The sequence below is a fragment of the Alosa sapidissima genome, chromosome 2 (assembly GCF_018492685.1).
Source record: "Alosa sapidissima isolate fAloSap1 chromosome 2, fAloSap1.pri, whole genome shotgun sequence".
Classification (NCBI taxonomy): Eukaryota; Metazoa; Chordata; class Actinopteri; order Clupeiformes; family Clupeidae; genus Alosa; species Alosa sapidissima.
In genome coordinates this window covers 23,933,933-24,006,021 of record NC_055958.1, presented here as the reverse complement: position 1 = coordinate 24,006,021, position 72,089 = coordinate 23,933,933, and the positions used below count along the sequence as shown (strand labels likewise).

At 41.3% G+C, this 72,089-nt stretch overlaps 2 protein-coding genes across 5 annotated transcripts; one reads left to right on the top strand and one right to left on the bottom strand.

Annotated features, from left to right (window-relative positions):
- Positions 1–19,370: 19,370 nt before the first annotated feature.
- Positions 19,371–50,480, bottom strand: tsc22d1 (TSC22 domain family, member 1). Of its 4 annotated transcripts, none has more exons than XM_042072958.1 (3): positions 47,290–50,480; positions 22,029–22,080; positions 19,371–20,719 (listed from the first exon to the last, which is right to left on the bottom strand). In XM_042072958.1, the coding sequence occupies exons 1-3, from the start codon at positions 49,986–49,988 to the stop codon at positions 20,462–20,464; spliced, it is 3,009 nt and encodes a 1,002-aa protein (XP_041928892.1). In that variant the 5' UTR covers positions 49,989–50,480; the 3' UTR covers positions 19,371–20,461. The 4 variants fall into 4 exon arrangements, with proteins under 4 accessions (XP_041928892.1, XP_041928909.1, XP_041928917.1 ...); XM_042072975.1 differs by lacking the exon at positions 47,290–50,480 and adding an exon at positions 25,932–26,347; XM_042072983.1 differs by lacking the exon at positions 47,290–50,480 and adding an exon at positions 22,209–22,552 and having other exon boundaries at positions 19,372–20,719.
- Positions 50,481–50,563: 83 nt separating this feature from the next.
- On the top strand, positions 50,564–62,214 carry LOC121693529 (zona pellucida sperm-binding protein 3-like). Its single transcript, XM_042073007.1, has 9 exons — positions 50,564–50,697; positions 59,894–60,085; positions 60,446–60,540; positions 60,686–60,774; positions 60,935–61,109; positions 61,545–61,650; positions 61,727–61,809; positions 61,909–62,006; positions 62,099–62,214. Exons 2-9 carry the CDS (start codon positions 60,080–60,082, stop codon positions 62,185–62,187), a joined length of 741 nt encoding a protein of 246 aa, XP_041928941.1. The 5' UTR covers positions 50,564–50,697; positions 59,894–60,079; the 3' UTR covers positions 62,188–62,214.
- The last annotated feature ends 9,875 nt before the right edge of the window (positions 62,215–72,089 follow it).

Sequence of the window (72,089 nt, the reverse complement as noted above, 5' to 3'; positions counted from 1 at the left end):
GCTGCATCACAATTCAATGCATAACTGAACGCTAACATAATGCCTTACACACGCGTGTGTGCAGACATAACATTTCCCCCCCTCCTACAGGATTTCAGACATGAAATTTGGATTGAAAGTCCTGTAAGTGCCCAGGGCGAGAACGAGTGTGAACAAATCGCGGAGAGCCATAAGGCTGATGCTGGGCAGTGTGTGATGAATAGGTACCAGTCCCGGAAGGCGGATCAAGAGGCGTGTCGGGGACCTGTGTGGGAGCTCTCTGAGGTACCGGCTGAGGCGTCGGGACGTCCTGCCATGCTGGAGGCACGATTTGGGGTGTCACCACCGTGGTATGTGGCGGAGGGGGCACCTTGAGTGCCACCGAGTGCCATCATTCAGTGAGAATGTGGCTGCACCCAACTAGCGGGTGACTTGGAGAGGGGAGGACCAAAATGAGGCCAGTTTGTTGCCTCTGTGGGGCCTGCGGACCCTGACCCAATCTGAGACACTGATGTCGGCAACCTTAACGCGTGCTGATAGGTCAAATCTTTGCTTCATCCGCCTCTGCCGACGGGCAACAGAGGCCTTGACCCCAGGGGGTGGCCCTTAAGCAACCTGGTCTCATTAGGGAAACGTTCCCCTGGGACCGTTTTGGCAAACCCAGCCAAGCGTTCCACCAGACACGTTTCTGAGGTGCAAACTAGCCAGCAACCCAGCGGGGGTGCTAAAGAGAGACTTTTAGACGTTGTTTACTACAGTTAGGTCTGGTCAAACTAAATTGTAGCTTACACAAGCTCAGCAGTATTCTTTGGTTACCAAACCAAAGTTTTGGATTAATAGTGCCTATCTCGCTACGTTTCACAAAATATAAGGGCACAAACCCTGAACTGCCGTCTATGAGTTAGCTGCCACATCTTGGTGGGTTTTTCTTTTTCGCGAGCAACCCGGGGGATTTTAGCTCAATTGTCAACACGCTCGACATCCGCTCCGAGGTGCAGCTGTTCGCAGGTTCGAATCCGGCTGTGTGCAGGGCCGAGCTGTGCAATTCAACCCAACGCACGAAGACCAGACTCAGCACACAGGCGGACCATGTGCGCTCTGAGGCTGTTCTTCACTGGTGGAACCGTTCAACACCACCATTGGCTTGGGGGTGATAGTAAGCTGTACGGACATGACGGATGCCTTTGCTTTTGAGGTAAGACGTGAACTCTGCAGAGACGAGTTGAGGGCCGTTGTCAGTAGTTATGGTGTTTGGGATGCCCCAGCTGGAGAAAAGAGAGTCCAGTAAGTCGATTATGACCTGAGAGGTCACCGAGCCAGTGGTGATGAGCTCAGGCCATTTCGAGTGAAGGTCATATACAACCACAAGAAAGCGTTGATGGTGGGGAACCCCCTGTATCTCACTGCATATGTCCAGCTGTAGGTGGTCCCAGGGCTGAGAAGGCCAAGCAAGAGGTTGTAGAGGTGGAGGAGCCTGGTGACCGGTCTTACCACTCAAGAGGCAGGCAGGACAGTCTTTCACCAGGGCCTCGATATCCCTGTCTATCCCTGGCCACCATACCAGGTCCCTGCAGCGCTGCTTCAGCTTCACGATACCTAGGTGGCCCTCGTGAGCCATGGTCAAGACACGTGCGCGCAGAACGCTGGGCACCACTGTGCAAAGGCCACGTGCCACACAGGCGTTCCAGCAGGACAGCTCTTGCTTCACCCTGGAAAATGCCGCCAGCTCTTCTGGCACCTCGCGAGGCCACCCATTCTGGATGTAGGCACGGAGCTAAGAAAGGACAGGGTCCTGCTCAGATGCCTTCTTGAGCTCTTGTAGCGGTACAGTGGTCTGGAGGGGTGTGTGTAGCATCTGGACAATGTCGTGTTCCACACAGTCAGTGTCAGTGTGTGTGTGTATGGCAGGGTGGGGTGGAACGGAGCGGGACAGTAGGTCAGCTACAACATTATCTCTGCCCGGGGTGAACTTCAGGTCAAATTTATATGGCCTGTCCCAGATGTGGAGATCAGTGCAGTCAGGGCCTGGTGATCTGTTCTGAGGGTGAAGGAACGGCCATAAAAGGTACAGGTGCCACCTTTCGCAGGCCCAGATGCAGGCTAATGCTTCACGCTTGCCCACTGAGTAACGCTGCTCTGTCGGATTGAGGGCCCGGGAGGCGAAGGCGACGGGCTTCTCCACGCCCTGCTGAGTCTGTGATGGCTGCGGCAGATGCATCGCAGGTAACCAGGGTGGGGCTAGAGATGTCAAAGTTGCACCTTGAGGGAATGCACAGCATCAGAGCACGCTCGTGACCACACCCACGGCTCACCCTTACACAGCAGTTGGCGCAGTGGGGCGGTGGTAGTAGAGTAGTGAGGGAGGAACTTCAAATAGTAGCCGGTCATGCCCAAAAAAGAGGCGACTTGTGCAGCTGAGATGGGCTCGGGAATGGCCAGGATGGCGTCCACATTTGACTGAAGAGGTGTAATACCATCCGCCGACAACCGGAAACCTACATACTCAATGGCCGGTACAGAGAAAACACATTTTTCGGTGTTGAGGGTTAATTTGTGCTTGGTTAGAGCTGCAAAGACTTTATTGAGGCGTTCGTCGTGGCTCTCAGTGGTGGGTCCATGAATAACCACGTCATCCAGGTATATGGCCACGCCCGGTATGCCAGCCAACACAGACACCATGATCTTTTGGAAACAGCTGGGGGCGGAGCTAAGTCCAAAAGGCATACGTGTGTAGCGGAACACACCTGCATGAGTCACAAAGGCTGTGAGGTTTCTGCTGATGGGGTGAAGGGGCACCTGCAGGTAGCCCTGTCTGAGGTCCAGTTTGGAGAACACTGTTGAGACATGGAACTGAGCTGTAAGCTCTTCTGAGGTAGGTAGAGGGAACCTGTCAGGGATCACTGCCTTATTGACCGCACGCAGGTCGACACAGATGCGCAGAACCCCTGACTTCTTCTTAGCCACCACCAAGTTCGAGACCCAGGGTGACGCATCCACTGGTTCAGTGATGCCGGCATCCAGGAGCAGTCGGAGTTCCGCTGAAACGCCATCACGGAGAGCCAGAGGGATGCGGCGGAGAGGTTGGATGACAGGTTTAATGGAAGGGTTCAGGAGAGGTTGGTGGGCAAAAGCTGTAAGACAGCCTAAGCCGTCAAACAGAGATGGCCACTTTTGCTGCCAAGGTGTGGAGACAGTGAGAATTGCAGCCCCCTTTGTGTCCACCAGGGAGAATCCAAGGGCAGAAAACAGGTCCAGGCCCATCAGGTTGGCCCCGCGACGGGCGACGTGGAAGCCAAAACTGGGCACAATCTTGTTGCCATAGCCAACAGTCACTTGAAGAGAACCAATCAGGTCAATCTTTGAGTCGCCATAACCACAGAGTGAAGCAGAGGGCGCCGATAGTGGGAGTGAGCCGAAAAAAGAGCCCAGATAGGAGGGACGAATGAAACAAAACACACGACTTCGACTTCTCCTTCAATAACTCTTGAACGGTTTTGTTCAGAGCTATACATGCAACTGTATTTGACAAAGGACAGATGTATGTTGCTAGTGACAAAATATTAACTTTCAGTGTTTTACGATGTAAATTGTAAATTACGTTTAATTAAAAAGTGTTTCATTCGTCCTGGTTCTTCCCTATGTGTAACGGATGCCAGCTAGCTTAGCTGTGCTTGTGGAACGTTGGTAAACCTCACTCCCCGACGCCTCAAGAGTGCTGCTGGCATGCGAGCCAGTAGCCAGCACGCTCACCTCCCCCTCCGAGGTGCTGCTGTTGGTGGGTTCGAGTCCGGGTGTGTGCAGGGCTGAGTCGCACAGGTTCAACACAACGCAGGTACATTGGTGCCGTTCAATTTAATTGTAAATTCTGTGCAACATATGCATACTTTGCTATTGTTTCAACCAGCCTGTTGTCCATAGCCTGTCAAGAGAGTGGCGCCGGAACGATTTTAAGGCTATTTCGCATAGGCTACTCAATGGTGCTATTTCACACGCATTATAGCGACCCCCACTCACCGGGGTTAGGTGGAAGGTGTTAATAGACGATTGGCGTAGCCTACAGTGGACTAGGGCTGTCAAAATTGCTCAAAAATGACGTTAGAATTTTCCCTCTAAAATAATTGAATATTTATTTGAATATATTGGAATATCTAGGCTATATTATTTGCGCATTATATCAGTGATGCGCATCATGTCATTGAAACGAAAACGAAAAATTATCAAAAGTTGAAAACTATTTTGGCATAGCCTATAAGCAGTTTAATTAAATGTAATGTTAGTTGTAAACAAACGGGCTACTTGGTGAGGCTTGGCCTCACAGATGCACCCTTGGCAAGAAAAATCTTCACGATAGGCCTATTAACTGACCGCCCCATTCACGTTGGCTGGGGGGCAGGGGGGCCATCAGACATTTGTGTCCAGGGGTCTATGAATTGTTCATCCGGCCCTGCCCCCAATGAATCACAACATTCCACAAATCCTATGCGGCTACAGGACGTTATTGTGAATTAAATGTAAATGTTCTCCTCTTTGCAAACGTAGGCATAGGCATAGTGACAGATTAATTTAATAATGTTACAAAGATAAGACTAGTGGTAAGATAAAAGGCTTTGTGAATGTGGCCCCTGATGCATAGCCCATTTACACAAAATAATATATGTATATATACTCTTTTGATCCCGTGAGGGAAATTTGGTCTCTGCATTTATCCCAATCCATGAATTAGTGAAACACACACAGCACACAGTGTACACACAGTGAGGTGAAGCACACACTAATCCCGGCGCAGTGAGTTGCCTGCATCAACAGCGGCGCTCGGGGAGCAGTGAGGGGTTAGGTGCCTCGCTCAAGGGCACTTCAGCCGTGCCTACTGGTCGGGATTCGAACCGGCAACCCTCCAGTTACAGGTCCGAAGTGCTAACCAGTAGGCCACGGCTGCCCCCAAATGTTTTTTTATTTTTTTTTTATTTTTTTTATAAGTAATAATAATGAAATAATGGTCGAATATTACTGATGATCATTGTTATTTAAGAACATGCAGTGCGCGTAGGGCACCAAAAACATCTTGCTCGTAAAAAATCATCATACCGCATATTGTGGCGGGTCTGTTATTTAGCCTACTTACTGTAGGCTGCGTAAACCACAGGCCTAATTATTTTGGGCAAGCCTGCATTCGAGGCAGGCCTTCTGTTGAAGAATTTTATTTAAAGCCTGCGCTAACAGTAATCCTCCTACCCCCGCTACCACAGTTGTGGATAGTGTGGCATGCTCACGCGTTATGTCTCCTTCTTGCAAACTTGACTAGGCCTATAGCGCAACCATTTACGTCTTCATAAAATAACAACTTGCCAGATATGCCTTCATATCTTTGGGCTTCATTCAGCATTTTGTTCTTCCACTGGAAATGACTCTTCTACATTTGCTGCATGCTGCATCCTTTTTAAGAAAACGTTTGACGTAATGCATTAAACATTGTTTTCTCGTAACCCGCCACAAATAGCCTACAGATTCTTGTGTGCGTACATTCTCTATTCTCTCCAAAATGTGCGCGTTCTATAGGCTGGCCAAGTGCCTAATTCTGCTGTTTATTGTACAGAAAAATAAAAATAACCTGTCAAGCAGTCAATTGACTACATTGCAGTCAAGAAGTAGGGCAAATTAATTTACGAAACCAAAACGTGGGTCATAGTTGTCTAAGCCTCTATTGCGTAGCCTGTTAAAAACGTCGCTAGTATTAAATGGCCAACAACATTGTTTTCTGCAGAAGCCTACCCTAGGCTACAGATTAATTCTGAACAGTTATTCTACCAATTTAAGTCCACAGACAAACATAACATTCAAGTAAACAATAAAAAAGTAAATAAGAAGGCACATACAATGAAGAAATAAGAGCAGCAAAATTGGGTTGAAATTGTGCAATTGTGCATAGACAGTCAATATAATAGTGCAAAGTCAGGCCAATAAATAGCTGAGGTAGTTCTGTTTGACCTAACTAAGCAAGTGGCATAGTGGTGCAAGTTATGTAAGAGCAGCAGAAGTGTGTTGTGTTTTCAGGACAACAACAACAAGTTACAAAGTGTGCATGTGTACAAGTGGAGTAGTGCAAGTGGAGTAGTGCAAGACAGCCATTGTGGGTCCAAAGTCCAGGATGTTATGTAGCTGAGGGTGGAGTGGGGAGAGAGTTCAGCATTCTAACAGCCTGGTGTATGAAGCTGTTGGTGAGTCTGGTGGTGCGGGAGCGCAGGAACAATTCTCAGTCAATACTCTGTTACCATACTGCTCTCTACAGGTCAAACACGAGTAATTTACGTATATGCAGGATTAAATGCACATTGCTAGTCGTGCACTTAAGGTGCTAATGGGCAACATCATGCTTACAAACAGAGTGCGATTTGTAGGGGGGGATGGTGGGGATTTCCCCCCCTCTGGTTTTCCTATCCTTACCTCTGCTAAATTATTTTTATCCCGGGTGGGGACAACATTTATCCCTCTCTGCCCCTCATATTGATTAATGCTACTTCATAAGTAAAGCGCTGCAACGTGAGAACAGGCTAGCCAACATAATAATCTGACATCAGAAACGCACCGTCACACAGTGGCTGCGTGATAACTTAATTTGGCCTTGATCGTGCAGGACATTTCAGAATGTCGAGTGTGTAATCCATCATAAATGGCTAGTTTCAATGGAAAAGTTAGCTGGACAAATGAAAGAAAACGAGAAGGATTCAGTGAAGCATATTGTCATATTTTAGAACCTTCAAAATTAGAAAACTGATGCAACTGAGATGGAGGACAACTGCACGTAGAGTAGAACGTAGGCCTATTGTCCGAAGGAACAGGAGATATTTGCTGAATGTCACAAAAAGAAATTGCTTGGCATCGCTTATTCAATGGCTCTCTACCGACCTGTACAAACTACACCTGTAGTTTGCGGAGGACGAACGAGAAAGCACTCGTTTGATAAATCAGCCAGTAGGCTAGGCCTAGTAGACAAATAACTTTCAGAAATAATCTGTACTGCAAAAACTAATGTTGGTGGGTATTTAAACTATCTAGCGGGTGTTGTAACAGCTGCAAGAAATAGAAGCTTCATGGTCTTTATGTTCTGGTTCGTAAATTATTTTCATAAAACTTCAAGTTGCCCTTATATAACTTTACTCTCCAAACTCTTCACTGCACTGTAGCCAATTAACTGACAGTATGATAGTAGGCTATTTATTTTCTGTAGGCTACAATAATAAAATAAATTTATTTTTTCAACTTTTGCAATATTATACGGAGCCCCTAAGGGGACATGAGCAAAAAAAAAATCTAAACTTTAGTGTCTGGATGATCCATGTCCGCTGGTGTGTAACATCTCGGTAGCTGCACTTGAGGTAGGTGTTCAAGCTCATGTTCCCAACTTTGCCAGGCTGTCAGCAGGTCTTCAGGGAGATTCGGATCATCCCAATCCCTTTGCTGGTCCCACAGCCGCTTAATTAGTATCTTCGCCCGTGTAGTGTAGGGAAGTATGAACCCAAGAGGGTCATACTGACTGATTATGATTATGATTATGATTACTGATATTATGATTACTGACTCAACAGATTATGTTTTATACCAGTTTTTAGTCAACTTTAGCAGAGGTGCCAATAATTCTGGAGGGTACTGTACCCCCCCCCCCCCCCATCACATTTCCCCATTATATTTCAATGTGGGAAAAAATGTGTGCCTGAGGTGGGCAAATATGAGGGTGATCATGTCTTAAATGCTGTGGATTAATTGAAAAGAATTTTACTTTTGATGAACATTTTTGAAAACTGCATAGTGGAAAAGGCAATTGTTTCATAGAATGACCCAATTGTATTTTTGTTAAAATATGTTGGTGCTAGCAACTTTCTGGTAATCTAAGTCAGTGTTTTTCAACCACTGTGCCGGGGCACACTAGTGTGCCGTGAGAGATCAGGTGTGCCGCAGAAAATTACCCAAATGTCACTCACTGGTCCAGAAAAGCAACTGTTCAAAGAATTTATAACCACATGCTCATTTATTGTATGATTGCACTATTTGTGGTATGCAGGCATTGTACAACAGGGGCCCCATATCCAGTATTCACAGAAGTGTCACATATCCAGTTCATAACAACAATTCAATTAGTCACCTACAAATGAAACAGGGCCCTTGTTTTATTGAGCAGGTCTTGCATAGAAGCCATAATAAGGCTATATCTGTATTATTTGAAATGTTGGTACGTTGGCTATGGTACGTTTATTTTTTCTTCACACAGGATGTTAGTGTGCCGTGGGACATTTTAAGTGTCAAAAGTGTGCCGTGGCACAAAAAAGGTTGAAAAACACAGATTTAAGTAGCCAAAATCAGTGTTATGTGAGATGGTCTCCTGTAGTTTTAATCCCACAAAGCAAGTACTCAAATGGAAATATGGCTACAGCAGGAAGGTGTAAACTAAAAGGAATAATTAGTGCAAATAGCCAATATTTTCTCTAGTGCAATGATCAAATGTGGTAAATCTTGCATGCACATGCACTCACATTCAATATGGAAAGGTGTATTGCAATAACTTAAGACACATTCATTGCACTCAGGTGAACTCCATTTCACTAATTATTAGACTACTAGTGTCAGGGGTAGCACAACCAGTGCAATGAGACCCCACCCTTGCACACCTATTTTCCCCTTGGTTCGGATGCCAGGGACACAGAACAACCAGTCACTAATTTTAATAAATTACCTTTTATTTTTATAAAAATTTGCACAGATTAAGTTTAAAACTACAATAAAACATCATGTTAAACAGTCCATTAAAAGTCCAATCAGACCACGTTGTATAGTTCGTAGATGCAGTAGGGCACTGTGAACTGTATTCAATCGTTCCATCCAGACCTTGGCTCACTCGCGATCGGCCCCGAAGCGGAAGGAGGGAATCCAGCTGCAGAGAAGTAGGCAACGAGGCGATCAGAAGCACTACATCAGCTCGGGATAAGCACACACGTATACACACACATACAGGTATTCTCACGTTCCTTTAGAAGGAGGATAGCGAGCGTCGGATCTGATTCAGTCAGGCTGTACCCCGGCAGCTCGTTCGTCTCCGGATCGGCCAGTCAGCGTAAATTCCTCCTCCGTTCTGCAGACGTGGGACCCGGGGCTGCAAACGATGCTTCCACGCCGCCCTGCCCTACCCTCCTATCATCAGTCTTAAATAGTCTATTCAATTAGTCCAGGGAGGCAGGGTCTGAGACAGGCAATGCAGTTCAGCTGAGAATGAAGGGATTCTCACATAGGATAGGCTAGATCATTGTAGTGGGCGTCAGGGCAATAGGGCAATCAATTACTTGAAGTGCACATAGTAAGCACACAAGTGAATGGCATCAAGCACAAAATCCACTTCCACAAGCAAATACAGACTACTGGTGTCCTATCAAGCACACAATGGTCAACACAGCGATTGTGAAACACACCTTAAGCACCCCTTATGTCACTCCCAGCCCCCCTTTCAATAAACTACCCCGATCCCAATGACAATGGCCCGACACTAGCACCTATTGGCTGGACCTCTATTGAATTAGGTCAGTTACTTTAAGGGGTGTGAATATTTATGCAACCACTTATTTTACATTATATGTTTTGAATTATTTAACATTACTTTGTCGAAATCTATTTTCACTTGTCAATCAGGTGTAGCCCAGGGACTCCATTACCCTCTAATGAATGAAGTTAAAAGCGTGTGCGTGCACACACACATATTGAGATATACTCATTCTTGCTGAATTCAGTTATTGCATGTAGGGGCTGGTTGGCTGTTCTTGCATTCTCTGGGGGTTTCAGAGGTCACCCTCTCTGTGATTGTATATCTTTTGTCCATAGCTGCTTTGTTCGGCGAAAGGTTTGCCAGCTAAAACAGCACTAGTGTAGAGAAATGGTTTTGTGTGATGTAGTGTCACAAACAATGTGAGTATAGCCTGGCTTGCAGAACAACTAGAAGTACTGGACAAAGAAAAAAAAGCACCACTAATCACACACACAGTGTTCTGAAACAATGCTCAGTGAGTAGTAGTAGTAGTAGTAGTAGTAGTAGTAGTAGTAGTTGCATACCGTAAAGAGATTCCTTCTTTTCTGTTGGGATTGTTGGTTACATGACATGGCTTGTCATATTTTTGTTTAGACCATGATAGAAATCCTAACATTTCCAGAACTTTGTACAGAAATCCAAGAATCTTCCATAAAAACTTCTGTTTGGTAAATGTCTATGCATCAGCATCAAGAATGTACCTTTCACCAGGTATTGAATATTACTGTAAAAGCTTGACTTGAGAAGAGAGCCCAGCTCTCTGCTTTTGTCCAGCAGTCGCTAAATTAATAAATCATGAATTACGGATATGGGTAGCAACCTCACTACCCATCTACCCACTAGCTCACCTCATAAAGTTGGGGTTCAAAAATAATTCTGTGGAAATGCATGGATTCCAGTTGCTTCCAGTAGCAGCAACAGGAATCCATGCATTTCCACAGAATTATTTTTGGAATCTGATCCCTTATCATACCTGTTCATTCCTACTCGTCGCTCGACTTATCGTGACTAAATTCAAGATTCAGACAACCACTATTAAAGTTTGGTCTTATTATAGCCCGCATGATTAACTAAACCCATGTAGAATGACTATAGCCTAAAGGCATAACATTTCGATAATGTGCACACGCGTGTCAGTCAATCGTGACAGTCTGCATACTTATTGCAGCCCACCTTACAGTGTATCTCTGTTAACATTATTGCAATGCCTCGTCATATATGCCTCGTTTTAACAGTTAAGACAATGCAGAAGAGAAAGTCATCGTTCTCAAAATAACTTATGGCTGTGAGTTTTGTTTTCAAATGTTTTCGTGCATGTCTGAATAACAGATGAGGAATGTTTAGGAGACAGACTATCGTAAATCCTCAAATTATTTTATTTACTTAGGCTGCGCAAAGCACAGCACCTTTATTTGGGGCAGGCTGGCAGGCTGGCAGGCCTTTATTTCTTGCGTGGTGCGTTTTATTGTGAGACATACGTTTTGTTTGGAGCGGCATACCGGTAGGCCATCAAAAGCAGAAGATGTTCGGTTTGGTTTGGAATTTAATTTACGTTTGGACTGTTTGATTATATTGCTAAATGATATTTGATGGTTCACTATCAAGTGTCATGTAGTTGAAAGAGTGTCGGGATTTCCATCCGCTTATTGAGAGACAAGGCATCTGCTTTATTCATTCATGGAACTTATTGTGTATAGCCAAATAGGTCTACGATAGCCTAAATGTTTAAATGTAGGCTACTGCTTGAATTTCCCCTTGGGGATCAATAAAGTACCGGTATCTATCTATCTATCTATCTATCTATCTGCTTCAGCCTCTGGCAAGCTCAGAAGGGCAAGTGACTGGTAGCTTGAGAGTGACGTGTTGGAGACCCATGGTGTAGGACGACTTTTCATTGGCAACAATATTAAACCAACCAACAATATAAAATAGTAAGAAGAGCTCTTTTATGAGTTAAACAGTGTAGGCAATTATTACCGGTCTTAATTTGTCCAAATCTGAGGCCCGGCTATAAATAGAATCCCGGCCATAATTTGAGAATTTAGGTATGCACTGCCTCAAGTCGAACAAGCCTATTGAGGGTGTACACCAAGTTTGCTTTATACTCCGGCTTCTGTCTGGCGTGGAACCGAGGCGTTCAAAAGTCAGTCATACGTCAGTGACACGCCCCTGTGCAGGCGGGGACTGAACCAGAGCCCGTCTCTGACTGAACTCCACTTTGCCCTCATAGACATGAACTAGGACGACCCATCTTGCTACGCATTAATTATCTTTGTTTATTTCATAAATGCGAGCTTGTCTCGCGAGTCCTTCCAAATAACAATGACCTCGCATGTGATTTGAGGAGCCCGACGAGCCTCCTACTCCTCGTCCAATCACGTGTGAGGTCATCAGGCATGACCCATACAGCAGTACTTGCAACAATCTTTGCTTGCAAGACGAGCACAGGTTTGTATTCCTGTACTCAGACCTTTATCCCCAGTTACTGTGTTTTGCTGCTTCGTGATCTACAATGGCTGGATGGCGTCTCGCGTTCAACTCCCCTTCAACTCCTCTGCATGGACGCGATCAACAACTTTCAGCCAGCCTGCAGGCCGATGAGAAGAAACTGCTGATTGCTATCAGTGGACTGTCTCGTCAGCTTAATTGGGTTGCTGCCGATATGAATGAGCAGTTCACTCAACTGCGGAATTCAAGCAATTCAGTAAACTCCAGGTTGTAAGACTTACTACGAGAAAGTACGCAGAAGCTTCCAGCTCGGAGTCGATCGAGAAAAAAGAGGGTAAGACTTTTTTGGTAACTATTTTTCAGGTGCATTGATAGATGTGTTGTGTCCATATGCAGTGCATCGCACAGTACTGATTGTCTTTATTGATTGTTTTTACAGCTGCTGGAAGCGAGGCCGAGTGTGCTAGCAGAGGACGAAGTCCGCTACCATGGACCTGATGTCTGATGAGGGAGACGGCATTGGATGGATTGTAGCCTACGATCTCCGTCCTTTCGCAGCCAGGACCTCTCCGAACTCTGTGCCACACTGCAGTCCCGGTTAGAGGACTCCGAAGTACAGACCAATGCACCATATAGCTGCAAAACGGGCCTACCTCAGACAGAACCGCCTGTTACTTGCAGCCCCGAGGCGGCAAACAGCCAGTTCACAGAGCTGTAGCTAGGATTTTGGGCTTCTCGTGAGCTACCCATATGCCCCCATTCAAGCTTTACTCAAAAGACTATCTTTCAAGAATCTTTCCCAAATCTTCAAAGTCTTCTGTTGTTAGGATGGCTTAACACTACCCTTCACAAACTAAAGATCCATTTAGGCCTACTAACATTCACGTTAGCCTGCATGGTTATTAGCAGCCACTTTAAATGTAAGTTAGCTGCTATAACTAGGTTAGCTAACTTACTCACACCTGATATTTAATTCAAACTAAAACTTATATTCATAACGACATCTCAGACAGACTTGTTGTTGGATATGATGTTAACTACCATTCTAGATATTCCACATAATGGTAAAGTTAGTTAATGGAAAAGTTAACATTAACAGCTAACATCGCTAACGTTAGCAATATTAGCTCGTTAACGTTATCGATAGCTAATTGATAACATTAACGTTAGCTAATTCTAACATGATGGTTAGACTGTTAACAAACGGATTTGGTTAACATTACATTATAAAAACAATATTTTTCTAACTAATTCCCGTTTACTAAAGGCTTTCTCACCTTGGATATGATGACAGCAGAGTTTGTACAGCTTACACAGTCGGATGCATGACAGGACAGAAAAGTGACGGTTGAAGTCACCGTGGTTGGAGTTCAAATGTCAGTCCAGGGTGGGGGATGGGTATTGCTGTGTGCGCATGCGCATATCAAGATGCGATAAGCATCCGTTATATTTAAAGTAGCTTTGGCCTCACACATTTTTCATGCACATAGTGCAACCCAAAGCGCTCCACCAGACCTCTCAAGTCTCACGCATTGAGCGTGAGACACACGCATTTCAATGACTTCACACGCTCACACGCCACACATGGCATTTCTCACTCCGAAAAATTATTAACTTGCCCGCACAGAAATTTCTATAAAAAGGGCTATATTTTACAAACGTGTCACACAACTTTACTGTCTGTGGGTGCGCTCATTCAGTTCAGAGAGCTGCTGTTCAGTTACTAACCTATCGGACAATCAGAAAATAGGATTTCTCAACCAATCAGGAAATAGTTTTGTTTTGATGTGGGTCTGCAACGTGGAGACTGCTGGTCCGCGGAGTCGTGGAATGAAATTAGGCCCGGTGCTTCGTCTGATAATGTGCTGCGCAGTTAATCAAGATACCGCGGACCGACAAAAAAAGAAAACAAACGTTTCTGCTATGGATGTCATTAAACATGGAACCATACAATTAAGTGGTGGTAGGCTATGAGCGTTCATTCAATGCAGGCGTCTGCGCGAGAGAAACTGAAACTAATCGATAAAGTTGGTATCAAAGCTCCGTTTCAACCTGTTGAATGCTATTTAATTGTTTAACGACACTTAATAGAACAACGTTGATTTTTGGAACTTCCATAGAAACAGAGCAGAGACTGTATAATAGGCCTACACTGTATAGCACTGAGTATTGTATAGTCAAATTTGAATATAACGTGGCCAAAAGCTAGCCTTCTCTGTTAAAGATCAACAGATCAGTGATTTACGCCTATCTGCTCGCCAAAAAAGCTGGTATTGTGTTTCCTGAATCCTTACATTCAGGCATTCAAATTAAACTTCATTAAAAAACATGTATTTTTTTTCTCCATTTCCTACCAAATATATGATGCTTGCATGAGGGAAACATCCCAAAACAATAGCACCCATATAATTCTTGCTGTTTTGAGAAGTATTTATTTTCTTATGCAAGCATCATGCAACCATGCAAAAGCAATGAAACTAATTATATCTTACATTAGTAAAGCAGTCCTCTGATGTGCATGTCACAAAACATTTAAGTGAAAGTGCATGTATAACAATATAGGCATAATAATGATTGTGATAATGATAATGACAATTTGATTTGGAGGGAGTGGGGTTGGGTACGTGTAGATGAGCCCTATGACCCCAAAGTCTGCCATGACTGGGCCTCAGGTCAAAGAAGTTTGAGAAAGGTTGGTCTACATAACCTGCATCAGATTGAGTGATGCGTCTGAAGGCATGGGTTGAGGACCCAGTCAGTTACGTCACAATATGCACATTTGTTTAAATTCATACCTACATAATCACCATGACCAAAACCTACCCATTGACCTACCTACCGACCCATTTTTAAAAAACTTTTGGCTGTTACTGCAAACAAGAATATTTTTAAGGATGGCCTCATGACTGTGAAAATGGCTGACATTGAACCACAGTGCTTTAAATGGGAGCCCCCAGTATCAGTCATCAAGGCATCAAATTCTGCCACAAACACTTACAACACACAACATCACTCATAAACACACACACACGGACAGAACCACCACTGTTCAAGGGACCATTTTGGGGGGTAAATGTGCTTTTTCTCATTTGGTTGTTTTCTGTTTGTTTATAGAGCAGAATGAGCCACTGCTGTTCAAAGGGCCCATTTGGGTGAAATTATTTTTATAATTTATGTTATTAGTATTTACTATTGGGTTCTAGAATAAATAAAACAGTGTGTTTGAAATAATGGAATTTGTGCTCTCTCATGAAGCTGGGTCTATGGGACATGGGGAGGGTGGGTCTCTGTTGATCGGGGGGAGGGGCCGTGGCGCCACGAGTAGTTCAAGCAGATGTAGGACTTTCATGTACTTCGATCAGGGGGGAGGGGGCGTGGCACTGTGTGAATGCCACGCCCCCTCCCCCCTGAGAAACAAAGTCTCACTCCTTGCAAACTTCAAAACTTGAGAGCCCTGCGCTCCACACAAAACATTGACACATAAGGCAGCATAGTCGACACCATACCTGTGACGCCAAGACATAAACAAATATATTCACACTGTTCTCCATTTGGAAAATAAGTAATGTAATCTAGTGTATGGATATGTATGCCACCATATATGAAGACTACAAATATGTCTGCCACATATTCACACATAAAGTTCTCCATATATTTAGAAAATAAGTAGTGGAATCTAGTGTGTGGATTTGTATGCCACCATACATACAGACTACATATAAGTCTGTCACATATTCAGACATAAACTTCTCCATATAGGTAACACTTTATTTTAATGTGTCGCTGTTACAGTGTACTTACCTAATTAGGTACAGTGGTACAACCTGTGTAACAACATGTACTGTCAGGTACTATCATTGTACTTGCATAATGTATTTGTGAGTACCTACATATAGTTGTTACATTGTAATACTGAGTGCTTTTACAAAACTTTGTCAATTTGCCTACATTTTCATCAGAGGCAAAGAGCTGACCTGAGACCTGCTGGATGGGGTAAATCGGATCATGATAGATTTGATATACAAAGCATGCTTAGCTCCAGTCAAGGCCTCATTGTCTTCAGTATACATGTAACAGCTGTGCTGCTACAACCTTGTACTCTTTGATACAGTGGAATAAACTGGAACAGGTCTTGTCTTGGAACAGGTCTACTAATTCACATGTACTGTGTGGTGTAACAGCAGACACGTTTCAACACATCAATTACAGGATGCATAACATCATTGACAGGATGTATATATGTAGATGTAAGTACTTAACTGGTATACTTTATTTTAATGGGTTTATTCCACTGTATCAAAAGAGTAATAAATGTGTACCAACACAGTTGATACATGTACTACAGTATGTAGGGTAATGGCAGACATGTTCCAAGACACCAATGACACAACATACATGTAATATGTCATTGTAAGTACTTAACTGGTACACTTCATTTTAATGGGTTTATGCCACTGTATCAAAGAGCAATAAGTGTGTACCAACACAGTTGATATATGTACTATGTAGTGAATTAGTAGACCTGTTCCAAGACATCGAAGACATAACATACATGTCATATGTACATGTAAGTAATTAACTGGTACACTTAATAGGTTTATTCCACTGTATCAAAGAGTAACAAGGTTGTAGCAGCACAGCTGTTACATGTACTGAAGACAATGAGGCCTTGACTGGAGCTAAGAATGCTTTGTATATCAAATCTATCATGACCAGATTTACCCCATCCAGCAGGTCTCAGGTCAGCTCTTTGCCTCTGATGAAAATTTAGGCAAATTGGCAAAGTTTTGTAAAAGCACTCAGTATTATAATGTAACAACTATATGTAGGTACCCACAAATACATAATGCAAGTACAATGATAGTACCTGATAGTACATGTTGTTACACAGGTTGTACCACTGTACCTAATTAGGTAGGTACACTGTAACAGCGACACATTAAAATAAAGTGTTACCGTAACTTCTATCACTGCACTGTCGATATCACTGCACAATGACTGACAGGAAAGCCCTACAGAGAGTGGTGAAAACTGCTCAAAAAAGCATTGGCACATCACTCCCGGCCATCACTGACCTTCATCACTCTCGGTGTCTGCGACGTGCACACAATATCATCAAGGACCACACACACCCGTCATGGACTGTTACAGGAGCCTTAGGAGTCATACCAGCAGGCTCAGAAACAGCTTTTTTCACAACACCATAGCGCTGCTCAACACCAAGACCCAACACTAGCCCCTGTGCCACCCTTATCCGCCCCCTCTCCCTTTGCACATGGACTATGGACTGTCTGACTACCTCTGATCACTATGCACTGTATTAATGCACATCAACAATGCTCTATATACAATCGTACTGCATTTGGTCTCTACGGTTATATAGACTATGGATTGTCTGGTTTCTCAGAACTCTATGCACTTTATTTGCTAATGCCCTTTAATAATCGACTAACATGATCATACTGTATTCTGTGTTCTGTCCTTTTTAAGCACAATGATAAAGAAACACTACAGCTGAAGTTAGATTTGAAGAAGAATCTGTCTGTTCACCTGTTCCATTTTTTAACAGCCATTCCATTATTGATTAAAATTCAGTTGAAATGTTCTATTAAAGCAAAGATAGAAAATAAATATTTGTGTGTGCTGTAAAGTGGTTAGAAGAAATGAAATTGGCAGGTCAAAAATCGGAATCCAACCAGAAAATTGCAATCGGTGAATCTCTACTTTCAGATTGTTAGAACGTCATGAGAAAAACAGGTTGAAACATTCTTTTGATAAAAAACCCTGCAGACTTTACATCTTTACAAAAGCATCTCTGGGAGTGTTATAAGTGAGTTGAAAAGTGTATGGCATTGCTCCTTTAAAATGGTCATCATTTGTAGATCAAAAGAATTATAGAGCTGGAATGTCTAGAATGACAAGGTGCTGATATTTAGATGACCGCTCAACACTAAAATGCTATTACATCAGTCCATTCTATCTGGGTATGTACACATTTGATATATAACCCCATGCAAATGACATTCACTAGTCAAAGTTCCAATCAAGTTATTTAAGTATAAGTATATATACACTGTTTTGATCCCGTGATGGAAATTTGGTCTCTGCATTTATCCCAATCCGTGAATTAGTGAAACACACTCAGCACACAGTGAACCACACACTAATCCCGGTGCAGTGAGCTGCCTGCCACAACAGCGGTGCTCGGGGAGGTGCCTTGCTCAGGAGCACTTCAGCCGTGCCTACTGGTCGGGGTTCGAACCGGCAACTCTCCGGTTACAAGTCCGAAGCACTAACCAGCAGGCCACGGCCTATGGAAGGTTTACCTTGAAAACTCTGCATACAGTAAAAGCAAACATGGACACCATTGGTTATCAAAAATCTTTTTTTCTGTAACATTTTATTCAAAGTTGAGAAGTGCAACTGAGTTGTTACAACTTATCTGGTTTGAGGAACATGCACAGAACATAAGCATATGTGTAATGCAAAAGTCATATCCATATTCTGTAATGATATTCATCGCAAATGCAAGTTAAGAGTTATCAGCCAGAGTGTTTCACTGTCAAAATAAAAATGAAATCTGTGGATGCAATCAGGGTAGGAATTTCACTGTGGCCACGGCCGTCGTTGCACCTTGCTTTGGCTGTGATGCCCCTTTGAAAATCAGAGGTGGCCTTGGTGGCCCCTTATTTCAATATTCTACTTTGCGTCCGACTAATAGTGATTTTTATTTAGCCTATGGCCTGTCAAAATAAGCTTAGCATTCACAGCGCAAATTAATTTAGTGTTTTACGCAGTGGAGAAAGTAACAGCGCACGCCCAGAAAGAAAGTGCGTCCAAATTCACCCATTCTTCTCAGTTGAACTACTCCCGAAGTAGCCTACTCATCACACAGACAAAGTATCACATCACATAAAAGAGCTTTTTCTCATCTTTTAAATGATGTTAGCCGCTAATTGCTGTGGTGAACGGTTCGTGAGAAAAGTAAATAATATGATTCAATTTAATCATAAATTCTACATAAGGTTCTGCGCCCATCTCCCTACCCATTCATCTCGGTGGAATACTTCACCAACCCTTCGTTCAACACGACAAACCATATATCAGAATACATAGCAGACCTTACCGAACACAAAGATGTAAAGCAGTCCCCTGTACAGTTAACCGTTCCATAGTATTCCGGTTTTGAATTTGCAGCAAATTTCGACATGCATGTCTCCAAATGTGGGCTTTCACAATGTGTTTAAATTGTTCAAAACATGATTTCATAACAGGCCAAATATAAAATAAATGTTAAATATAGCCTAGATACAGTGATGCAGGTCTACTGCTGTGAATAGGCTAAGTACAACTGTGATCATTTTTATAGCCTACTACTGTATAGTTTACTTTGGCCTTGGTGCCCTGACATGTGGCCTTTGTGCCCCCCACCCACCAAATATGCCCAGCTGAAGGCCAAGTGGCCTTGCCCCTAAAATGGTGAAATTCCAAGCCTGGATGCAACACTTCATAAGAAATTCAAGTGACCAATGGTTACAAGTAGGAGTGAATACAGACAGTGTATGGAACCGGGTGTTCGGTCAGGTAAACATCCTTACAACTGTTGGTGTGCTCCACTCCTAGAATAACAGCATTCAAAAGACTGCCCAAAATGCTCAGGTCACTTAATAATCAGCTTGTTTCCATTTTTTGTAGAGGCTTAATAGCATTATTTAATAGCATCTCTCCACTCTTTCCATGGTATTGTTATTTTACAAAGCACTTACACTAGATGTACAGAAATATACATACTGTTTTCCTTTTCTTTAGTATTTAAGCTCAACCCAACACAAGATTTCACCCAGGCTCTTAAAAAAATGAATAAGGGTTTAACAAGGGCAATGATGAGCTCAATCTTAAAGGAAACAGCCTATCCTGAAGAAAGTGTTTTCCCTTCAAACAATTATAAATAATAATTATGACAATAACAAAATGAACACTTCCCACCGACCCCAGCCCCATGCCAGATGGGGCTCTGACTTTTGACCATCCATCACCATGAAACCATGAAAAGTGCTTTCCTCCAATCAAGAGCACAGACCTAAGGACTGCTGTGGTTACATACACAGACAAATCTTGAGGGAGCATAATGACAAACATTTACAATCCCTTAGTCACTAATGGAAATGAACAACATTTGAAATCTATTAGACTTAGGCACAGTGATTCATAATGTCATGTCCAGCTTGTTTGTCTTTTTTGGCAACATTCCATCATCAGCTTCCGGAGCATGACCGGATTGTCAGTTGTGTCTCAGTTGTAACACTGCATCAAGTTTTGAAAGTCAAATATGTGCAAAAAGAAACAATAGCCTTTAACAGAATTCTCCTGTAAATGAGGCATCGATCTTCAGGTTTAATGATCATTAGCTTGAGCATGTTTGCATTCAGTCGTTTTGCACAGTCTTTATGCCACTGTGTTAAAAGGCGGCTATGCAGAAGGCCCAGAGGTCTGAGAGGCAAGCTGGACCGATGGGGCAGGCTGCTGGCTACCTTGAATGGAAGCCGGCGGTGAGCCACTCTGCACTTGTGCTTGAAACTGTGCCAGCTGTTCTGGACTGGCCAAGTTCTTGAGCAGGTTGTTTTCCTGCTCCAGCTGAGAGTTCCTCTCTACCAATTCTTTGATCTGCTCTTTCAAAACTTCCACCTCCTCCCGTACGGCATACATCAGGTGACTCTTCACCAAATCCTGAAGGCAAGAAAGAAAATATCTGTGTGTCCCTTAAAATGTAGATTTATGGCAATGAAATACAAACACAAAATGAACAAAAAAGTACTGTCTAGACCAGTGTTTCTCAAACTGTGGTCCGCGAGCAAACGTGGTAATTGCAATAGTTGCAATATTGAACCAACTTGTATATAAATCCTGCAACACTGCCTATGTAAACTACGCCAGTTGAAATCATATGAATCCTCTGACACAATAAGCAAGGTGGTTCAGTGAGTAGACCTATTGTGTAATATACTGTTGAACTAGGTCTACTGTTTTTTGTTTTAGCTAGGTGGTCAGTGATTCTTTTTTTTTTTTTATTGGTTAAGTGTTCCTTGGTCTAAAAAAGTTTGAGAAACACTGGTCTAGACCAGCGGTTCCCAACCTGGTGTCCACAGACCCCACTAGGGGTCGCCAGAGATTACAGGGGGTCCGCACAATGTTGCCAGGGTTGAGGTTGTAAGGTTACCAAAATTATATTTGCGCACATTAAATGTATAAAATCCCAATAACACACCCAATTGGATAATCAAACTTCTGTATAATCCAAATTAAAACATATTTTTGTTCCACATTTAAATTCATGTAGCTATTTTTTACCTTTGACCTCTGAACTTATAAGTTTGTAATTAATCACTTTATTTTTTTTTGTGTGTGTATGCGGGTAGGACTTCGGGTAGGGATCCCTGGCTTGTCTTAGGCAAGGGGGCCTTCAAGGAAAAAAGGTTGGGAAACACTGGTCTAGACAATGGTTTTATCAAGAAAACTGCAAATTAATTAAATACATTTCAAAGTCCTAAGAGGGAAAGGCTAACTACGTTGGATATGTGTTTGCTACATCATTCTATAGATCCTCCTCCTTTGCTTTGCACAAAACGTCATAAAATCAGCACAATGGCCTGCCCACATACCCAGCAGCCAATCAGAGAGGGAGATATTTTTAACACAGTGTCAAAGATTTAGGGTTTGCCTAGCAACAGTGGGCAAGGCTTTGAAGTGCACAACAGAATCCAATATGACATAGCTGTTGGTCATAGTATGAGCCAAGACTGACCCCCTAAAGATCTTACACCATGACCACACTGAACCCCTGCAATGCAAAGTTGTGATCGAACACTTCAAGCACCACATTTAATACCTTATGTAACTCCACCAGGGATGCAATTTGGTTATTGGTTTAAATGTCATTAAGTAGACTACGTTAAGCCTAAGTCTATCAATGCATTGACCTTTGTAGCCTATATTGTACAGAAAATGAACAACAAGTAGAAAGGAATAGTGGACTTACCATTGCTTGTTCAATTTTATTGTCTATGGCAACAACACTGGCACCCGAGGAACTGCAGAGACAAAACAACAGTGATCACTTAATTTTCCTTTCACCTAGGCTACAATTGCACAGGGTAAACTACAATGACAAACATAGGCCTCTAAATAACAAACATTTGTCAAGACCTAACAACTTTACCAGGAAATTAAAGTGACATATGCATGATTCAAGCAAATATCCTTTAACATAACCCATTCAATCACGTTAACGAACGTTGACTCAGCGGCACATCTCAAGATATTCCACGCACTAATAGGTGCAGCATCCGAACCCTGGTGAAGGCGAGTCTACAACTTGCAACAACATATTTCGACCGTAACAAAATGGCAGCACGCAGAATTGTTTTGTATTAGGCTACTCGGCACAATAAGAGAGAGAGAAAACAGAAACGTAAAAAACATAGGCGGCTTTCCATTACGAACTCCTGATGCTCAACCTGGATGATGAATGTGCAGACAACCAAAATATCGCTCTAATATCTTCTCCCCTCAAAATAGTTCACTGAAATTATGTACCTATTATCCAATCGAACGGGCGAGCTGTCCGTTTCCAGCAATGACGACAGGAAAGATATCGAAAAATGTCTCAACTGACAAACACCAAGATCCATCGCCACGCTGTGGCATGCACAATTCATGCTTCTTTATCCATAGGATGTAGCTGTAGCCTACAGCACAACCTCCGTCTCTTGATTAAATATCACATTTTCAAGGTTGATCAAGCAAGGTAGCTTATAGCCTCGAAGGGAAGGGTTCTATCCTGAGACCGTTCTTCTAGGACTGCGGCACAAAAAACCGCCAAGGTCAGCTCATCTGCGCTTTCATGAAAATCTGCAGCCTCTACAATTTGCATAATTTATGCGAGAAAAACAGCACATCGCTGACTCCTATTGGCGAAGAGACACATTAATATTAATAACTATATGTAGATACGCCCCCAATAGCATCTCATCCGACTGTATCATCATAATATATTCCAAACGAAAACCGGTTGGAACAAGATATGAATTTCCAAACTCGTTACTAGGGCATCTTCTCTGTATCCATGTTGTTTACTGAGAAAGTCGATGGAATCACATTAATTAAATGTTTTTTTTTTTTTTTTACAAAACTGTTAATGAAGAGATAAATTAAAATCAAAGTGTCAGTTCAGAAGAAGCAAACCCTATTGCACAGCAGACTACATTTTAGTTCTTAGAATAAATATTTTCTGATGTGAAAGGCCTGTTCGATTATCTTGTTCCACACGTAAATGCACTGCCACTTGCTGGCTAAAGTAAGAACAGCTCTAAATAAACTGAACATCAACATAGAGCTTGAGTCAAACACAGGGTTCCCACACTAAAGTCAAATGTAAAATTCCATGACTTTTCCCTGACAAATATATATAAAATCATAATCTGCTAATGAATGATTATAATATACTTGAAATTACTTCACCACCAAAGATTTTAGAGCAGCTGTGTAACGAGTGGAAAATGCAATGGGCATTAAAAAAAAAATCAAAATAAGGCTAACCACAACCACTCAAGCAGTAATGGAAAAAGCTAAAAACCTGAATGCTGTGTGGAAATGTATATTTTGACAAGTACAATTCAAACAGCTACAAACTTCCTGATAAAATGTCCTGACTTGCCATGTCTGGAATAGACTTTATACAAATTCCATATTCCAGAAATTCCGTGACCCCATGGGAACCCTGCAAATATTTTCTACATTGTCAACAGCCCTACTTTTATAGATATCTAAAATGTATAGGTAATGTATACATAATTAGTCAACTTGTTCATAATGAGGAAAAAATAGAATGATTTATAGTGATGCCATTTGTTGTGCAATAAAAATAAAATTATGTGAACAATTCATTACCCTACACTGTTACCTGTGGGCCATTCCATCACAATGAAAAGACATTCTTAACAAAGCCAAATAAAAAGGAAATTAAAATCCACAAGCAAATTTAATACATTTGAATGTTATAAGGGGAAACGTCTTGCCAGTGTCACGACAATTGTTACCTTCGGCTATAATGTGAAAGTAGATAATAACAGGAAAGCTTTTACCACAAGCAAGGGCATGGTTGTTGAGGATGGAAGTTCAATTCAAAACTGAACATCCCTAGATTTTAATCCCTATTAAGGATTGTCACAAGACCTATCAAATGTAGCCATCCTTAACCATGTCCAATTAAGACAATAAGACAATTGACGAGGGTTGTTTGTGGAGTGCATGAGAAAAACATACTATGTGGAAATGCACAAAAACACGTTAGATAGGAGAGTGTTTACAAGGCAAGCTTGTGTTGATGCCAAATCACAACTTCACTGCAAAATTGAAATGACCAGTAGACTTCACTATAAAATTGAAATGACCAGTAGCCCAGAGGGTGCTAACATGACCCAAGTTTCTACTTGATAACCATAAATTAATTTTAGCCATTTCCAGTCCAGACTGCTGATACCTACTGGCAAATAAGTCATAAACAGCTATTGTTGCCACATTTGGTAATTTATGGAAAGACAATAGATCAATATGATGAAGATGTGGGATATAAGTAAGTAAGTATAGTATATATACTCTTTTGATCCCGTTAGGGAAATTTGGTCTCTGCATTTATCCCAATTCGTGAGCACACAGTGAACACACAGTGAGGTGAAGCACACACTAATCCCGGCGCAGTGAGCTGCCTGCTACAACAGTGGCGCTCGGGAGCAGTGAGGGGGTTAGGTGCCTTGCTCAAGACACATCAGCCGTTCCTACTGGTCAGGGTTCGAACCGGCAACCCTCCGGTTACAAGTCCGAAGCGCTAACCAGTATATACTGGATATACTGTAGCTACATGTTTCAGGCAGACTTATCTGTGTGTCTGAATAGCAAATATAGATCGCTTATCCTCATTAAATGTAACGGAACACCAAGTGTAGCCAAAACCTAAGCAGCTCAAAGTAAGCTCTTCCGGTGTTCTTTGATGGAAGGTGGAATTACAGAGCCCAAATATACCTTCAGTGTCCATGATGACCTGACCTCAGAACAAAATATGTCAGACAACTGTGATCCATGGCCTTACTTCTCAGAGCACCTATTGAACTCAAACCATCACCTCATGGCCTAGATACAGTTCAAAATCGAAGTCCAGTACAATAGCAAGACCAAACTGGCCTTGTTTAAGCCAAACAACCAAATCATTCTCAACCACCACTAAACAAAGGCTGCTGCACAGTGTACAGTGATGAATTCCAGCAGTCAACCAAACTTTTGTGGGAGATGAGGAAGTACCATGTTACAATGACATCAGGTTGGATGCAATAGCATGTGGGCGAAGTGTAAACAAAGCTTGCAGAACAGTCCCCGATCTGAACATGAATCAGTCTTGTTAAAGTCCCAGCACTCAGAGTCATTAGATGGTGATGACCTATTTGATCCAGATCTTGACCATAACAGGACCCAGACTACAACATTGAGTGTAGCTCCTGATACTTTAATTCATCCTCAACATGCTACACTAACACCAAAGGAGCCCTGCACCGCACACATTTAGGGCATACATTTGAGAAATACAGTTTGTTTATCTATGAAGGATCGTAACCAACCTAACTCAAATACTATCAATGAAACATTCAAGTAATCTCGTATAGTTTCTTACAAAATTTGAGTGAAAACTTTGTAGAGTAGCCTAGTTCATTGATAAAGGTTTTAGGAAGCTTTCATTCATGAGGAGAACGGGCACTTGAAACAGGTCACACACAACATGCCTACCTATCAACCAACCCATCTCTCTACATTTTGACAAATTAGTTTCTTTTTCTAAGATTGGCATAACTATACAGTTTGCTTAATTTCCAGCTTACTTCAGCCACTTTACCTTTTCAAATGCTGTTCCAGTTCCCAGAACAATAGCTTCATGGCCATTTCGTCTCGGCCCTGCACTTGGAAAAATGTTTCTCTCATTGATGTGTCAATCAACCCCACTTCGGATACAGAATTTATTCCTCTTTTTCTCCACAAGGCTTACTCAAACACTCATGTAGACACACACAAACGACTGTTTTATCCCTGTAGTGTGACATGGAGAAGAGATCAGCGAGAGAATGGGTGTAAAAGCAAACAAGGCTGTCTGTGCCTTTGTGCGTCTTACAGGCAGATTCGCCTCAGATTGACTGAAAACAAGAGCAAGGCAAGCTGTGATGTCATACAGCTCCTGAGGTCATGTGACCTGCTAGTTACATAAACCATCAACAGAGATTAAAATCTTCCCACTGATCTTTCTCCTTCTCTTTGACGAGAGGCTGAAACAAAGCTGTTGCCGACTCCATTTCTGTGCCCCTCCAAAACTGCCCCTTGTCCCTTCCCTTGACCCTCTCCTTCCCCTTTATCCACTCCTCTCCCTGAGGCATAGCAATGCAATTCTTTCCCACTTTGTTCCCTGCATTGGGGTGGTGTCGGAGTGTGGAGCAATGAGCCTCTGCACTTGAGCCTGGACTTATCTTGTCACTTCTCATCAGTCCTGTGGGCCAGTGTGGGGCTTAGCAAGGCTGCAACCAACGAAGCACGCCTATGTTTCTCTCAGATTTGGGTGGCCTGCTGAGGAGGGTGTTCCACCTCTTCAAATACACTGAACAACAAGGGATTTTATCCAGTCTTTTTCAGATGGGGTCTCAGTAAGCGCTTTCAGATATAACCTCCGGAGTATATGCGGAGGTTTGTCAAACGGAGGTCCTACCCTTCGGATGATTCAGATATGATGCTAACCTGCGGACCTTATACTGACCTATGTGTGAACACTGAGAGATTATGTTTTTTTTTTCAGGTGCTGCCAAGTAGAATGGTGCCTAGTCATAACATATCTGGAGAGACTGTTCAATTTGTTTACAGTACAGACAGGCACCCAGAAACCTTCCTTTAACTGTAATCTTACCAGATTGCTACAGAATCCTACAGAGTGGAAATTGAATTTGATGAGGAATCATGTGAAAATACTAAATACTTGCTAGTATACTAGTACAAATGCACCCACTACCATAATCAGTGGCATTAACTGGTAGACATTCTCAATCATCACATTCATTCACATTGTCAGTCACCACATTCATTCTCAGAACTACTTGTTCAAAGTACAACTAAGCATCAGTGGGATTTTGACATAGACAAATAATACCCATATTGCCTCGCTGCATGAGAGCATGCCTTTTGGCCAATTGGGCTGACAGCAGCAAGTTGCACAACAGAAGCCCATCCTGCATTCTCCAGCTCACACTCACATGCGGCACACAACCAACAGAATGGAGAGGACAGTTTCTGCACACATAGCACTGGGAGAAAGAGTCCACAAGTCTGCAAATTTGGGCCCATTGGCAGAAAAAGACATAACTGAGTGAGTTTTCTGCTTGCAACAGTTCAAAGAAGTCATCAAAACATAAGCAAAGCATAAGCAGATCTTGCTACTAATGCTACAATTGAACTGTGTCTACAAAGATATACTGGGCTAATTTTCCCCACCGATACAGGGAACCTTCAAAGAATTGTAAAGTATATTGCCACGGTAACTAAATTGTGTGATTTGATACCATGCAATACTTGGACTGAGATAAACATTTGACACAGCATACTGCAAGTGATCAAAACCACACTAATATAGAGAGCTTTGTTTTGCACTCTGTAAATGCATTGGTAATGTTCCATAAAATGGTGTTACATAAGTGTGCAGAGATTGAGCACACAAGGGCATCAGGTATGAGTAATGTGCAGTGAAACCTGGCTTTAGTGGGATTAGCCCCCCCAAAAGAAAGCCAGTCAGAAGTGAGACACACACACTCACACACAAGCATACCTTCCCCCATTACATACACACACAAAAAGGGTCAAAAAAACCAGTGCCAAGCCAACCAGAGAGTGCTCCTCGCAAGAATGGCAGGGGGGGACGATCTATGCAAGGAGCTAGAGGAAATCTTGATTTACCAATGAAAGCAAATCTTTCCATCCACCATATGAAAATGATAGCCTGGAGGACCAAACCCAATCTGAAAGATTAAGGGTCTGGCCACGAATAACGTAATGGCCCAACTCGAGGGGCGGCACCAGTTTGAATGCGCCCTTACAAGGAATGTGCATAAGCCTATGTTATATTATCTCATAAACATGCACAGTCAAAAGCAGCAACAAAAAACAATCAACATAAATTTAAATTTTCCAATAAAATAAAAATCTATTTCATTTCAAAAATACTCTTCACTAAAAACTAAACTGCAAACATCACAACAGAGTTCATATTACTCATGAACCTTTTATAAAACATTACACAAACTGAAAAAAACAACCCTCTGGCCATTATGTATATTTGTTGAACCATCTGCAATTAGAAACAGAGCTGTTTTTCATTATTTGTTTATCCCTATCTTCCTCTTACACACAGCTCTGTCTCTCTCTGTCACACGAGCTAATGACATGCACCTGCACCCATTCCTCTTTACAGAATGGACTTCTTTAGAGTCAATGCATATGTTGCCTCACATTGGGGGTCTGGAGGCAGCAAACTGTTGGTCCTAATGGACAGTCATGTAAAATTCAGGACTTTCTCAGTCTTATTAAACAACTTCATCATTCTATAACGTGACTATATATGTTTTACACAGTATGAATCACATGCAACAACATACCCATCAACATGGTCAAACGAGTACGTCTATAAATGTAATCAGGGTTCCCACTCTAAGTCAAATGTGATATTCTCTGACTTTCACAGAATAATAAGCTAAATTTCCTGACCTTTAATAGACCAGAAAGATATACAGACCTGAACCAGAACCAGAATATATCAGAACCTGATTTTGTATTAATTCTGTTAGTGTTTTTGTATTGATCAGGACATATAGTTGGATCATTGACCTGCTTGATGCAGTGTTTCCCATACATTGACTATATTTGTGGCGGCCAGCACAATATCAACATTGACCACCACACATAATTTTCCAGGTTGTACTAAATTGTGCTTAAATCTGGTTAGCATCACAACCACGCTGTGCTAATTTGTTAAAAACTGTTGCATTCAAGTTAATTCTGCAAACCAACCACCACAAATGGAATTCAATTATCTGGGAAACACTGTGATGATCTAATCATTCTATATAATAGTATACCAGTTTCTTTTTGAGTACTCTGGCCATCATAACCGGATTCCTCAAAAAACGGAATATAGGACTTATCTGGGGCTCTGAAATGGGGATTTGATGTTTACATGCACAAACACAAAATCTGAAAACTAAATAACCCGATAATAAGTAGGATACTACATGTCCATGTAAACGCATTCATTAAGGTGGAGCACTAACCGGAACTCTCCAAACAAAGAGAGAGGAAACGGGAACCACTGGAAGATGCATAATATTGAATTTGATGATGCTGACAATTCTATGTGACATGAAGGAAAGTATGTGATAGACCCCACGTTTCCTGTTCTGTGCTGAACTTCGCACTTCATTCTGCTTTTGTGCTTAGAATTTTTTCTGCATATCCTGGAGGTGGTTGATTGATAAAAGTGCATACTCAAACCACAGGACAGGTTATACAGTATAACAGCTGAACCTTTTTGCAGATGCGCTCTCTACAACCCTGAACCCTCCATGAGTGTCTTAGAGCAGTGAACAGCCATTCCCCCCTTCCATACCATGCTCTTTTGTGCCCCTCTATAAGGGAAGGAAGGGGGCACTCACAGTAATTGAATGGGCACACAGAGTCCCTTTCTGTTTCATTGACAGTGGAACAGAGCAAGACAGTGTGTGGAGGAGAGGACTATGTGTACCCAGAGTGGGAGGTTGGACTGGGGATCCAGGACTTGAGAGGGTTTCAGAGCCTTTCCTTGCACTGCTCTTTTGGAACCCCTAGGTTCATTTAAGGGATCAGTGTTGACTTGATAAATTATATTTCTGACATTAGTTCTGGATAGTGGAATAGGTTAGATACTACTTCCACTTTAGAGACATGAAACCTTCAAGTAGTTGCAACTTTTTATCACAGGATCTAATCACACAACAATGGATTACAGTCTACTGATGGGAGTTTTATGATGACCGTGTCCTTAATGGTGAACTGCGGTACTTTATATGTGACAAAAACTAATAAACCTACCGCAACCTACAGCAACAATCACATAGTGAAATTTGCTGACGACACAACTCTGGTGGGTCTCATCACCAAGGGCGACGAGACTCAATACAGGTTGGAGGTCGACCATCTGACCACGTGGTGCAGGGACAACAACCTCCTGCTGAATGTCAGCAAGACCAAAGAGATTGTTGTTGACTTCCGGAGAGGTCACACCCAACACCTGCCACTGACCATCGACGGTGCTGTGGTGGAGAGAGCGAGCAGCACCAAATTCCTGGGGGTGCACATCAGTGAAGACCTCTCCTGGACCACCAACACTGCATCACTGGCGAAGAGAGCTCAGCGCCGCCTGTACTTCCTGCGGAAACTCAGGCGAGCAAGTGCTCCACCAGCCATCATGACCACATTCTACCGAGGCACCATCGAGAGCATCCTCTCCAGCTGTATCGCTGTGTGGGGCGGAAGCTGCACTGAATACAACAGGAAAGCCCTGCAGCGCATAGTGAACACAGCTGGAAGGATTATTGGTGCTTCACTCCCCTCCCTGAAGGACATTTACACCACCCACCTCACCCGCAAGGCGACCAAAATTGTGAGTGATGCAAGTCACCCCGCTCACAATCTGTTTGATCTACTCTGGGAAGAGGTACAGAAGCCTGCGCTCCCGCACTACCAGACTCACCAACAGCTTCATACACCAAGCCGTAAGGATGCTGAACTCTCTCCCTCCTCTCCCCCCTCCACCCTCAGCTACATAACATCCTGGACATTGGAGCCAAAATGGCCGCCTGCACTACTCCACTTGCACACTTGCACACTTGCACACTTGTACACTTTACAACTGGTGTTGTTGTCCTGAAAACACAACACTTCTGCTGCTCTTACATAACTGCACCACTATGCCACTTTCTTCTTACTTAGGTCAAACAGAACTACCCAAGCCTTTTATTGGCCTGAATTTGCACTAGTATTTTTATTGACTGTCTATGCACAATTTCAACCACATTTTGCTGCTCTTATTTTTTCATTATTATATGTGCCCTCTTATTTACTTACTTTTTGTTTACTTGAATGTCATGTTTGTCTGTGGACCTAAATTGGTAAAATATGTCTTGTCTTCACCGTGGGATAGTGAGAAACGTAATTTCGATCTCTTTGTATGTCTGGAACATGTGAAGAAATTGACAATAAAGCTGACTTTGACTTTGACTTTGAAACGTGCTAAAGTGTGCCATGGACGAATAAACGAAAAACGTGCTAAAGTGTGACATGGATCAAACATATTTTTAATCTTACATGGACAATGGTGCCCTGGAAATATATTTAAGAATACTGAGATTAATTGGGAGAGAAAAACTGGATGGACAGTGGAATCAGGGGACCACAAGAACATAGACTAGCAGGTAAATGGTATGCAGTCGTCAATTTTGTAAAATCTCTATTTCCCGTCTCAGGCTACATCCACACTAAGGTAGCTTCAATCTCTGCATCAGGGTGTCTCAGTGGGTGCTGTGACACCAGTTAAAGGCAGCCACAGAATATAACCTAATATTTGGAATTTACAAATATCACTTATAAAAAATATGTTATAAGATTAAACATCATACAAAATGTAAAATGACTATATACAGATTACATTATAGATCACATTGAAACAGATATTAGCTAGTTTCCATTCAATTATTTTGAATTATGGACAAAATTAACATATTTGCTCTGGACAAAAGTGCCAAATACCATAAACATAAATATTATAAACATTAAAGGAGAAATCCGGCCTATTTTTGCCTACTTTGAATTTAGATGGTTTCTTCACAGCTAATGAGTAGAAAATGCATCGTTTTGTCATGTAAGGAGTCTGTTTATATAGTACAGACCTTTTAATGACATTTTGAGTCTGTTAAGAGGCAAAAAGGCACGTTTAGATGATGCCCCCAGACCTAGCATTGTAGCTCAATGGGAGTACTAGCCATTAGCTGCAGCTACTCCAGTTCGGAAGCACCGACTGTGGTCGTTTTTTCCCTATCGACAGTACTCGGCGACGTCTAGCGATCAAGATCCGTGTAAAAATTTGCCAGATTTCTCCTTTAAGCAAATTAAAATTTGGCAAAAGAAATGGCGAGTCTGTCCATGCTTTCATCTGCTGTGCTATGCGAATTAAAAATGGACACTCCAAATCCAGGGAGGAGTTGTGAACAGCTGTGGGATACCCACATAAGGTTGTGAGTACAGAAATGTCTACTAAAACTGCAACAACTACTCCATTTGCCCCATTTCCTCATGCGATATCTGTCAAATGTGAACTTATGAAATCACTGCTCTCTCACTTTGAATGAATGAAATGTTCTCATCGATAATTCAATCCAAAATGTGGGGTGATTACTAGCGCTTAAGAGTCTGAGTGGGGATGCCCTGGGATATTTCCACTCATGGAATGTCTTGTCTAATCAGATATTTATAAATATCAACCGGACCTAACTGTTACAGTATATAAAATAGCATAACACCACATTTAGAATGTAATTTGAGTGGTACAGTAGATGAAAATATGTAAGGGGATGCCCTGAGCCTGGAAAATACTTGACAGTGCTCTGATGAGACTAACTGCAAAGAGATACTATGGACAAAATGGGCAATGACAGTCAATGTGCATTTTATTGTATTTCCCATATAATTGTATGATACTAAAGGCTATAAATGTTACTCATGCTATGTACTAACTAGCTAATGCTAATTTGGACTAAGTGTTAATAGTGATTAAGTCAACACATCAGAAGAATGCACTGTATTGGTACTATACATCATGTAGGTCCAGAAAAATGTCATAATGACTATGATAATCATTCAAGATTCAGCTTCACCCCAATCATAAGGCAGTAATGTTCCGGACAACCATATCCCTCATCTGTGAAGCAAAAACGCATTTTTCATATGTAGTGCCTGCCTCTGTTTTGTTTGTTGATTACTCAAGAGCACATCTTAGAGAGCAAACCTATAAATCATTCTATGTTACATTATCCAACCATAATTTACACAAATCACTTTGCATAGTCTTGTATCTGTGAATCATTTATCCACCATAACCAACCTTTATTAAAGTAACTCTCATTACATTATGTAAGATAGAATGTGTGAGAGAATGTGAATTGTTCATGCATGCGTGCTCACTGCTGCACTCTTGTGGTCATACAGGTCTCTCTGTGTCTCTCTCTCAACTCAACACCTTTATAATTTATAATACACTTCATCTTTAAGCTCAATCAAATTACATCTGTTGCTTCTGAAGCAATGTATTGATTGGCTAGAATTGTTCCATTGTTCCATTCTACGATGTTTTTTTTTTTTACCCAGAACTGTCTACGAACATCAGTGATTTGTCTGACAACTGTCATGTGTACTGTTGCTTGAACAATTTTTAGAAGGGTCTCTGTGATGAGCCAAACATAAAATCGAGACCTTCATCAGATGAGCCATCACATGAGCCATATAAAGGTACAGTCCAGGAAAAACTTTTGTTTCATGGGGAATGGTTCTACATGGCCCGAGAGCAGCATTTTGGGAAAACATAAAAAATCCTGTACACTGTACAGCCAATCAAAATATTATGTCAGGGACCATAGAGGTGTAATTTGCCTAGCTGTTAAAATCAAATATAAATAGGCCTAACATTTTTCCAGAATTACCCAGTCTCCCCTCCAAACAATGTCAATTTATCGTGTGGCATGTCATGAAGTAGCATACCATAACCAGTAGATGGCAGCTGAGTAATAAACCAATGACAATAACATGCAGGCTCCAGGTGACTGCTACCCTCTACTGCTACTAATCTACTAATTCCTCGAGTTAGTTTTTTTAGCTTAGATCCTTGCACGTCACATTTTTGACCTGCACTTTAACCTAATAAAACATCTTATTAACTTTAAACCCCATTAATCTTGGTCGCCTTGTACCCAATGAAAACACAATCTAGTGTTCTCTATAAGTGGCACAAATATAGACACCAATAATGATAGTCATTACATTATAAATAAATAAATAGTAACAAAAACATAAATAATAAACAGCAATAAATCTACCAAAAGACTCCATGCACATCTATTACGAAATGTTTAAATGGTGAAGTAGAGATGATTCTTACAAAAAGCTATGAGTTTGCTCCCTTGTGTTGTATACTGGGGGATGATAAAAGGGCCAGGGGAACATTCATCAGTAGCTTACTCTACGAGTGTCATCAAATGACACAGAGGGCAAGAGGGCACAAAGAAAGAGGAGCAATGACAGCTTGAAGAAATAGGACTACTTTTGCTTTCCCGTAGATTTTATAAGCAGATCTAGATGGATGATTTCAGACTAATAAGATCAGGCTCCTATCGGAATGAATAGGGTAATATCCGTAACTCCAGATAAGGTCACACAGACCCTAAAAGTACATTACATAAAAATCCACGGTTAAAATCTTACTTAAACAATGTAAAAACCTAAAATCACTTAAATAATGCTAAAAAACTTCATTCTTTTCTTTGCGTTGGCTTGCATGCATGCACCAATGTTTGCGTTATGACATGGCTATTACCATGGTGATGGTGGAAGTAAACAAAAGACCAAATGTCTATCATGTCATATTCAGCAATATGATTGGCTCTTTATACTACAGGGCAGTACTTCCAGTTAACAACTCCGCCATGTTTTGTGTTACGAATTCCCCTCATAGATCCCCATTCGTTTTCCCATTAGTGATTTACCTGTTTCCTTATAAAGTCTCGGCTTCAACTTATGTGTGATCCACTGCAGGATCCACTGCAATTTATGTACCTCAGAATTGGCTAATATGAGTTGGTACAGTCATCCACAAAGTTCAAGCAACAATGAAAAATGTTATGCATTTAATTTCTCTTGCTTGAATAACTGACACTACATGCATGACATACTTAAGTGCATCAGACTGGAAGTTGTTGTAGCATAACAGGTCTCAGATACTCATCTACAGTATATGGGTGACCCACAATTTGATTAGAAGAGCCTAATTTGACTGCCAATCTTGAATAGTGACAAAATACATTGTGACTATATTTTGCTTATTGTCTGATTTTATTTATCTATGCATTTAGCTGACACCTTTATCCATAGCAACTTACAGATACCAACTGCAGGGGCAAGTCTCCCTGGAGCAACTCATGGTTAAGTGCCTTGTTCAAGGGCTTAACAGTGGCATGCATGCTAGCCGAGACGAGCCAGAGCCACTACACAGTTATTGATCATTGGACCCATGTCCCTTACCACATACAGGTCCAATGCTCACCAGGATCCAAGTTTGTCTAGGCTGAGGTCATTTCTCAATCCCACTCCCCATCTGTATCCCACTCATTTCCTGTCTCCTCACCACTGTGCTATCATCAAAGGCTAGAAAAGCCTTTTTTTAATGTGTGTTACCACAGTAGGTTACATGTACAATGTGATATCAATCTACACAAGGTCAAAAGAGTAAGAAGAAGCAGACTGCAGACACAAGCACTAATGCAAGGCAGTGGTCCATCTCCACTAGAACCCTAATTTTCCCCTGTCCACTGTTGATGTGGCTAAATACTTACTGTAGGTTAAACAGAGCATAAAGTATTGACATCCTGGAAAAGGCTATGAGAGAAAAAGAAAAGCTGACTTTAGAACAGTGGTATTATGGGGGTTTAGTCAAAGGTATGTACGTATGTGTGTGTGTGTGTGTGTGTGTGTGTGTGTGTGTGTGTGTGGTAGGGGTAAAGCTGGTGCATGTCTACTCGGCCGTAACAGCAAATTCGAAACAATGACTCAGTGCTGATGGCACTCACTGACAATGACTAAATGTTGAGTACAAGCCGCAGAAAAAGAGAATGACATTGAAGTGGTGGGGGGAATTATCCTGGGTGAACCCAGACTAACCTGTTAGCAAATTTGAATCTGCTCTGCAGGTCAGTCTAGAAAGGATCCCATTGATGCCTGTTTCCAAACTTTTTATGACTTGCAGGGACCAGCAATGAAATTAATCTTAAATTGGTGCCTTAAACTGTGACCAAATCCTCTCAGAAGTAGAACAAATACATCTTTCTAGTAAACAAAGGTTTTAGATGCAGTTGTTTATTCAATTCTAAAGAAATTACATGGTCCTTGTTTTTGGTGATTCAGAAACGGACATCAATGGGCTCCTTTCCAGACTGACCTGCAGAGCGAATTCAAACTTGCCAACAGGTTCGTCTGAGTTCACCCAGGTTAGGAGGGATTAGCAGCCAAAGTAAAAAAAACAAACATGTAGGCTATACAAAGTAACAGTGCTGCCAAAGAATGCCCACAGTACATAATGACATGGTGTAGTGAGTTTCAGTGCAGATAAGCAGATTTTGAGTGGAAAAGATGCTAAAACGATGATATGGATATGGATAGACAGAAAGACAGATACATAGATTACACTGACTGAGTGAGAGAGAGAGAGAAAGAGAAAAAGAAAAAGAAAGAGAGTGAGCGACAAGAGAGAGAGGGAGAAAGAGATAAACTGAGAGAGAGAAATAAAAAAGAGAGAGAGAGAGAAAATATAATTTTGTGCAGTTACTATTGTTTATGTCCTGACCTCATTTCACATTAGCCAGGCTGATGACACAAGGAGGGGAAATCTCATTGTGCCCGGCTAATAGAGTACAAGGGCTACATGGACACAAACTCAAGGTTACATTCAAGGTTGGGTACAGATCTACACTGGTCTACACCATACCATCCAATCACCATATGATTGAGAGGCAAAACTCTTGTGTTATAAAATAAGAATTTCTTAAGTGCATGCAGGTCGGTCAGCAAAAGTGTTTCAGTTTGGCTGACCTTACCTTGTTGGTTTCGTATCAAGCATAATAAATAATTAGGACAATAACATGCCCATACCCTACATGTCACTGTATCATTAGTACATTTACTTGCTGTAAAATGAAATGTTTGTCCTGGACACAAACACATTATACTGAACAGTTTTGACCAAAAAATAAAAAAAATCAATATGGCGTGTAATAATAGTTGACAAGGAATTTCTAGGGTCTTCTTAGGGACCTCAAACTCAGGAGCAGCCAACTCCTTAGCCCTGTGCTCCAAGAACCACAAGTATAATAAGGCAACAAGTGGGTTTAGAATCCATCTGTACTAGTCTACCTCATACATGACATAATTAAAGGTTATGGGTAGTGGAATTCAGCAATAAAACTGATGGTTTAAGAAATACATATTGACAGTGGCAACTATGCCCATGGCCATTTTCTAGCTAAAGCTATAAAACAACAACTTGTAAGCTAAATTACCTGACCAACAGGAAATGGGCAACTTCAAAATCCTTCAGAAACCATTTGGAAAGGCTTACAACTAGGGAAGGCCACACCAATGTTTTCCCTTGTTTTCCGCTTCATTACTAACAATGTTTCGGATTCTGCAATTTCTAAAACCCTAACCCTTCACTAACACTAAAAGTAGCCCCAGCAACCAATGATTCTTTTCCCTCTTTGTCTTCCAACTGGCATCACCAAATCACTTCTACTAAAAAATGCAAAGGGTCCCTCTAGACTAGTCCTTTGGCTACTTGGCTAATGTGGGAATGGTGGTGCAATGGGCTAAATGGGAAAGGACCCTTCTCTCTTCCTAGGAAGGTCATTTTAAACTAATGAAAACAATTCATACTGGTGACACATAATTATACTAAATTCAGTTAATAGATCCCCTTAAATCCTACACATAGCACTTTGAAAACAAATGCAAGGACAAAACAGCCTCACTACTGCGCTCACTCTGCGCTCAAGTCCAGATTAAGACTGTGGGTTCACAGACACAAACTGAGGGGTATTTCAGAAAGGCAGAATTAAGACATCCAAGATAAGTGATAAAGCGAGGTTTGACATAGCATTGTCTGGTCATCCCAGCTCAACTCGTTTCACTAATGTCAATCCAGGATGAGTAGGAGCGACTATGTCAAGCCAGGTGTAATCAATTCAGGATGTGTGCGCATGTGAACAACCGCTTTTGATATAGACTAACACTGAAGTAAAGTTGTCCTTTTTGGAATGGGGATTCATGGCTATTTCTGTAAAACAGCAGGAGTAGGCGTGGTAGACCAACTGAATGCAAATTTACGCATGCACCCACGTGTGAGTAACCTGACTCTCGCCAGATGAGTTTCGTTCCGCCTAGCTCTACTCATCCATCTGGGATCAATCCATTGGAGTGTTGCTTCAGAAGGCTGGGCCTAATAAAAAAATGCTTGCATATGATTGAATAAGCCACTTGTCCGTCATCAATTGACATGCTACTTCAACCACTCACATCGAAGCCAACCTGTGACGTTGATAACAGTCTCACAGTCGCTTCTACGCTATGTCACATCTATGAAACTCCCGCCCTGCGTCCTGATTGGCTGTACCATAACATCGGGTGCAGAACACTCTCAATGGAAGAGGTCCCAGATGGATGTGAGTGAAGCTAGGCGGAGCTAAGCGGAACGAAATTCATCTGGCGAGAGTCAGGTTGACGTGTGAGTGCTTCCTTGTCTCGGCACGCAATGTCATTAAGAAAGCGCTTGCCACTGCAAAGATGCACATATATTATATACCTTATTATATTATTTTATAGTTGAAAATACCTTTGAAAACTTGTCCCCTCCACCTCTAATCAACTACAGTAGGCTATTCATCAAACGTCTATCAATAAAATAAGCAAACAATGAGTACCTAGGCCTATGTTAATAATTATAAGGCTATCACAATTAAAATAATAACCATATGGTAGTAGGCAGACAATCTGTTTTGTTTTGCGAGCAAATACATTTAGCAAATAGTTTATAAATGGAATAAAGCTCCTTAAAAATTAGCACGGAGGTCTGATGTGAATGACAGCTAGCTGAACCAATAAGACAACATAATTACCATTACCAAATTAACTTAGCTTGGCTGTTAGCCTGGTCGGGACCAGGCTAGGTGCAGAGAATAAATCCCCATGGTAACTTATGCGCCATCTCTTTTGTGAAACCAAGTCAAGGCTAAATTCATCCAGGATACCCTAAAAATCTCAGCGTAATCCCTTATTTAGGTTTTGTGAAATACCCCTCTGGACATCCTGTCTAATATAAACAGTTCTCATGTCAACACTGATCCTTGCCGAGAGTAAACAATATTCCTAAGTAATTATGTGATAACATACAGGGTAAAAGAAGAAAAGTACAAGGTAGTAAGGGGGAATCATAGCAAAGTGAAAAAAAATAAGGCAAAATAAGGCAATAGTCTCGAAAATTAGGTTAAAAGAGATCTTAAAATCACATGTGCAAAAGGTCTTGTGACGGCTGCACAGTAACATGCCATCCTCGCTCATAGAATTGTTACCAATTCTAGTCTGAATCGACTGAGCTGGAAGGTCATTCCATGTCAATTCAACTAGGGGCTACACACACTTAGGTTCAAAAATACTGAAAAGAATTACCAGGTGTACCTATGTTACTCAGGAGACACACTGTAAAATTACTTTTATGTAAGATCAACACTTTCCAAGATAAAGCCAGTTTTACAGAGGGAGGGGAGTGTCGATTTTGTTCGGCCTCTTTTTTTTTGTCAAAGTTCACAAGCTCATAGCACAAGAACTAAACCATGTAGGAGGCTCAAATTGTACATGCTGGTACATAAATAGGTAGCCCGGTTGGCACCAGACACTTCTCAGTAACTGAGAGTGGGTCTGGGGAAAATTAATTCACAGCCCATTTCCAAAGGGCATTCCCAAACGGACGGCGGTCAAAATGCCTCCGGACACAATAGGAGAGGCCAAAAACCAATCAGAGCAACGAAAGAGACAGAGTGACGGGAACACACAATTTGCAACAGTTTACTGTCTGGTTGTAGGGAGAACCAGAAGTACTCTCAGGGTACTCTCAGGTGATCCCGTCAGAACAAAATTTGCCTTTGGTTATTTACTCTTTACATTAATGCTATACAAAACATATTTATCTCAATGGTGCATTTTGTGTTGTTTTGAATAGCATTGATGTAAATAACCAAATTTTGCCCTGACGTGATCACCTGAGAGTACCTGAGCAGGGGTGGGGTTATCCTTTTCAATTTCAGTGATTCAGTGATTTCAGTGCCACCTGTGGTTATTCTATACAAAACATATTGATCTCAATGGTGCATTTTGCCCATGTTCAGGGTGGAAAATAAAAAAAGAAAGATTTGCAGAAGACAGGTCAAATTGGTGTTTTTAAAAAGAAGGGATCATGGAGAATAAAGAAAGATAATACATATTAAAGATAATACATATTAAAAACATCTTCGTACATTCCCACAAGGTGTTGCATCAACCACCTTGTAACCATTGAAAGGAGTTGGACTAGCATCTCAGTGAAATGAAAATGAGTGGAGATACTAGGCGGGCAGCGCCAGGCTTCTGCATCAATGACGCGTAAAAATAACTGGCCCAAACAGAGCACCCTATGCTCCATCCCATCACATGACAACAACAGAAACATGGAACCTAGCTATAGAGATAAAAGGGTTTGGAATAGCATCCCGCCACAAGTGCCTAAAACTTAAGTGGTCTGCTCTGCAAGTCAGATGCAAACACCATCAAATCTCTGATGAATATTCATATGACTAATATCTTGAAAATGGCTTGATTCTGATTTGATGCAGGTGTCCACCCATGGCCTCTTAATGATTAAACTCTTAACGATAGTTACAATTGCTGGACATGTTTTATCAGATATTTCAAGAATAAGTGTGTTACTTTTTGTATCATTACAATTTTAGGTAGGTTATTGCTTGTTATCAATTTGCAACATGCAAAAAGATAGTAACCTTATATAATTACATATTGACCAAGGGCTGACCTGCGCTTATTACATATCAGCTTCAGCAACTGAAAAACTCCTATCAATTTACCACTTACCTTAAAAACAAAGCAAGGCAAGGTTCTTCGCAGTACAGTGACTACATCACGGGACCTCAATGGAGGTCAAGAACTAGACTAATACAGAAAGTAACAGTGGCATTGAGGGTAGCAAAGTCAACAATTTTCCTTTCACCTCATGTAAACAGTCAGTCACTGTTCTATTCATTACAACATAGGCTATAAAAGTTGGGCAAGAAAACAAGGCTTGAAATTATGGGTTGTTTGTCCCAAAACAACCGGTTAGCATTCAGCTTCTAGGCTATAGTAATGGTTAGTAATGACTAGTCTATACAGAATATGCTGTGTTTGCAGAATGGATGGCAGGGGTCAATTGGGGCAGACAGGTAGGTGAACCACAAAGAGAGGTTCAAAAGGAAAATGCTACTGCCTTGGCCACAAAAAAAGATGCTGATGATGTGAAATTAGGCTAAAACATTTCTTCAACAGAATTTTTAACTTGATTATTTTTATTACTGGGGTTACTTTGTTAATCACCGAAGGAACTAGCCTGGGAACACCCATACAAACTGGATTTGCTCTGCAGGTCCGTCTGGCCAAGAGGCCATTGAAGCCCCGCATGGATGTGTATTTCTTTAGAAAAAAGCTTAATCACAGTTCCATATCAATGCTTGTGAACGGTAACAACGATGGTTGAGCCTAGAAACAGGCTTCGCAACAGTAGAATCAACTGTAAACAAGCTAACTGTCCATGCTATCGCTGTTAGGGCAAAAGAAAGTTGTACAACAAACTGAACAAGTCGGCTTCTTTTTAAACGGAACCGCTTGTTTCCTTTGCGTGCTATAAAGGCATGACTATTGCCTATAGTGGCAACCTGGTGATAAGCGGCCTTCGAGGTGTCCTGTTATACGGAAGTAATGGACTCGGGCAGAGAAAACTCTTTGCCTCGCCCTCGTCCATTAATTTCGTATACAGGACACCTCAGCGGCCGTTATCCCTTACATAACAATATTTTCAAAGATTTAACTCAATAAATACATGGACTTCATTTAAAAATAGATCATGCCTTTGAACAATATAACGTTTTAATGATCTGCTTGGAGATCAAAAATCAATATTATTATGGAATATGTAAGATCATCTATTTAATTTAGCCCTGGTATGCCTATTTTTATTCATAACAAAGTACAAAGCATAGCAAATCACAGAAATGTCCATGTGTCTCTAATAATCAGAGGCTCTTACTGGTCACAATATTGCCACATTTTTCATTTTACAGTTCCATGCTTTTTAAGGTTATGAAATAACTAAAGTTGTTTGACAATACAACATTTATGTTGTTTGTGTACGTCTATATAAGAATACAGGCCTAAACATCCCCTTATTTATCAGTAAGAGCATAACAAGACTGTTCCAATAGCACACCATAAAAAAATGCTAGACTTAATGTAGGCGCTTTTATATCAATAGACTAAACTCACAGGGAATGTAATCCAGTCATGGACAAGACACAGCCTATTGGAAATATTTGAAAAGACAATCACGTAACAGAAGGCTTGTTATAGGCCTGGGGCCGTATTCACAAAGCCTTTTATCTTACCACTAGGAGTACTCCTAAATTGCACTAAAAGATTTTAGCTAGGAGTTTTCTCTTAAAAGTTATTCACAAAGCCTTTCAGACCTACTCTTAGTAAGGAAAAATGACAACTCCTAAACTAAGAGTGAGTCTTCGTTGCTATTAGGGGTGTAACGGTTCATGTATTCGTATTGAACCGAAACAGTACGGGCGTCACGGTTCGGTGCATGAATTTACACGGAGAATACACGGTATAAAAAATAAAAAAAAACTCGTGTGCGTATTAATTAATGTCATGCGCAATTACTGGTAAGTAGCGAGAGTTACGGGAGTTCTTTAGCGACACCTAACGCTAATCTGTAGCCTCGCCTTAGCTCTGAAGCTCTGATTGGCGCCTATGTTTTTTTTGTCAGGTCGTTGGTCGAGTCAGTCAGTCAGAGATAGTAGCACTAAGGTGGCGACACACATTAGAGGATCCGCTGGTCTCTTCGCAAGTTTGAGAACTTCAGTTACAGCAGTACAGGCGAGAGAGTGGTGGATAAGAAACTGTGTGTCGGCGTTGTTCAGCAGTTGTTGGGTATGTGAGTGGAAATATATGCTACACATGTTCGAAGCAATCACCCAGATGATGTAGGCTACCAATCACCGAAATGAGAAAAAAAAAAAAAAAAAAAAACTTCCCCTGCGCTTCACCAGCCTTTGGATACACATACACATAGAGCCAAAACCTATGGCTTAAATTAAATTATTTCGTAATGACAGAAAGCCATGTAAATCGCGTGGTAATTACCTTTATGTTGGGGTAACTTGTAACTTCTCACATGAGGAGCTGGTAGTGTTAAGTGCATAGACAGTAAGTGTCAACGCTAACCAGGCTAATAAACAAACCATGCTACGATGCATGCGAGTTAACGTCGAAGGGCAAAGTCATGTGACTTCTAGTTGTAGTCTGTTTATGAAATGAAAGGAGCAATTTCGTTTTTTAAAAGAAGGCAAAATAGTGTGATATTTTCACGGTTAGTAGGCTAGATTATTACTGTACAAACACTGAAAAATATTGAGGCAAATTGTAGACCCTTCCATATACAACTAAACAGATGTTGAAGGTCTTAAGTGGATTTTTAAAAATCATTATTCTATGTAATTTGCACTTTCAGAAATAAGAGATGCTGCAGGCCTATTTTAAGTTTTATAGCTGATTGTCTTATTTTGTTTACAACTTACAGATGGAGTCTGGGTACTTATTGTACTGTTTAGCCTACATCTTACACACTTCAGGCTGTTGCAGATAGCTCAGGGAAGAGACTGTATGACACTAGGTGGTACAGCCTGATACATGCACAATAAAAAAAAATTGCTTTCTGCATTTTTGGTTTTCCCTCCATTGTACCGAACTCGTACCGAACCGTGATGTCCGAACCGAGGTATGAACCGAACCGTGACTTCTGTGTACCGTTACACCCCTAGTTGCTATGGATGACGTCATTACTCATGCACGAGATTGACTGAAGTGACCACCTTGATTGGCTGATGATTGTAACGCGGGAATCCTTACAATGATGAGTGACATGTTCACAGGTCTGAGAATGCGTGCGCTACACAAGTAGTGCGAAGGACTAGCCTAGAAATCTAGACGCACCCTAGCAGCGGCAAATTAATTTGCTCAGCCTGTACGTCTAGTATCAAACCATAGGGATTTCTATTGGCTGACGCCGTGGACGTCATCCAATCACAGCGCTCTATTTTGTTAGAGAGTCTTAAGGCGGGCTTAACAGGATAACGACAGTCCTGCGACGGTGAACAACAAGGAAGGTGGCTATGGCGAACGAAGAGCGGTTGTTTGAATCAGCGTTGGCGTCAACTTTGGAGGAGTTGGACTTGTGCTTTTCTTTGAAAGTTGAGCAACACAATGCACTTAAGTCATTCCTTTCGAAGAAGGATGTATTTGCCGTTTTGCCGACCGGATACGGATATGGTCGTAGCGCTGGCCTATTGCATGCCTAGGCAGTTTGAAAGACAATTCTCTGCCTGCCCCTTAGATTAAGCTAGGTGAATGGTTCGATTCCAGACCATACATTTCAATGATATAGGATGGCCCGCCAGGCTAGCGAAGGACGGAAGATGATGAATAAACTGAACTGAATAAAAAGGCCTAGGTGAATAAAGAGTAAGGCAAAACAAATAGCCTATAGCCTAATGAAACATACGGATTGATGCAGTATCTTTGCAACATTAATAAATTAATCTGTCACCATATGTCTATGCCTGTTTGCAAAAAGGAGAACATTTTAATTTGATTCACAATGAGACATTACATTTAATTATGTATGACAATGTTGACAATGAGCAGTTTTGGTTGTTGGTGGTGTTATTGCATCCCTTAGTTATGCCTACAATGCAAAAAAAGCGGTTTGTGAATAGGTCTTAGTGAGTTAGGAGTAGGGTTGGGCACCGAAACACGGTTCTAATATGGCACCGGTGCCGACGCAAACGGTAGTAACTGCATCGAATAACAAAGTGGATTTCGGTGCCTCATTTCGGTGCTTAAATAGCGTTTTTTTTTTTTTTTTTTTTTTTAACAGGCATCGCTGCATGTCATGCGCCATCTCTAACGTCTTGCTCTGATAGCAACACATCCAGATACAGTTACCCAACACAAACACTGGATGTATAAACCAGAGGGGTGCACTAGGAGAGTGGATGGACAGTGTTTGACAGCTTGTGTGAGCCCAAGTAGCTTACTTTAAAGCGATATCACGAGCTCCTGTCAAAATCTAGCAGTGGGCCTAACTACACACAAGCAAAAGGCTATGAAACAACATCAACAGTAGGCCTATGTTACACAATATCCTTGCTAATGCGCTAACTGGCATTTATTTAAAATGTTATCAGCAAAGTTATAAGGTGAAAACTTTATTTCAAAGTGTGTTCTAAACAACATAATGGCATGATATTAATCTTTCATGTGCATGAGGCCCATATAGCAATGAATATGAAGATTATGTTAAAAGTTAGCTGGCAAAAACATAAATATGTAGGTTACATACCTGATGTCACTGTCACTGAGCTGTCAAAGAGGCTACGAAACCATCTCCGTACGTTATCGCTAATTAAACTCAGCTGACTGGTGTTAGCGCATATCCCATAGTTGCTGTTAAAATGGCTACCAGGCTAGCGTTGGGAATCTAAACACTTCAACACCGACATGTAGCCTAACATGTTCAAAACTATTGCGTGTTATGGGGGAAGACATGAAACTTCTTGAAGCATTTGGGAACACACTGAATTAACTGGAAAGTAGAGTCCCTGTAGATTAGCTTGCTTGCAAATGCCGTTGTCCATGACCTGGCAGTTTTATGGCAAGCGGTTTTAACATACCTTATGGCAAAACGCCCACACTGGGTAAACTTGAAAGCAGAGCTTTAGCCTACCATTGTGTGTGCATGCATGGCAAGCTGTTTTAACATTTAAATGTATTATTCGTAGGAGCAATGAGATATTGTAAATTGAATATGCCAGTTCAATTTCATGTTCAAATTTGTCTTATCAACAATAAAAAAAAGCAATTCATGCTTTAGACCATTTTAATTTAAAACATTTTAAAAACAAAGTACCGGTTCAGGCACCGTTTCGGCACCGGCACCGTTTTAAAAGTATCGATTTAGCACCGGTATCGGATAAAACCCAAATGATACCCAACCCTAGTTAGGAGTCCTCTCGACTTCTTTTAAGCTGTCCCAGACTTAGGTGCTACTTTTAGGTCTAAAATGCTTCGTGAATTACTTTTAGTGAAAAAAATTAGGAGTCCTAAAGTTAGGAGTGACACGCCCATTATTTTTAGGAGTTGCTCCTAAATTCGCTAGTTAGGAGCTACTTTTAGCCTTAAAATTATTTGTGAATACGGCACCTGTTCTACAATTTAGAGCCTATTATTTGTTGAGTTCTTAGCAGTTAATTAGCCCACTTAATAAATCTGCTTTCTGAATATCATAACCAACTCTCAACAGTTACATATCTATGAAATGCCTAATCACTATATGATTTTAGACTGAAATCTCTTCCTCCAATAAGGTCTGCTCCCCTGCACAAACTAAAACAACAAATACGACAAAGGCTGCCACAACAACCAACAAAAACCAACTCAATTAGTTCCATCAGATCTGCAGTCATAGCAACCAACCATGCAGTGTAGTCTTGTGGGTGAATCATCATTTCTTGGTCAAAATCCATACTACTGCTGAATAAGTATAATGCATTAAGCCTAGTCATTCTTCCTTTAAGTCAAGTATGCATAGATAATGTATACAGGGCTGTACAGTGCTACATAGACTAATACACATGCTACAAAAAAAAAAAAATCAGTCTGTTTTCAAAAGTGTACCCTTCAGATGAAGTTTTGTATACCGATGCTAGAAATGTTGTGGATTGTGCTATCAAACTATCAACTTCTGTAGCACCATTGTCATGAGCGAAAAAGTTAACAGGTAGAGATAGGCTGGCATTAGTGATATTGATACTGTTACAAGATTAGGCCTAACCATCCACCCCTCTTCCTATACATATTCCAAAATGGTCTAATTATTAGTAGAAGTATTATTTGGTAGTTAAGATGGCCTACAATAGAATTGCAGATAAATTTCAAGAAATGCAGTGTCTCACCCATCATCCTCTCCATCCACAGGCAGGTTTTTCAGCAGACTTGCTGAAGATTTTAAGGCATTAACTCCAACACTTCCCTCTGTGGCTAAGGAGGTTCCAGTCTGAGAGGCACATTCACCAGCAGCCAGCATGGGCAGTGATAGCAGGGACTGGTGCTGGAGGAGAAGACGTTGGGCACCCTCAAGCTGTGTGGCTGTCAGAGTAGGCAGGGTTGCACACAGAGTGCTGGCACTAGAATGGACACCATTGTCTTTAGTACCATTCTGGACCACGCCAGACAGGGCAATGTTTGCAGGATTGGGAGGCACATTTGACAGCAGATTTGTTATTACAGAGGAGTGTGGGGTCATGCCTTGTGTGCTGACTGGTTGCTGCTCTATAGGGAGCTGGTGGCCTTTAGGCTTTTGCAAAAGTCCAGGAAGCATAGCCGGCACCGTCTGAGGCATGACCCCAACAGGAGCCTGGACCATCTGGGGTGATGATGTCTGCTGAGGCTGGGATTGTAAAAGACCTAAGGGGAGGGGCTGCGTGACAGAAGTGGGTGCTTTGCCTACCGGTTGCTGTGCTGCGATCATAAACTGACTATTCCCTGACACAGAGGCAGGTGGCATGCAGCCAGTCTGGAGGGTTGTTGACTGTGATGACCCAGGGCAAGATGTCTGGAGCTGGGTTTGGCTATAATCAGATGATTGGGTGCAAGCCTGGTTTAAAGGAATGTGTCCCAGTGCCACCTGGGCTGGTAAGGCCGATTGCTGCGCATGTGAGTAGCCCATCAGCTGCTGACTGACACACTGAGCTGGGTGGGTCTGGACATATGACAACTGCTGCTGCTGGGACACTGCTGAGGAGGGGGGCATGGTTGAGGTCAGGGTTCCTAAATTGGTTGATGTCTGCTGCTGTTGCATGCTGACAGGAGGAGAGGGAGCCGTGCTGTTCTTCACATTGTGCGCACTCAGAGGAGCCACTGGGGTGTAGTCTTGTGACTGCTGGAAAGTCTGCTGTAAGATAGAGGGACCTCCCATCTCTCCGCTGCCCACACTCTCTGAGTAGTGGCTAAGAGTACTCACAGAACTGCTGACAGAGCTGCTGCTCAAGCTCAAACAATCACGCTCCGAACCTGCCACAGTGTTCTCAGTCCGCTGCCGCACAGTCTCCACTACTTGGTTGACGGGAATCTCTGATGGGACCGTGGAGGTTGAAGCAGAGGCAAAAGTGGATGAAGCTGTCTCTTTATCATAATACTCAGTGCATGTCCACCTCCCCTTCTTGAACGGCTCGGAATTAGAGTCTAGTTTGACTACTCTGAAACGTGAACTTGTTGTGACAGGGTGTTGCTGCTGCTGGGTGTGAGAGACAGGGACAGTGTTTCCTGTAGTCATGGGTTGCCCTGCTCCAGGCACTCCTGTAAGGCCACTGTTGTTAATCCCCAAAACACCAGACACACTTGCTCCAGTTGTTCCACTTTGTTGATGTTGCTGTACCATGTTCATATTTTGGCTGCTGCTACTATTCATCAAACCAGTGAAAGGTACTACATTACTAATGCTGGTGCTGATACCCCCCACAACAGGCACACAGGCTGAATTCAAAGTACTGATATTATTAACATTGCTTGAACTTACATTACAAATTGTGGCACCTGAGACAGCAGAGAATACTTCAGCAGTGGCTCCTGGGACAGATGCAGGTGAAGGCTGACCCATCAAACCAGTTGTGCTGGCAAAGGAATTTTCAAGTAGGCCTCCAACATTCAAAGGCATTTTCTGGACAGAAGTGGACACGGTGGTCAGAGCAGGGAAGACTGACTGGGCACTGATGGAGGCTGATGAGGCCAGGTTGGCATGAATATGGTGGTGATCATGAGGATCCTGTTGGTGGAGGTGATGGGCAGAGCCATTCGTGACTATGCCTTGTGGATGAGTCAAGGAGTGATGAAGGGGGGGTTGGTTGGGAGACATTGCTCCTGGGGTTTCTGCCTCTGGAAAGTTGTTGAGCGTTTCCTCTGAGTAACTCCTCTGTGGACCTCCCTTATCAGTTCGAGAAAGAGGTATATCCATAATCTCAGAGGAAGACAAATCCTCAGTGTGTGACTCATCCAAGTCGTCACAGCTTTCGGTGTCCTCAGTTATGCTGTTGTTGGTGCTGACAGTAATTTGAGCAGGTGTCACACTGGTGATCTGAAAGCCACTTTTCTTCTTCATCTGTGCTCCAGATAATGGCAGAATCTGAGGTTGCATTGTAGACTGGGTGTGAATGTTCAGACTGTTGGGAGGTTGCTGAGATCCAGCAGTAGAAGAGACAGATATAGCGTGAGCCTGTGTCAGTGAGTGATATTCATCAGCCAGCAGAGGGTTGTTACTAAGTGTGGAGCAAGTCACACTTGACAATGCAGACATGGTTTCACTGCTTTGATTACAAACGTTACCCCTTCTAGGAATAATTGCTGGGTACGCCATTTTCCTTGGGCTTGGTGAGTCCCCTGCAGAATCCGGGTTATGCATTTCGAAATATCCAGAGGGGGTAAACAGTTGTAAACACCGGTATGAAGTACTGCCGTTTTCACAGTGGTTTGATAAACACACGTCCCACCGTGCCAGACTAAATTCCACAAACGCTGGAACCCTTTTAGTTTCAGTCAAGTCAAGGGAATCTAACGGGGAGTATTTAAATACCAACCAGTACAGAGATAGTGCTAGCATAAACCAAGCAGTCTTGAGCTGACTAGCTAGCTAGCTACTAAGATAACACTGGCTTTCCTGGTGGCGTGCGCGTTAACACTCTGCTCTGAAGTTTAAGCCAACATAGATGTGTCCCTTTTACGGGTATCTATGCCCCGTTCAATTAGTAATACATATAAATCTGCTAGTCAACGTTAACTACAAGTCCACAGCAACAGTAACGTTAATGTTAAGTTAACGTTACCTTCAGCATTGTCTGGCTCTGTTGAGTCATATTATTTGACATACTGCGTAGAAGACATTAAAATAATTAAACAGTCCTTGCCGGAGTGGATAAGAAGAGATTCCCCGTTTTGGTTTAGAAATCACTGTTTATTCCATTTCGTCCCCTCTTTGTTATAGTCCACCGTTTGCTGTCTCACTCTCTCACAGGTTCTGACCACTGGCCACCTTGTAATGTTGCCTGCTGAGTGTGGCTGTGACGAGACCAAAGGGGGAGGAGTGCTTGCCAACATGGCGAAAGCGCATGCGTGTTCACGATTCGGAACAGCCAGACATAATAGCAGTCTGGGGGAGAGGGGTGACAATAATGGAAAGTAAGCCAGAGAAGCGAACAAAAACGAGCTTCGGCACACATTCCGGAAAGTGCCGATTAATGAAAACAAAACATTCCTCGTAACATTGGTATTCTCATTTGAGGATAAGGTATGATGCAGACAGCAACGTCCAGGTGAATATCTGTGCAAGCCACTTCCAGATCGATAGGCTATTGAACACTGAAACATGAGAGGAGCTGCTACTAGCTACTTTGTATGCTCGTCTACAGGGAGCACTGGAGTTGCTGAGGTGATTAGGCCTACAGCGTAAAACGCAATGGGCGTTGTCCTTTTCAGTGCCGTCGGCGTCATCGTTAGTGCGATTTGCTAGATTGATTTAATTATAACGTACTGCATGATTATCATGAGTCTCCTTCACATATAGTTTATAGCCATATCTTACTTAAATGCAAGACTAATATCCAACTTGTTTGGTATTTCGTTGTGCTACAGTAGCCTAGCAGTAAACAAATCCAAAAGTTTCTGTTAAACAAAACAGTCACATTCAAAGAGGGACCAGAGTTTTCTACAGACGGACAGAATAGAACATAACATGTTGACTGTCAAACAAGCCACATTCAGACGTCATCCACATTGCCCCTATAGCCTAGGCTATATGCTACTTTGGGCCAGCTTTAGGTAACAGGCAATTAATTAGGCCTAGGATAGCATTTCAGGCGCAAATGTAATTTTTTTGTTTGCCCAGTCTAGCTTGGAAGACGCCCAGTTGTGAGTTGCTCAATGTAGGCCTAGGCTATATATAATGTCACACATTAACATCGAAAAATAAACATAAGCTTGAATGGTAGCCTCACTCCATAATTAATAGGCTAAACAGTCAATTAGACCCCTATCTCACAACATTTATCTACAATAAGGGAAGGAGTATGGCTGTGGTCTAACAAAGAACAATCAGATAGATAGATAGATAGATACTTTATTGATCCCAAGGGAAAATTTAATCAAATGACATTCCAATTTCATAATGGACATTTCATGTTCACATTTGGTAGCCTAGGCTATTAAGAATCTGTATGTGGCGGTGCAGGTTAATTAATATCATCCTTAGTTTCCATTAGACTTTGAAATGTAGATTATGGCCCTATAAGTGGAGATCTAGGACTATCTGGCTATCATGGCACATTTTTATTTTACTAGAAGCATTTGTGTGTGTGTGTCAACATACTTTCATGCTGTATTTAAAACTCTTTAGTAATGTGCAGCTCGACCAAGTTGGTTTCAGGGCCTGGACCACAAGTTAATGTCAAAAGGTTGACCCTACATTGACATGTCAGAGACATTTGTAACATACTTTTGCTCTCATAGCAAAGGTGCATCTGGTGATAGGAAGTGAGGTTTTCCTGCTACATCACTGTATGTACTGGCCTCTGTTATGTCCACTGCCATTGAAAGGCCATTCAAAACTCACAGGGTTCACATTTTGAGTTTGGCTCCTCCTGGCTGCAAAGGCTTTGTTCTCATTGCAGGAAAAATGTGGCCTAGTTTTAATTCGGTGACATGTATAATTGTATTGAGTCTGAATGGACATACAAAGATATTTTTTAACTAGATGTACCACATAGCGGTACAAAATATGACCGCCGCTCAGTCCTGTACATCCATTCCGCGAAAATAAATCACACTTCAATTTGTCTCCATATTTTACTCCATCTCCCACTCTTGAAACTTTTGTGTATGCTTGTTTGGCATGCCTGAGTGTGTGTGTGCGGCTGCACAGAAAGTAGCCTACTGGTGCTGAAAAGGTGAATAGATTGTAGAATAGCCAAAGAAGATGTAGCATTGTTATAAAACCTTTAAAATCTCTAAACAATCACAAGTAGGGCAGTTCATCACAGTTCATCCATTGCAACTGGATTGATGAAAGGTCACTTACACCTGTAGGCTACATTGTATTTGGGAAAAGCAAAAGGTATCAGCATAATGTTATTTATTTATTTATTTATTATGTATTTATAAACAAAAACATCTCTGTCAGTTCCATGCCGTTTTCAACAGCTATCAAAAACAAAGGTCATTTTTGGATGGATGGATTTTTTGTGAATGTTTCTTCTTCTACATAAGATTTTAGTCATCTTTAGTTCATGTAATACTTTATTGTCAATGCACAAATTAAGTAACAGTAGTCTGAAACGTTATTGTTAATGCACAAATTAAGTAACAGTAGTCTGAAACGAAATGCTGTTTTACATCTAACCAGTGGTGCAAATAACTGACATAGACTGTTCATACACATTTTAACGGGCCAAAGTTGAAGAGCTTTTGTCCGTTATTGTTCGTGCAAATATAGGCTGATTCATGTTCCCTTGCATTGTGTAACTGAGGTCCATGGCTAGTCTGGCTTTCATCAGACCAAGCTCAATCTTTTAAGAAATCAAAAAATAAATAGCGGGCAGATCAGGCTGGGTTCACCCAGCCTAGTCCATAGGCACCCGATATTGTTTAATTTTCAGACTGAGATATACACGCTCTGGCTATTCTAAATGCAAAAATGCATTAGGGAGTTATGACAAAACTGTAACTAACAAACTAGATCCTAATAGAAAGCTGTTAGCTTCCCTAAGCTACAGGTAGGATTATAAGGTAGGCCTATTTACAACATAAATTGTCAATAGGCTATGCTGGCGACACAAATAAAATCTCCTTTGGAAACCAATGGCTTACGACTTACAGTATCAAGCGGACTTAAACTGCCATATCGTGGCGAAAAGTTGTAATAACATTCACGCAGCTCCATGAGTCAAGGAAAGCGCGAATGAAGTAGCCACTTCTAAATGGGACCCACTACACAGTAGCTAGTAGGTGTGTTGCTAAAAGCAGCCATAATGAAATGAAGGTGTCATTGTTTGGATACTTCACACACACGTGCTTTTTAATTTCACAGACTACAACTACCAAGCTAGAATCAAAGCACATCGATTCCCCTCTCACACCCTGCACGCACTTAAAACAAAATAAACAGGCGTCTCAGTCTCACGCATGTATAGGCAAAACTGTATCAGACCGGTGTAACGTTGGTAAATCTTCCATTGCACAGAATGATTTTGTAGCACGTGCAATAAATGACAGTCGAAAGATACAAACAGTGCTGCTATCAATTTGCTTGGTATAACCGCATTTATAGTTTTCTACAAATGCAATCAATCAAATGGGTCTCCATCACTCAACCAACGCTAACGGTAACATTACCTAGGTCCTTATTGATATTACAAGATTAATGTACCTGCAGTAAAAACCAAGCATGTCCGATAAACATCCTCAGATTTATTTCGGCTTCAAGAAGAAATGGGAATTACACTTCATGTGAACATCGTCCTGTCCTTATTAGATGTTCGCTGCGGTAAATTACAGTCCTTGTAGGAAGTGTCCATTGTTTTTCCCCAACCCACTTTTAACTTCCAACAAAATTACGTCTCACTGCAACGATGCGCCATCTAGTGGACAAACGACTACTTATCGCCAATATTGAAAATGCAGCCATGATGATGATGATGAATATTTATTTTGGCTTTCTTTTGATCCTACTGAATTTGTAATTATGTATCAGCCGTTCTAATACCGATAGTATGTGGGTGCCTGTGTGTGTGCATGTTTATATGTGTGCACTGCCATTTACAGGCCAATGAGTGTACAGTCACTAAATGTACACATAACCTAATTTTTTTAGACCCCCCCATGGATGAAATTCTACGAAACTTGGCATACCCCCAGAGAATGCCAGGTCAATCATACACATAAAATCTGGTGCAGTTCTGAACATCTTAACTGAAGATAGGGGCGATTAAAGCAGAATAATATTGCATTTTCATTTTTTACCGGGGGGGGGGGGGGGGGGTGCAAATCACAAATGAGTGATTATGAGCCAGGTTGATGTGGGCCCTTGAGACCAACATACCATAAAAGAGAACTGTGTCTGCCCACAGAGAACTGTGTCTGCCCTACCCTCCTTTCGGGGGGTCCAGTCCAGCGGGGGAGCTGCAGATCAAAACGAAAAACGATGGTTCCATGCTATCCATGTGGGGTTACATGTCCACCAAGTTTCGTGTACCCCGGTCTTTCAGTGTCCCGGGAATCATTGACGGAAATTTGGGCATGCGAAAAAGAAAAAAAAAAAAAAAAAAAATCTGACTAAACCTATATGACCGCCGCTTCGCTGCGCGGCGGTCATAATTAGATCAGATTCCAAACAAGGGTTAGATATAACAACAGTTTGATGATAGAAATCATTATCAAACTACTGATGATCATGACTGGTCATGATGAGGGAATATTGAAACATATACAAGGATACAAGCATAATGATATATGTATTACTTATATCATGTTAGTATTTCTAATATGAGAAAGGCTTGGGAAACTGAAGAGAGAAAAGAGTTAAGGTAAAATATTTAGGAAGTGAATAAAAATATCCCCTACAGGAGTACATGCTCTTTGTGACTGCCAAGCAGAGTCCAGTACAGGCAGACAGGCGGTACCCATCCCATACAAATTGTTGAGAGAGAGAGCCAGCGAGGACTGATTGCAATGTAAGCGTCTGGTGCTGTCAGCAGCTTTAAATCACTCTGGCACTCTGCAACAAAAAACCCAGAGAGCTATTGTGCTGCCTGAAGAGTATTGGTTAATTTATACTCCAGTGTATGCTTTCATATGAACATTTATTGAAATTACATGAACCCTTAATTGCGTTTCCAACATCATGCATTGTTTGGAAAGGAATTTAAAGGGAATTTGAGTAGGGGAATTTTAAAGTGGACTTTATGTTAGTGCACATTTTATGTTGCTGTACTGTGCATAGAAACTCTTATCCAGACAAAGGCGTATTGGTTGACTAGACCCATTAGTTACGGACATGAATTGATTTGTGATGAAAGCTGGAGCTACAGTTTCTGCAGCATAACCCTGACTGAACTGAGATGGAATTTCTGAAACAACAAAGGCTTATGGACAGGGGAGATGACAAGTCTCGGTTAGTCAGGCAAGCTATACACTGTGGTCTGGATTCTGGGGCTTATGTCCACTTGGCCTTATTATACGGGACTAGGAGCCAATCAGAATGAGTGTTTCTCAGCCAGGATGCACAGTTTATTTTTGTTGGACAGGCTGCCTAGCAGAAAATTGAGGGGTCTGTTGTGCTAGGTCTCTGCATACTGTGATCTCCCTCACTTTCATTCATAAGCTTTTCTTCCCACGTTAGCTTGTTTGGCTATAGCTGGATACGGTCACACCATGCATCTAACTATATAAAACAACCCAAACTATATAGTGGAGGCAGTATGTAAATGTTACACATTTTAATTGATTAGTTATAAACAGATCTGACGGTAATTTTGATACCACAGATTAATGAAGACCCAGTCAGGCAATGGTAGGAAAAAATAGTTCTGAATAGTGTACTCTTAAAATCTATGTCTTTATTTCTTGCTTAATTGTACTGTAACTAGATGTACCGCATAGCGGTACAAAATATGACCGCCGCTCAGTCCTGTACATCCGTTCCGCGAAAATAAATCACACTTCAATTTGTCTCCATATTTTACTCCATCCCCCACTCTTGAAACTTTTGTGTATGCTTGTTTGGCATGCCTGAGTGTGTGTGTGCGGCTGCACAGAAAGTACCCTACTGGTGCTGAAAAGGTGAATAGATTGTAGAATAGCCAAAGAAGATGTAGAATTGTTATGAAACCTTTAAAATCTCTAAACAATCACAAGTAGGGCAGTTCATCACAGTTCATCCATTGCAACTGGATTGATGAAAGGTCACTTACCTGTAGGCTACATTGTATTTGGGAAAAGCAAAAGGTATCAGCATAATGTTATTTATTTATTTATTTATTTTTTTTTAATGTATTTTAAAACAAAAACATCTCTGTCAGTTCCATGCCGTTTTCAACAGCTATCAAAAACAAAGGTCATTTTTGGATGGATGGATTTTTTGTGAATGTTTCTTCTTCTACATAAGATTTTAGTCATCTTTAGTTCATGTAATACTTTATTGTCAATGCACAAATTAAGTAACAGTAGTCTGAAACGTTATTGTTAATGCACAAATTAAGTAACAGTAGCCTAGTCTGAAACGAAATGCTGTTTTACATCTAACCAGTGGTGCAAATAACTGACATGTCCAAATGGGCCTTGATGAAATGCGTCGCTAGACTGTTCATACACATTTTAACGGGCCAAAGTTGAAGAGCTTTTGTCCGTTATTGTTCGTGCAAATATAGGCTGATTCATGTTCCCTTGCATTGTTTAACTGAGGTCCATGGCTAGTCTGGCTTTCATCAGACCAAGCTCAATCTTTTAAGAAATCAAAAAATAAATAGCGGGCAGATCAGGCTCCTAGTCCATAGGCACCCGATATTGTTTAATTTTCCGATTGAGATATACACGCTCTGGCTATTCTAAATGCAAAAATGCATCAGGGAGTTATGACAAAACGGTAACTAACAAACTAGATCCTAATAGAAAGCTGTTAGCTTCCCTAAGCTACAGGTAGGATTATAAGGTAGGCCTATTTACAACATAAATTGTCAATAGGCTATGCTGGCGACACAAATAAAATCTCCTTTGGAAACCAATGGCTTACGCCTTACAGTATCAAGCGGACTTAAACTGTCATATCGTGGCGAAAAGTTGTAATAACATTCACGCAGCTCCATGAGTCAAGGAAAGCGCGAATGAAGTAGCCACTTCTAAATGGGACCCACTACACAGTAGCTTAAGGTGTTTTGCTACAGCAGCCATAATGAAATGAAGGTGTCATTGTTTGGATACTTCACACACACGTGCTTTTTAATTTCACAGACTACAACTACCAAGCTGGAATCAAAGCACATCGATTCCCCTACCCTGCACGCACTTAAAACAAAATAAACAGGCGTCTCAGTCTCACACATGTATAGGCAAAACTGTATCAGACCGGTGTAACGTTGGTAAATCTTCCATTGCACAGAATGATTTTGTAGCACGTGCAATAAATGACAGTCGAAAGATACAAACAGTGCTGCTATACATTTGCTTGGTATAACCGCATTTATAGTTTTCTACAAATGCAATAAATCAAATGCCTCCATCACTCAACCAACGCTAACGGTAACATTACCTAGGTCCTTATTGATATTACAAGATTAACGTACCTGCAGTAAAAACCAAGCATGTCCGATAAACATCCTCAGATTTATTTCGGCTTCAAGAAGAAATGGGAATTACACTTCATGTGAACATCGTCCTATCCTTATTAGATGTTCGCTGCGGTAAATTACAGTCCTTGTATGAAGCGTCCATTGTTTTTTCCAACCCACTTTTAACTTCCAACAAAATTACGTCTCACTGCAACGATGCGCCATCTAGTGGACAAACGACTACTTCTCGCCTATACTGAAAATGCAGCCATGATGATGATGATGATGAATATTTATTTTGGCTTTCTTTTAATCCTTCTGATTTTCATTTTTTACCGGGGGGGCAAATCACAAATGAGTGATTATGAGCCAGGTTGATGTGGGCCCTTGAGACCAACATACCATAAAAGATTCACAGAGAACTGTGTCTGCCCTACCCTCCTTTCGGGGGTCCAGTCCAGCGGGGGGGCTGCAGATGAAAACGAAAAATGACGGTTCCATGCTATCCATGTGGGGGTACATGCCCACCAAGTTTTGTGTACCCCGGTCTTTCAGTGTCCCGGGAATCCTTGTTGGTGTACGTCACTAAATGTACACATAAATTATTTTATTGTAAGGCCCCCCATGAACGAAAGTACACAAAACTTGGCATGCATTCAGAGGGTGTCATAATGATCCTACACTTTTAATTTCGTGCAGTTTTGACCTTGTCAGCCAGAGATATTGAGATGAAAACACCTAATTTTTTGCTTTTTAATTTTTAACTAGGTGGCGCTATACATGAAATAAGTGGTAATGGGATGGGTTGACATGCCCCCTTAAGACCAACATACAAAAAAAAAGGTGGACCTCCTAAGCCCTACGGTTCTCGAGATATTCACAGAAAACTGTCTCCGGCCACCTACAGGCCAGTTGGTGTATAGTAACATAAATTAATTTATTGTGTGGCCCCCCATGAACGGAATTCCACAAAACTTGGCGTGCATACAGAGGGTGTCATAATGATCCTACACTTCCAATTTCGTGCAGTTTTGACTATGTTAGGTCACAGATACCTTCAATTACAACACCTCATTTTTACTTTTTTGTGTTTAACTAGGTGGCGCTATACATGAAATGAGTGGTTATGGAATGGGTTGACATGGCCCCTTGAGATCAACATACAAAAAAAAAAATGGTCCTCCTAAACCCTACGGTTTTCGAGATATTCACAGAAAACTGTGTCTGCCCTACCCTCCTTTCGGGGGGTCCAATTCAGCGGGGGGGCTACAGATCAAAACGAAAAACGATGGTTCCATGCTATCCATGTGGGGTTACATGTCCACCAAGTTTCGTGTACCCCGGTCTTTCAGTGTCCCGGGAATCATAGACGGAAATTTGGGCATGCGAAAAATAAATAAATAAATAAATAAATAAATAAAATCTGACTAAACCTATATGACCGCCGCTTCGCTGCGCGGCGGTCATAATTAGGAAACAGAAGTTGCCAATGAACAGCAAACACCATTTTCCTACAGCTATGATGTGATGTGACTCTTCCGTCTTCTAGTTACACGTAGAGGAGGGAACACTTTGATTTTCTGGCACATGCTGTCGCATATGAAAATATACATATATGTCACACATATGCTCAATCTATATATTTAATTTGTTAACACACTTAATTATGTCCCCTTTCATATACATCAGCAGTAAATGAATGACCAAATGTATGTTCATAAACAATGGACTCAAATCCATAGTCTTTGTATGGCTAGCACCTTGCTCTACCAGTTAAGCCTGAAAGACAGATGAGCTGCAGGCACATTAATTGTAAAGTAAACATATTAGAAAGCTGTACAATGATAACTCTAACATTGAAGTAAAAGTAATGAATATTATGAATAAGTTAATTAGGCAATTTCTCTTTGTCCTTGAATGAGACACTCAGATTCATCCATGATTAAGTTCTCTTTATTAGGGCAGATTAATTGTGACTTTTCTGACTTATATTCAGATTGTGATTTGATTTGCGATATAATTCAAGCTATCAATGTCAGCCGAGCTTCAATACAGTACATATAATATTTTTTTTTTCTTACCATGCAGCCTGTGGTGCTTCTTCAAATGAATATTCAAGCAGGTAACCTTTGTTTTGTTTAACAAAGGGCAATTACAATATGTGCCTTTATTGACCTGATGTCTTTTGTGACAGTGGACTTCTCTGTGGAGTGTGAGGGAGACTTTGTGACTGTAAGCTGGCCGATGGGACTGCAGCATGAACCAGATCTTGATCCCTCTTCAGTTCGGCTGGGTTACTGCTCTCCAACCAGCATCTCTGTAATCCCGGGTTGGTGCACAGGTTGTTTTCCCGTTTTTGGAGTGGCGATGTGGGGCAGAGATGATGGTAAGTTGCCTACTGCTTTATGCTCATGGAGATGCTATAGGGAGTGACTCTCTAGCCATAAACACTAAAGGCTTAGATGCCAAAAGCCTAAATTCTCTTGAGTTTGCCAAACCATGTGATCAAAACTCAATGTATTATGGGGCTAATGGGCAGCTATACAACCAAAATATTCAATGCGTATAGCTTTGTGTTTTTGCCATATTTACCCACAATACTTGCGATGAATCACGGTGATTACGTCACATTAGCGACCTCAACTGGAGAGCATGGATGGTAAACCTATATGGTGTACTGAAGTGAATTAGCGTGGAATGGATGCCAGTTTATATATTTGTGTTAATTCTCCCCTCTCCTCTTAAGGCATTGAAGGATAATATTGTTTGGTCTACTAAGCTGACTTATAATTCTGAGTCGGGAGCTGTTTCCCTCCTTCAGGCTGTTTGTATGTACCAAAGGCAAGTGGGGCTATCCAAATTTTAAGCTTGGAGACACTGCTCATGATCTATGCACTGCACATCTTGAATACACTGCATGATCTTATTTCTTTAAACAGACTATCTACATCACCTACATGTTCATCTTCTGTATTGTTCTCAATAGGCCTGATGGTTGGCTTCCCCATATTTTCAGACCTGTCATTGAAACCTTTGGCACTAGTGAACTGGTGTTCAGTATGAGTTTGATGAATGGTAGGTGTCTTGAATTGTGTCAGTAATCCATGACCCTTCCCACACACACCAGTTTAGAACTTTTACAGTTGCTTGTACAGACCAGAGGACACCCCCCACCCCCTCCCTCCCTCCTACTTTTGGAAGTAAAGCAGTTCTTAAGCAGTTACTGTGTCCACAGATGATTTCAGTGGTCCAGCGGTGACTAGCCAATACAATCTAGGCAACCTCATCCCCATTTCTGCCTCGGTGAATCAGCAGGCCCACCAGCCCTTGCTGCTGTTGCTGGAGGAATGTCTAGCTTCCACGGAGGACCAGCTGGGGCCTGAGACCTACCCTATTATCACCAACAAAGGGTTAATGTCCACTTTAACATACCAATTTAAAGGGACACCAGGCAAGCCTGGTGCTTTTTCTCTACGAAACTCCCCCCTCGCTCGGTCTGAAGCTCTTTTCCTTTTCTTTGCGTCTTCCGTCAAGGGTTTTCGCTGCTTCTTCGCCGGCTCTGCCATTATACACACGTTTGCAACAATCTCTAGCGTTTCGTTAGCCTGCCTCTGTGCTGTAAACTGATCCTGCTTCAGTCGGCGGGTAGGATGCACCGAACTTGCTAGGGGTATATTCTACCTACAGGCAGTAGTGCCGGGCGAAAGCCTTCATTCGCCCCGTAATGAGTCATTTAACCATATACCGACTTAGGAAGATGATTGAATAACACAAACATTGCCTGGTGTCCCTTTAAAAGTGTTTGCTCAATTGCTGGATCCTTGAAATGGATTTCTCCTTTCCAGGTGTTTCACCGATAGCCGCAAAACCATGTCCAGGTTCCAACCTCGTCAAAGAAGCTCAGAAATCCAGCTCTATTTGCAAGCTTTTGCATTTGCTCTTAACCAGCCGGTACTGTTTCACTTAACAAGTATAACAAAGATATTTTGGTGTGCTTGAACTCTGATCTGACGTTGCGTCTCATCAGGTCTACATCCACTGTAAGCTTGTGGCATGGGAGGAAAATGGCTTTAACGAAGGGAAGAAGGCCTGCCATGACAAGAATGGAAGGTAATATATGCAGTTTTTATTTATTTTACTTCCGCCGCCCCCCCCCCTCCCCCCTCAAGCATCTACCTTTTTAAATACGAAAATTGCAATGGCCAACAGTTGGGAGCTCCTTGACAACCCGGCCCAGAGTTCTCTCTGCAGCTGCTGTGACTATGGTGGTGATTACGGCTGTCAGTCCAGAAAGAGGAGTGCAATAGGTATGTTCAAATTTCCCGATGACCCTTTGTGTTGTGTCCTGTGTTCCTTTTTTTTCTGACTGGCTTAGATTTTTGTGTTTTTCCTTTTTTAGGTGGAAAAGGGATGACCAGGGATGCTGTGGTTGGACCGCTGGTTATTGTCAATGGGAAAGCCAGTTCAGAACTAGAGAAGAGAAAATGATTACCCAATAAACATTTTTATTTTGAAGACCTTCTCTGACTTCATTTGTAGGTGCATTCAAGCAAGCAAAACAATGATTTGAAAACATCTGTTTCACTGGAAGGGCAAGGGGTAACAACAGGACAACAGAGACAGGCCAGAATGCAGGACTAATGTTATGAGAGTATTACAGTAATGTGGGATATTCTACGGGAAAATATTAAAACGGCAAGACGGCGGGGAAAAGTTAAAATGATAAACCTGGAAAAAGTTGGCATGTTAGGTATTTTTCGGTCCCTGTGATTATTTGTGAAATTGTGCAAACGGCCTTTTCAAGTCATTTGAGAAGGAAGGAGTGTAGAAAGCTCCCAAATTGATGCTCGTCTGAGAAATGGAGTTTTGGATAATGTTCAGCTTCGGCAGCTTTACAATGACTGAGGACGCCTAGAGACGAGTCCATAGCAACAAGTTCATGTGTTGAATTTGTTATTACCCAGTGTGCTTTGTTGAATTGTCTCAATGTTTTATTTCATGTGAATACTTACTAGAGGAGTAACTTATTTCAAGTAGGCTAATGCAGTTGCAGGAAGTGTGCATTTAGTTTCCATGCTTATTGTGTTTCCACAACAATGTTAGTGAGTAAATCTACTGAAATGGCCACCATCTTGGTGAAGTGTGATGTGTAAGATCAGAAAGCAGAGGTTGATTTTAGAACGGTAGCTTAAGTCAATGTGATTAGCGCTTAAGAGCGTGGGTGGAAGGTGTCTATTGACCGGGGAGGGTCATATCATCTTTGAAAAAACTGCTGGAGGGTCGTTGACAATTTTCTTGCAGGCAGGGGAGGGTCATTCAACTTATGATTGAAGCACTCAAAATCCCTCTGGTGGCCCCATTTATAAATAACGAACAGTCCCTTAGCAGAGTTTTTCACCTCTGAACTGCAAGGTGGTTCACATTCAAAGTGTTTACCTCTGGAATGTTTTACAATTCCTTCATAAGCTAGATGTGTAACCTAGATGCTGGATTTGTTTTTTGTTTTTAAAGATTCTTTTAATCAGATTTGAAGATGTCCTGAATAGTTTGGAAATATACAAGAATTGAGATCTTTCTGGATCATGTGCATTTTGTGCACATTAGATTAGATTCAACTTTATTGTCATTGTACAAAGTACAAGCGCAAAGACATTGAAATGAGTCGAAAACGTTAGTCAAAGTTTAATAATCTTCTGCACCTTTTAGTAAAGAATAAAGAAAATTAAGAAGACATCTGAGCTGCACCGGCATCTCTCCCTTCTCTCTATCTGTCCTGGCCTGGTTGCACCGGATTGTCGCCAAACGACAGAAGCGCGGAGAACCCTCCTTTGTCTACAATGAAATTAAGTTTGTATCTAGCCAGAAGTGCAAAAAAGCAGAAAAGTCTAATGTGAAAGTATACAGTAGGTGGTGCAGTTATTATGTGCAGTGTATTAGCAGTAACCTTGTAAGAGCAGAAATAATATGGCTATGTAGTATGAACAACATGCACAGATATGTGCAGTGTACTGTAGTAGCAGTAACATAAGTAGTAAGATTTCCAGTGTATTAACAGAATAAATTATAAGACAAAACTGAATAAATATGAATATTCAGGATGAACCATATAGACAGATATGTACAGTATTACATTTTCTAGTTATTATTATGACACAAGAACAATTTACTAGAAATGGCAGGTTGGTAACACAACACATGCCAATGTTGTTTTGCATTGAATGCAATGTTTAGCCAAGGACTTTGTGTCTGCCTAAATACAATAAATTATAATGCAGTGCTTGAACGTTACTCTGAAAGCCGAGAGTTGACCTATGTATGCATAGAGATGAAATATAGTTGTAAAGATTGCACGTATTAACTAGAAAATGTAATTTCGAGGAAATTAACATAAACTGCAAAACAAACTTTTATTTGGATACAGTTGGCAGGAGCCATAGTTGACAACTGACAGTTGAAATGTCTGAACAGTTAAATAGTTGAGTAGTTTAAATAGTTAAATTATTTAACAGTGAATTATTGTAGTGAGGACATTTATTTTGAAACAGTTGTGGGCAGAGGAAATAGTTGAACAGAATCTGTAGTCTTAAAGGTGCCATGTGTAATATTCATACCCCACATTCCATAAAAGATGGAGGCAGTATACCTCCAGAAAGTGAGTTGGTCTACCCTAGAGTAACAACCGAGAAACGTGTATTGCAGTTTGGCTGGCGGTTATGTTGCCCGCATACCAGCTCCCATGGCCGAAGCTGGTATTATGACACCTGTCGGGCTGTAGCTAGTAATTTAGCATGCTAATGCTGGTTGATATCTCTGCAGCACTATACCTTGCCATTTTTTAATGACATCATCGCCCTTATTTCTTCTCATTCTTTTGATGCGTGTAGCTCATTTTTTGGATATTTTTACCTCAATTCTTACACATGGCACCTTTAAGAGAGCCAGATTGTATGCTTAAAGCCTGAGACAGAGTATATAGTTTAAAAGTTGAATTTAGATAGTGTAATGGATGTTGATAGACAGAAAGTTGAATGGATGTTGATAGGCAGATTGTTTAATGGATGTTGGTGGATAGTTTAATGGGTGGATGAGTGAATGGTTTGAAGAGGATGAATGGATGGAATGTGCCTTATATCTTTGTAGAATGGAGAGACACAGAGAGTTGGCCTACAGTAGTAGTCCTTTTCAAGACCTACGTTACAAAGTTTAAACGAAGTTTCTACGTTAAACGGTTAAAGCTGAATTAGACGCAGAAATTTGGAATTTAGAAGAATAACTAGAAATGCAATTCCAAGGAATTACCAGTGCATGAAAATGCAAAAGTTTTGATGTAAAATATCATGTCTAGTTAAAATAGATAATACAGAGATGGTTACTACGGTGATGCTAGGATAGACATGGTGGTTGCATAGCTTAATAAAAGTTGAGAGTTTAAAAGTAGACCATTGAATGTAGATAGTTTAAAAGTTGTTGATAGACAGCTAGTTTAATAGATAGATGGTTTAATGGTAGTTTAAAAGTAGACCGTTTAAAAGTTGAATGTATAGTTTAAAAGTTGTTGATAAACAGCTAGTTTAATAGATAGATAGTTTAATGATAGTTTACAAGTAGACCGTTTAAAAGTATAATGTAAATAGTTTAAAAGTTCTTCATAGACAGCTAGTTTAATAGATAGATAGTTTAATGATTGTTTAAGAGTAGACTGTTTAAAAGTTGAATGTAAATAGTTTAAAAATTGTTGATAGACAGCTAGTTTAATAGATAGATAGTTTAATGATAGTTTAAGAGTAGACTGTTTAAAAGTTGAATGTAAATAGATTAAAAGTTGTTGACAGACTGAAAGTTTAATGAATGTTGATATTCAAATAGTTTAATGGCTGTGTATAGGTAGATATTTGACAATAACTAAAAGTTGGAATGGCTCTAATGTTTGCTAGCAGTTATGTTAACAATTTTAACTATGGTAACAATGTTAACCATGCTACTTAGCTAACTTAACTAATGTTTTCTAGCAGTTTTGCTAAAATGTTAACATGCTAACAATGTTAACCATGCTACTTAGCTAACTTAGCTAATGTTTTCTAGCAGTTTTGTTAAAAATGCTAACTATGTTAACAATGCTAACTATGCTAACCATGCTACTTAGCTCATGTTTTCTAGCAGTTTTGATAAAAATGCTAACTATGTTAGCAATGCTAACATGCTAACTATGTTAACCATGTTACTTAGCTAACTTAGCTAATGTTTTGTAGTAGCTTTGCTAAAAATGTTAACTATGCTAATATGCTAACCATGCTACTTAGCTAACTTAGCTAATGTTTTCTAGCAGTTTTGCTAAAAGTGCTAACTATGTTAACATGCTAACTAGCTACAGTGGGTAGGAGTCATAGTTGATGACAAGTGTTGACAGTTGATGACAAGTTAAAAGTTGTTGATAGACAGCTAGTTTAATAGATAGATAGTTTAATGATCGTTTAAAAGTAGACTGTTTAAAAGTTGAATGTATATAGTTTAAAAGTTGAATGTAGATAGTTTAAAAGTTGTTGATAGACAGCTAGTTTAATAGATAGATAGTTTAATGATAGTTTAAAAGTAGACAGTTTAAAAGTTGAATGTAAAAAGTTCAGTAGTTTAATGGGTTAAATTGTTTAACAGTGGATTATTGTAGTGAGGACTTTTATTTTGAAACAGCTTTGGGCAGAGGAAACAGTTGAATAGGATGGATCTTGGTTATTCTCTCACTTAACACTACATGTATAGATACAGTCTGCACAGTTTTTACACACTGCAAATAATGTCAACATTTCTCATCCACATAGTCCACACTGTTACACCAACATGTTTACAGTACAAATTGTACCATAATAGCCTACCATAAATGCCCCATGTAGCAATATACCATAAACTTTCAAAGTGACATAATTGTAACATTTCATTTTTATGACACAAGGGTTACTTAAAAAAATAATCATTTAAATTATGACTATTGTTATATTAAAATTATTTAAATTATTACTATTATATTATGATGTATTTAAAAAGAATCAGAATTCATATTTCTGAAGATCTGACTTGGATCAAACATGTTGATTCACTGGTGAGAAAGGCACACCAGCGCCTTTTTCACCTCAGGCGCCTGAAGTACTTTAGGCTACCTCAGCAATTACTTTAGAACTTTAACAGAGCCACCATTGGAAGTATTATTACTGGGAATATAACAGCTTGGTATGGAAACAGCACTCAGAAAGACCGTGAAGCCCTAAAGAGAGTATTGAGATCAGCTAAACGTACCAGGAGTGCACTACCCAATCGAGAGGAAATATATAGCCATGGAGACAGTGGAAAAAGCATTTCACTACAATTCGCATCCCCTTTGGTCGCTGATTGCCATCCATCCTGGTGATACTAGTATCTCAGTGAGATAGCTCTCTGACTCAGGTGGACAACCTGGTGAACCAGAACTGAACTTCTTGGGCAACAGGCCAGAATGCAGGGTGGAGTGGTGGGGCAGCTTAGGTGGGTGGCTATAGGGCCCCGGAAGAATCATCTAGGCAACTCTGGAGGGCGGCCCGGTCACCGGGTGGACCAGCAGAGCTTCTCTGGGAGGTGGGCAGTGGCACTGCCTGGGGGATACAGCATTGGAGAATCAGACCCCTGCGATGGAAAGCAGGTCACAGGAACGCGGGGCTGCCCACTGGAGAACGTGGAGGACTAGGCAGCACTAGAGAACGCAGAGACTTTGGACTGGGTGGCGCTTGAAAGTGCAGAGACTTGGGACTTGGCTGTGCAAGAGCGCAGATATTTTGGAATGGGTAGGGCTTGAGAGTGCAGAGACTTGGGACTGGGCAGCACTTTAGAACACCGGGGGTGGGAACTGGGAGCTGGAGAACAATGGGAAGCCGGAACTGGAGCCAGGACTGGTGGGCGCTAAGGGGCCGGAACTGGATCTGGGACCAGAGGGTGCCAAGGAGCTGAAACTGGAGCTGGGACCAGAAGGTGCCGAAGAGGTGCCAGAACCAAAGGGCACTGGAGAGCAGGACCGGTTACTGGAGGGTGCAGAAGAACCTGGATTGGAGTGGACAAGGCTTGAGGAAGCACTGGACTTGACTGGATGGAAACAGAGACTGGAAGCTCAGAGGTGGAAAATGCTACTGTGGCATCAACTGGTTGGTTGACACCCCCAGCGGAACAGCCAGCGTAGTCATCCTTGTTAAACCAACCGTTGTCCTCGTCGTGCCAGTCATACTTCTCATCCTTGGCAGTCCAGTCATAGTTGTCGTTGTAGTTGTCGTCCCCGCCATCGTCCCTGGCAGACCATCTGGGCAGTTGAGGACCATAATACTCCCCTCAGTGCACTCAGAATGACAAGTTCTTATTTTTTATGAACAAGATAGTCAAACTTAGCTTAGAAATCTAGACGCACCCTAGCGGCAGCAAATTACATTTGCTTCCAGGGCTAGTCTAGCAACTCTCCGTTGGCTTGTGAGCTCGAAAAATTAAACTTCTATCAGGCCAATCAAATCGTAGAGTCGTTAGGCGGGCTTAAAATAATGATTAATGGCAGAGTTGCAACGGTTTGGCTTGAATTCCCTGCTACTTGAAAACAAAGAAGATGGATGTTGCTGTTGGCCAACAGTGTGACACAAGTTAAGCTTGTTTTAAGTTGGCAAAAGTTTGAACTAGCCAACTAGCTCCGCTGGTGGGAAAACGCATGGGACTCAGCGCTGTCCTATTGCGTGCAGAGGGAATTTGAAAGACAACCGATTATCCCGCCCCTCGGACTGAGCACTGCGAACGGTTAGTGCCCAGACCCTACATTTTAATGTGGGTCTGGCTCGTCAGGCTACAAGTCAAACTGCTTTGTCATGTTGATGTCAATAGCCTATAACAGTGTACTCTGTAAGCATTTTCTAATGAAAAAAGGCAGCGCTATTTCCTGTGTGCTGTAGCTACAGAATTTCAAAACTACAAAGTTACACATTATTGCGTGTGGGGAGATTGATTGCAAGAGACTGGATATGTTTCAAAGTTTCTATTGTACTGGCATCCTGACATTCCTGTCTGTCAAGCCACATACAGCTTGACAAATTATGACAACTCATTATGACAACTGTTCAACACTTTGTAATGCAATGTAATGCATGTAATGACTATTTGTATGGGGTAGGACTATTCAGCATTGAACCAGTAAGTGCATTTTGACCAATATGAAATCAATTGAAAATGTAAAAATAAAAGACATAAAACATAGCGACTGACAACTGTAATTGAAGTAACATCATGTGGTAACATATACCACCAGTAGAGAGCAGTGTAGAACTAGAACCACAAAAAAGGTTTTATTGCATTATTTAGATAGATAGATAGATAGATAGATAGATAGATAGATAGATAGATATACTTTATTGATCCCTAGGGGAAATTCAAGGTCACAATAGCATACAGACAACACACACACACATTCAATAACAGCAGAAAAACTAATTAAAAGTATATAATATAAAAAACACAACTAAGCAATAAGGACTGTAGAATATAAAGAATATACTAAATATATAAAATACAAATTATACTAAATATCCAAAAGGTAGTGTGTAAGGCATTAATAAGGGGTGAAATGAAGGGGTTTGGTTTCATAGTGTACCAGTTGTGTATCTATCCATCTATAGTAATGGCGGGAACATCTGCCTGTCTGTGTGTGTGTGTGTGTGTGTTTGTGACTGATTTCAAATTCGGCAGGTGTGAACAGCCGAGTAAGTGCAGTGACAAGTTTGTTGGATAATAGGCTACATGCAAAATATATCGTTACGTATCCTTAAAAGCTGTAGCCACACCCCTCTCACACAGCACAGCAAAACACCGAATCAGTGCACATGGGTAGAAAGTCAAACAAATCCTATGCAGAACAGGCTAAGACAGGGCCGGTTCTCCGTATACGCACACGCAAGTTCCGTATGGCCCCGTCTCCCCTTCGATCAGTCAGTCAAGCTAGTGACCGACAGGTATACAGTTATAGCGATAGTGTCTCATAGGCTACATTAAGAAGATGAACATGACCATTACCATTCAGGGCATGAGAAACGGGAGAAGAAACTTCACAAAAATGAACAGCGGGAACTACAGTCGGGTAAAATTGTGTTCGTTCCATGGTTTGATGTCAGCATACAGTAGCCTATCTCTCCAGCGCGTGTTGCTGTCCTAGCTTAGGCCTATACAGGGCAGTGAATCCCCTGATCTGTCTGCGGCTTGCTTGCCAGTCTCTCAGTCACAGTACATCACAAAGTTGTGAAATATAATCGCATATTGGGGCGACTGGCTACATTTATAACCGCGTCTTTAAATGCGTTCATAATAACGTGCAACTGGGGATGAAACTAGCGGTTTTTCAGCAGAAACACAGGACCCGTCGAAACTAATCGGTGATTTCACTCTTCCAATACATTTTTAAAAGAAGTAAATGGTTTTACAATAATTTCAGTCAAGCTTTAGTTGGTTTAGATTTTTAGTTGGCCTACAACTGAACGCAGCCTATGCCAAATGGAAAGTAGCCTAATGTATTGATTTGGACATGTAATGGACATGTAATGGACATGTAATGTATTTGCATACTGGACAATAGATGCACAACGTAGGCTAAATTAGGCCTACATGAAGTATTAATTATTTAAAATAGTCTATGTTTGAAAAAATATTGAAGGGAATCGGGGGAGCCAGCTCAGTAGCCTATCCTATGTCTTTGGCAAGTAGCCTACTACAGACACAGGTGAAGAACAGTCAGCCTCAACCAGTAGGCTACAAGCAACCAGACCCTTTAAAAAAAAAAAATAACTACATTAGCTTACTTCAAGTGTCAAACTGCAGATTTCTGAGTATCAAAACTGCAGTTTTGGAGGAAATATTTGCATTTCTTATGCAGGAAATGTATTTTGGCCACAACAGAACTGCATTGTACTGCATATAGTTCTGTATTTTACTGCAGAAATGCAGTATTTTTGACATGAAAATACTAGGCTACTGCACTATAGCCTACTGGAGTATAACTGAACTGTACTTTGAAAAGAAACTGCAGTTATTTTTTGTAATGGGATATGTACAGCAAGCATCAAAAGCAAGCAGCCCAGAACCTAAAACTGGGCATTTATAGCTGTGAAGGTGATTCACACACAATTGTTTTTCTTTCTCCTTGTCCTTTAAGGGGAAAAATACTATATTTGGTAATTTCCGTAGAAATCCTAAATGAGGTGGGATGATTGTATTGGGAGCACTGAGGTGTCAGATGCGACTGTTAAAAAATTGGTTACAATTTGGCCCTCAGAGTTCAGGATGGAGGGCCCCTTAGCAGGATTTTGCTTAGGGCCCCATGGAGGTCTGAACCGGCACTGGGCTAAGATGTTTGGATGATTATCATGTCTGACTGCATAGAGACTGCCTCTGGTATGCATAAATGTATTCTGCGGATTTTAAAACAACAGGCCAACCCATGGTATGCAGTGGCTATTCAAAAGAATGTAGAAAATTATGTGTTCATAAAGTGACACTTCGAATAGCCTACTTTGGACTGTCTTTTGGATTTTGAATAAACAAATGACAATTTTGACTGCATGGTCCCGAATTGAAACAAGCTACAATTCCAATTGCTAGGTCCCGAATTTAAGGATGGTGTCAGAATGGCACACATGAAAAGCATTCTACTCTAGCCACTCCACATCACACACTGCTGCAAAATTTATATGACCACGCATCATTCCACAAAATGGTGTTAGTCTTCTCAATCATCAAGTTATTCAATTCAACTCAAAACAGCATGTCATGTCATTTTGATCTATAAAAAATGTTAAATGCAGCCATGCTTAAATTCTGCTTACTGCATGTTTAAATAATATAATAATATTTAATTTTCATTATTGAATGCTTAGCTGGATTGTTGATTTCCACTATCATCCTATTTTTAAAGCAGGCCTACCTGCGTGCATGTAATTGGACTAGAGGTTTTCTATAGGAATAGCATGTTTTGAATAGGGCACTGCAGTAATAATAATAATAATAACTAGAAAAGCATTTCCTGAAGGAAATACAGTGCATGCAAAGTTGTTGATGGGTTTGTTGCTAGGGTAATTATAGTGGTTGCTATGCTATAAAGTGGTTGCTAGGCTGTTGCTTGGGTAATTATTGTGGTGGATATGCTATAAAAGTGGTTGCTAGGTGGTTGCTAGGGTACTTAAGGTGGTTGCTAGGCAGTTGCTAAGGTAATTATAGTGGTTGCTATGCTACAAAAGTGGTTGCTAGGTTGTTGCTAGGGTAATTATAGTGGTTGCTATGCTATAAAAGTGGTTGTTAGGTGGTTGCTAGGTTGTTGCTAGGGTACTTAAGGTGGTTGTTAGGCTGTTGCTAGG

Bases quoted from the DNA above. Each gene is read 5' to 3' on its own strand.
- tsc22d1 (XM_042072958.1), bottom strand. From the start codon at position 49,988: ATGCTAGCACTATCTCTGTACTGGTTGGTATTTAAATACTCCCCGTTA. The intron at 22,081-47,289 runs GTGAGACACTGC...TTGTCTCTGCAG, and splicing joins GTGGATGGAGAGGATGATGG to TTCCTCGGGTGCCAGTGTTG. The intron at 20,720-22,028 runs GTAAGTCCACTA...TCTTGCCTTCAG, and splicing joins ATAAAATTGAACAAGCAATG to GATTTGGTGAAGAGTCACCT.
- LOC121693529 (XM_042073007.1), top strand. The intron at 60,775-60,934 runs GTAGGTGTCTTG...CTGTGTCCACAG, and splicing joins CAGTATGAGTTTGATGAATG to ATGATTTCAGTGGTCCAGCG. The intron at 62,007-62,098 runs GTATGTTCAAAT...TTCCTTTTTTAG, and splicing joins CAGAAAGAGGAGTGCAATAG to GTGGAAAAGGGATGACCAGG.